Raw genomic sequence first — 72,089 nt, forward strand, 5'->3', positions numbered from 1 at the left:
ATTCTACTCCCCAGGGGAACTATGATACCGTCAGGGGCAAAGAAAGTGCCGGGGGAAAATTACGCCCACCTCCACTCGCGGGAACCCTGGCGTGATGCAACGCATCTGGGTGGTTCCATTGGTGTTTCCGTTGGGTTGATTCTCTAAAGGAACCGTCGCATCGGTTGATTCTCTAAAGGAACCGTCGCATCAGGCAAGCAATCGTCGAGTACTGCGAGAGAGTTCAAACAGAGCACGGACGACCGTCGACTGAGACCGCGTTCGCTATCGGAGAGAGGAGATGAGGAGAGTGGAGGAGAGACGCACCTGTGCCGACGCCGCCGCCGCCGCCGCTGTTAGGCGAGGGCGCTCGCTATCGGAGAGAGGAGAGGAGGAGAGTGGAGGAGAGACGGACGCCGCCGCCGGACAGACGCAGGAGTGGCATAGCCCCGAGCAAGAACACACTGTGACGTATCTAAAAACACTGTGACGTACACGCCTTTATCTTGTTTGTAATTTACTAGTTGAAAGGTTCACCACCAGGGGAGAAATTGGCTCTAGGCGATTGGACCCGACCAATAGGAGGCACTCTTCTCTTCTGGTCCGGTCTTTCAACGTGCACGGTCTGGCTTTCTCCGCTGCCCTTTTCAGCCATGCCGAAGCGGAAGACGCCCAGAAGTGCGTTGATCCGACAGTGGACACTTAACTCACCATGCTACAGAATAGACGGAGAGACCGTGTTCTGCCAACCGTGCGGAAAAAAGGTGAGCCGACCAGCTTTTACGTGGCGTGAGTGTTTCATGTGTTATTCGAAACCACGGCCCTTCGATCAAGTGCGCTTGATCCAGGGGCCGTGGTCGAACTCGAAACTATGCAAAGTTGTCCATTGCGCCGCCTTGGTTGGCGGCTGGGCGTCATGGCCGCGATTCGCTGTTATTGCTTTTTGTTTATACTTCCCCTGCTTCTGAGAAAAGAAAGGAGGCACCTGTGTATTTTGAATACGGCAGACAGCGTTCCTTTCGGTGCCTGAATTTTTTCAAACGTTGGCTATTTTGATAGCTAGCGTTGTTTATAAGATATAAACTTTCAATACCATTGAGAATATTGAAATGAAATATTCTAGATACCTTGAGAAGGAGATTCACATTTTTATGTGCTGTCCCTGTGTGCTGCGTTAAGTGAAAATCCAGAAATTTCTTAATCAAACGAGCAATTGATCGGTTGGTACTGAAGGATGATGTTTCAAAACTAGCGCTGATGAACGGAGCGTGTTTTTTAAGATATGCACTGGACATCCGTTAAATCGAAGTCCACCTCGTAGCTACTCGGTTAATTACATGCAGACGCTAGCTAGAATTACCGAAGTACGCCACGCTACGTTAACACGCAATTAAATCTGGTATCTTACTTTCCCGCCGTGCCACCGTGAAATTTAGGGTATTGATGGCGCGCGCCGAGTCAGTTGAACAGAACGTCAATGGAATCCCACCTTCTTGTTTTTGAAGTACGTTTTGGTGGTATGACACGCGTAGCAGCGCGGCGCTCAAGTGCAGTTATACCATCAAATAGGACGCAGCAGGGGTGTTCGAGCGCTTCTCTGCGGAAGTTAGAATGTTTATGGATGCTTATAGTATTTATTTGTCTTCTGTTAGCATGTCAAGACGCTTAGTATGCTAGCATGTTTATCTGCTCTGTGATGTTGAATATACGCTTCGTATTTAAGAAATCCTAACGCATTTGCGCAGATTCCTTGCGAGAAGAAGTACCACCTGGCTCAGCATGAGAAGACGGCAGGTCACCTGGCAAACCTTAAGCGGGACAAACCCTCAACATCCAAACAGTCTTTTTTGACAACAGCCTTCAAGGACGACAGGACGAACGCTTTCAACGTTGATTTGTGCGAGACCCTGGCGGCCGCAAACATCCCTTGAACCAAAATTGAAAATCCCGTGCTGAAACAATTTCTACAGAAATACTGCAATCACAACGTGCCGTCTGAGTCTACTTTGAGGAAGAACTACCTCCGGCCTTTGTATGAACAGACATTAGCAAGAATCAGAGAAGAGCTTGGCGACTCCTGCATTTGGATTTCCGTAGACGAAACAACAGACGTCAAAGGGCGCTTTGTCGCTCACTTTCTTGAGCTTGCGGCGCACGAGAAGACAAGGGCTTTCTTCGTGTGTTCGAAACCTTTGGAGAGAACAAATGGGGAGTCTGTAGCATTCTTTGTAAACGAATCCCTAAAGGTTCTTTACCCTACAGGAGTCGAGGCTACCAAGGTTCTGTTGCTCTACACAGACGCTGCAGCCTACATGCACAAGGCCGTTCATCTCCTGAAGGCCTTCTACCCGCAGATGCTCCATGTCACCTGCCTAGCGCATGCGCTTCATCGTGTTTGCGAGGAACTGAGGAAGCACTTCACTGACGTCAACGAGCTTATTGGTTCAGCCAAGGCCGTGTTCCTGAAGGCACCCTCTCGCGTGCGCGTCTTCAAGGAGATGCTGCCTGATGTGCCCCTTCCGCCAGAACCCGTCGTCACACGATGGGGAACGTGGCTAGAAGCTATTGAGTACTACAACTGCTACTTTTCGGACATCAAGGCCGTGATCAACGGCCTTCCAATTGACGAGAGTGTTGCAGTCACAAAGGCTCAAGCTGTCCTCTCCGTGAATAGCCTTCCAGGAGACCTCGCGTACCTTTGCGCCAACTTCACGTTCTTAGCGGATTCTATCAAAAAACTTGAAAGTGCGGGAGGAGGAGGAGGAGGAAACAACTTTATTGAGACCTGCAGATGAGACGTGGCCTAAACGTCGCGTCGGTCTGCCGCACGTCGCCTGCTACCTCTTCATGCTGAACCTCCGAAGGAGGTAGCACTTTCGGGTCGCTGGCGTTCGAGGGCAGCCAACACCTGCTGGACGGCCAGAATTTGGATGTTGTAGTCCTTGCTTCTCGCCGCGTCCATAAATTACGGCGGGACCACTGTGGCTGCGTTGGCCTTGCTTGGATTCACTTCGCAGTTCCATAGGATATGAGCCGCAGTGGCTCTCTCCTTCTTACACAACACACAGTTATCACTTACATACACTTCAGGGCACCTGTGCTTGGCTAACACCGGGGTTAATAGCGAGTTCGTTTGTAGCTGTCTAAATGTCACTGATTCTTCTCTTGTCAATTTTGGGTGAGGTGGCGGGAGAGTCCGGCGATTAATGCGGTACCACTCGAGGATGTCCCCGTATGTGATGAGTGGCTCCGTCTCCACAGGCTGGGTCGACTTAGGGGAGGAGGCCGGACTATCAAGCGCGCCGCGGCAGGTGAGCGCGTGCGCTGCCCGGTCGGCCTCCTCGTTCCTGTTGTCATGCGTTTCGCGGGAGAAACTCTTGTTACGAACGTTGCGCTAATTCTCCACGCACAGGAAAGAATCGCCACCGTTCCCGAAGGACCCGTCGCCGAAAAGGCACGTGCGAAGCTGCAATCGGTCTTGGATAGAAACAAGGGGTTTTCTGTCCTTAAAGAAGCTTCAGAAGTCCTTGCTGGTGAGCACTGTAGGATCCCAGTATCAATTAACCCATCGAATCTTCCCAAGTATAAGTACGCACCAATCACATCTGTCGACGTCGAGCGTTCGTTCTCCGCGTACAAACTCATTCTCAGCGACAAGAGGCACAATTTTGAACCCGGAAATCTGGAGATGCTGGTAGTTACCTATTGTTTCTATAATTTTCATAGTGATTCTTAAACTAGGTTCCGCGTTCTGTCCAAACACAATTCTTAATATTTATATTTCGAATGAGCGTATGTGTATTTGGCAGTGTTGAAAGGTCTTGCCTGTATAATTATGGTACCTGTAGAAAATTGCTAAAGTTTGTACGTAAGTTCTCACGTAACAACGTGTTAATTTCTTAACAAACCTTGTCTATCTTGCATTTATTATTTTCTTGCTTTATTGTAATTTAATTGCGTCAGGCAGACATAACTGCGCTTTTATAAATAAGTATTACCATATTTCAAGTATTGTTTCTCCGGCCTGTTTCACAATATGCGACGCTTAAGTGACCTTCGCATCTGAACATGTATGTAAGCAATGCGCTTGTGAAATTAAGCCAATTGATCGTCATTAGCCCAGAGGTATTACGGGGCAATTCCACGTCCAAGGTCACCCGCCGCGGTGGCTCAGTGGCTAAGGCGTTGCGCTGCTGAGCACGAGGTCGCGGGTTCGATTCCCGGCCGCGGCGGCCGCTTTTCTGATGGAGGCGAAAAGCAAAAATGCCCGTGTGTACGAGATTTCGGCGCCCGTTAAAGATCCCCAGGTGGTCAAAATTAATCCGGAGCCCTCCACTACGGCGCGCCTCATCGCCTGCGTTGCGTCGGCGCGTTAAACCCTACAATCAATCAATCACGTCCAAGGTCAATGTATAGAACTTAATATGAGAGAAAAATAAAGAATGGAATTGAATTGAACTGTTACTGCCATTGTGGCCTCATAGCAATAAAATTTTTGGATTTCCTGTCGTGCTTACAGATCGCTCACGTCTTCACTTGAAATTATTAGCATTTATCTAAAAATTTATTGCGCCTATTTTATTCTTTTTAGTGCCTAAAACGTTGTTTTTGCCGCCTATTTTTGGCGCCTAAAACGTGCTTTTTTGGTGCCTAAAAATCCGGCCTCTAGTGAGAACACATACTACGCAGCCCCACGGCGATGATCGTACAGCCGCTTTCCCTACCCTCTCGATCGACGTTTCTTCGTTTCAGGACGCTCTTTCTTCCTATATGTCTGCTCTCTGCTCATCAGTGTCTTTCAAAACCGCGTTGTCACTCCGCGCTTTTCTTTGCTAGAGCGCCGTTATTCACGCGCGTCTACCGCAAGGGTATAGAGCAAAATACAGGAGGTGATGAATGGAAACACGTACCCGTTGGCACCGCCATTTTGGGTCAATCGCTGGCCGCCGCAGTAAGTAACTGTAGCAAGACCGCTATATAATTTTCGCCGCAACACGGTTTACTCACGATTGTTGAATGATCTTATCTATTTTGCGCTGCTCGGTCTTGTGGGAAACAAAAACAGATGTGTGGGGCACTATGACCCAATAGCGACGGCACGGGACCGTTCAAAGGGTGTCTCCACCGCGTACGGCAATGCCGTTTTTTGTTCATCGCCATCTTGTACTATCGTTCGCTTCGCTTTGTCTTAGCAGTTTCACACTCGGCTTTTCCCCTTTCAATTTGCCCAACCATGTCGGCCTTATATCACATAGCGCGTGGCGCTTGGCTGGCGGGCTAGCTGAACCCTATAAAGGGGAGGGGGGTGCAACATAGGCGTTGCTTTCTTTTAACGTGGGATTTCAGCTGAAGGTTCCCAAATCAGGAGAGAACGCGCTAAATATAGTAGTTTAAATGAGTTCTTAGCCCACCTGTCGCGTGAAACCATCAAGTAGCCAGGCATTTACCGGTAACCCGGTTGTACAACACCCCGGTCATACGACACTTTCTCGTGGTCCCTTGAAAGTCGTATTATCGGGGTTCCACTGTACCTCCAAAGTTGGAGGTCTCTTACGCCCTTTTTCTTACACCCTTTTTTTTACACCCTTCTTAGTTTCCAACACCCTAATTTGTAGCTTTACATCCTTTTGGGAAAAAGGGTGTTAAAATACTGAACACCCTTCTTGAAGGGTGTTCAGATTGCGGTGAAAATTTCTCCGGTATTTAATAAACTTTTATGACTTATTGAACATAACTATCTCTAGATTAAAAAGTTTTTGCAAATCCGCATGCTGATTTGTATATGCTTACAATAAAATGCATAATTCCGAAATTAGCGCTAAAATATCTTATTTTTGCGAGAAGCCCGCCGGCTCAATTGGAGGACTTTCCTCGGCTTGCTATAAAAGCTGAGGAGCAGATGTATTTCTAAGTAAGTATGTACTCGCTGTCCCCATGCATCCAGTTGGTTTTCTTGCACTCTAAGAAAAAAGGGTAGAAAAAGGGAGGAAATCGAGGCTTTTCTCCCCCGGACGAGCGAGATTCTCCCTTTAGCTAATTACACGTAGCGCCCTCTGTACGGCCTCTACGAAACACCGAAACGGGGGAGAAAATATTCTCCCCTGTCGTCTGCAATCTGCTGTCGGTGCCGACGCCGAAAACGAAACCGTTCATCGTTGCAATATGGCTTTCGCCGATCGGGCGCATACGACGACTATGAGCAACACCTCCCCTGCGGTGTGCTGCTTGCTTGTTTTCTCGCTGTCTTTCTTTTTATTATTACCTCGTGCCCGCCACGCTAACGCACGGCTCGCCAGCCGTGTGTTTGAAGCCCATTCTGTGGGCACCGCTGCATGCTTGCTGTGGGTGGGCGACTCGCCTGCGCCCTGTTCAACTTACCACTGCATTTGTGGACGTTTTATACTGACGCCCAAGAGTAAAAGAGGTCAGCGATGATAGCAAACTGCCCCTTTTTTCGTCAACGAGCACAGACCGCAGCATATTGACGCATCAGTTACCAACAACAAAGGCCCCAATTCGGTAACATCTTTGCTGAATGGTTGCCAGACCAGTGGTGCGCTCTATGCTAAAAGAGCGAAGGCGAGGCAATGAGTGTCATTACCCAAACATACCTGCCATACTGTTTCGAGAAACGTTTTCTTCTTCTTTGAGCTATTTTACTACTTCTTACAAAACCTCGAATTAATAAAAGTTTGCAATTGCACGGGTTACATTTGATGAAAGAACAAAACCCACCTAAGACTTACGCACTGCAGTGGGTTATCGAAACAAGCAACCATCTCACTGTTCATACCTGCATTCTCGGCGATCAGGGTTATAAATACTTTGTCGCCGTGTCGATGTTTAGTTGTGGCTTGTGATCATGCGGACATGTGAAAAGTGTACTATATGTTGTGGTGTGTATACGTGTATTATGCTTGCGATGTTGTGTGTTGCGTGTATTGTACGTTGGCAATGCCTTTAATGAAGTGTATGCCGCTATGTTGTGCTATGTTTCTTCCCAATATGTGCCCGCCTACATGCGGCCTCCGTGATATTGGCTATAATAAATACGTTATCCATAAAGGAAACCTAGGCAACGCCTTGATGTAAGTGCCCACTGATGGTGATGCTTCGTAGCTGCCCCTCCCCACCCCTACTTTTTTTTTGCGTCATCTATCGGTCATTTTAAAACGTTTACGATTGCTTTCTTTCGAGCACGCTAGAGGGCAAGCATTGTCAAGGATCCGACAGCGACGGATACGTTTTTCGTGTTGTCTGCGTTGCCTTTACGATGAGATTTACGATTGCAGACGATCCGCGTTTTGATGCATCGGTTGTAGCAAGGTAAGGCGACTAACAACAACTGGTTGTTCTCGAACGGCCGCATTGGGTGCTTGTGATCTCGTGTGAGCTAAACGGCGGGGTTACGAGCCTTTCGGAAATACAGGCGGCATTTTGAAAGCAATCGGTATGACTTCTACTGTGTTTACGGCGGCGCGTTCGCTCTGAACGCGTAGGCGGGGCGCGCAGCGAGACGAATGCAAGTCGCGCATATACGATTGGCGACATCGCTTGCTAACCGCAGTTCTGGTGCTCGGTAGGTAATTTCTTGGTTATTTTAGTTATTTTAGCGCATTTTGAGCGCACACAACCGCAGTAACCTACTTATTTGTACTTCCTCGATCCTCAAACCGATCAGCTCGCTAGGCCTTTATCGCATGACAAGCATTGCTTGGGTGACGCTGCCAGGGGAGGAACGCTCCTCCATTAGCTCACGAAAGGGGGAAATCTTCCTCCACTCCTAGGGGTAGAAACGCGCTCCTCCCTCTTAAAGGGAGAATCTTTCTACCTCTTAGGGAGCAATATATGATACATTCCTGTTTCACCCTTAAGGGAGAAACTACCACACCCTTTTTTCTTAGAGTGTGCTCAAGTCATTTGAGGGTCAAGTGTGATTTGTGCATGTAAAATGCGTCTCTATGTGCTGCTGCGCTCTCAGCCCATCCACACCGTCACGCGTAGCTACGCTGCGCACACCCTTATTTTAGGGTGTTCTCGCGAACACCGTTTTTATATCTTTACACCCTTTTTTAGCCAAAATACCTTTCAAAGGTGTTCGCCATGGGACAAGATTCTTACACCCTTTTCGGCCAAAAAGCGTGTAAGAAAGTTAAGTGTGATATATGCTTCGAAAAAACACGGGGCGAGAAACGAGCCTATCAAGCGAATTAACGCTCGCCTAATGTTGCGAGCCCTGTCTCTACAGAAAATGATGGATGCTGCGGAAAGTAAATGAGCGCGGGTGCGCGGCATAAAGCGACGTGCGGGCAGATTTTTTGGTTTTGAAACAAGAAAGACGAGAGAGGTGGCGCGTACATGGCTGAATGAAACCGGGTTCATTTTATCTGCCACGAGCTCAAAAATATTTGTGTTTAAACACGCACGAGAGCACAAATTTAAAAAAAAAACGACATGGCGCTACGATCACGCTGTATGATTTTCTTAGCGCAGAAATAAGACACTGTTTGATAAATTGGTTGCTAGATGTCCGGAACGAAAACACGTTGTCTTTCTGCTTGTTTTTTGAGTCAAGCCTGAACAGTCCGTGTGGAACGCGTTGTTCAAAACTTGGAGTGAACGGACCTATTTCGACGTTTTGCAGCCCTGCGCATGGTTTATGATGGATAGTGGAGGCCTTTAATGCCGTTTTTATGCGAAGAGTGGCGTAAGCACGACATTTTTCACCTCAGGAACGCTGGAACAGTTCGTCGGAACGAATGTTGCTGCGTTCTGCGGAACATTTAAAAAGTTTCGGTAAACCTTGGGGCGATTGCGTTTTGTGCACGTGGATGTCACATAAAAACGATCGACGAAAAAGTGACGTGAATTTTTCTTTCTTGCGCACGGACAGGACGAAACTACCTATGAGAAAAAAAATAAAAAATAGACGTTCGAAAACACGGCAATGCCCCACAGTTACTCATTGGAAAATAGTTGTGTGTGTTTCTTGTATTTACAGAATAAATATTTTTACATTGTTTATTTCACGATATAAGTGGAAAATTACCTATTCTACGTAAAATGATTATATTCTGAGCCAAGCGGATCTTTTTAACTCAAGCAGAGGCCTCGCAGCTTTATTTGGTACAGCAAGAGCTCAAGCCAAGGAAAACCGCCGTCTATGTTTCGCTGAGCGTACGCGATAAAGCACCGCTGTAAACGTATTTTCATGATGCTTTGCTTCCATTTTGATCCCGCGATTTTTTTTTTGTTGGTACACCAGGTGACAGTACCCGACGTGAGGCAAGAATTTCATGGAGCGTGTAAAAGATGAGACGAATGTGCTGCTTGCTTCTGCAGTTTCCATCACCGCCTCCCAACCCGAAAAGAACACCATGCCATGCAACGTCACAATTCTTTCTGCGAGTGCACTGACAGCGTTAAGGGCCATAAATGTGCCTGGGCAAGACAGCTTCTGCGATAGGACGTGGTGGAGTGTAGGGAAAGTTACACATACACAAATGGACTGTGCAACGTTTTTACACCAAGGCTGTTTAAGATGCTTTCGCCGGCATAATACGAGTTCGTCGCCGTCATCGCCATCGTTGTCAACGGAAAAAGCTTGAAGTGCACTCCCTCGCAATTCTGCCGATGACCCATTAACTACCTCTTTAGGGAGGGTGGTTGTAAGTCGTGTTCCCCAAAAGGTTGGAGACCTAGATGATGTTGGTAAGAAGTGTGACGACAGCCACCGCCTCGAAGGTCACTATTTCTGGCGTGAATGAAGAGCGGATTACACTTAACTGCCCCGCCACTATGAAAGTGCGGTGCTTCCTCTTTTTAAGAAGGGTAAGAAGGACGTCAGAGAGGATTAAGATGCCCTTCGCTGCGATTTACCGACTGAATTATTGCGATTCGTTGCACTATAATTTCACGCCAGTGCGTACTGTGATTGAGAGTGTGGACACTTTTTTCCCTGTTACTTACCGGTTACATAATTTGCTGTTAGAACTTGCACCGAAGCTTTTCTACAGGAACGCGAATCAACGATACGCGGGTGTTTAAAAAGTGCTCATTCAGTGCGACGTTTTATGTCATGTTTTCACGTGATCTTGGTATTTGCTCTCATGAATGCTTCCGCTAATTCCTGTTTCCCCTGAGCTATAAAGACAAAGCTACAGGGGATGCTTGGATCTATAGAATCTGAAGACGAAAGCCCAGTTAAACCTTCTGTTGAACTGCTGTTGAACTTTGTTGAATTTTCGTGCCGCTCTCGTTGGGCCACTGCCAAAGATTCTGGCGGCGCGTAAAAGCGTCGTTCTGCAAGCGTAAATAAAGTTTATTCAGTCCAATCCTATCCATAACCGCTTTCTTCCGATGGTGGTTTCGACGACTGACTTTCGAGATGCTCGAGCCTCTTACGCCATGGCGTACTTTCTTAATCTCCCCTACCCTCGACTAGGGCCTGGTGCGTCGTCACCGATAGCGATATAGAATGAAGCTCTGAGCCTACGCGGCGACGTATACAAGACACGTTTAGAACGTTTTACTGTCCGTCACTCTTTCTCACACCTCCTCCGGCGCTGCTGTTTCCCTTTCCCGGTGCGCGCCCCCCTGCTCGCTCTCTGACTTTCTCTAGCACCGGTTTTCTCAATGGTTTTGTGTACCTCACACGTGCTAGTAAACATAGAGAGGAAACATAAAGCTTCAGCCTTAAATAAATGCAAATATAAACATACCCGTCAACATCACTGGAGGCAGAGCGAGAGTGAGCCTAAAAACCATAGCGCAATTGAAGGTCCTGAAACGAAGAGGAAGTAAAAGTCAGGTGTCTCGCCGGGACGTATACGGTAGTATCGACGCTGTTCACGCTTACCGACATACCTCAACGCCTTAGGGACCAACTTTGATAGAAGAGAGAGCTGGAAGGTCGCGGTAAACGTTTGCAGGGTTAAACTGGTCCTTTTATAAAGCCAGGATCGTTCGCCGCAGTTGCTTTCCGCACAATGCGGCTTCGAGTTTTCTATTTATTTAACACTGAAACCCTATCGATTTTTGGCGTATTTTGCAGGTAAGCGAGAAAAAACGTTAGTTTTGACACCCGTCTCTTTCCTCACGAATACACACAGACCTTCTGTCATCTTGGTCGGTGCCGAGCAGTCAGTCACCCCTACTAACCACACAGTGTGTTTAAGGTTTAAGTGATGTCTAGAGAGAGAGAGAGAGAGAGAGAGAGAGAGAAGACAGAAATACACAAAAGGTCAGCCATGCTTTTGCTGCTTCAGTTTCTGCACCTTTATTTAGCGCCTTCGTAAGCAAAAGTGGTTGCGATTTTAACCGGAATATTTTGATGGTTGGCGCTCGTCCAGCTCTTTTAAGGCGACTACACCAGCACCGGTAAAGACCCATAGTCCTACAGCTCCTGAGACACAAAGATCAAAATCGTGGCGTTCGAATTCAGGAGACATTGGAAGCGGTAACACTAGCTGCGTGTACTTTAGCGTAAAACGTTCGCATAGTCTACCACGTCAACAACTGGTAAATGATTATAGGTATTCTACTAAACATTTCTTTCGCCGGGTTTTAATATTTTGTTGTCGTTCACCTGCATACACTCTAAAATTAGGAACGCGCCACTGGACTCTAGTACTGGGTTCAACAATGCATAACGAACGCAGGCTTAGTTTCTCTAAGTACTGAGGGTTGAATTTTATGACGTTTATTTTTTAGAGTCCCCTTGCTCAACATGCTGAGTGAACACATGTTAAAAGCGAATTCGCATTCAAAGAACTCTAAAAGGGTGTTGCACGCAACACGAGCTCAAAATTTCATTCCGCTTAGCGAAGCACGGGACACACCACCACGCCATCCTATAAAACAGCCAGGTTGGCGGGGTACGCCTTTTGCGTTCTTTAATTTCAAAAATCTGCGCGCAGTTACAGGCGGTTTACGAACGTGTGCTCCGGGCCACCCGCGTTAGTTTGCGGATCAATCACCCAGCGAGAAAGTTTAATGGGCAACGCTGCTTTTGTGTACGCCATACACATCAGGGACGTGGGCAATCAACCTGTGGTTCTCCTCGAGGGCGAGAAGTCGGTTCAACGTCAGACGCGGAATAGTGTGACTCTCTTTGAAAGCTCATCCAGGCAAACAGAACGTTGCCAGCAGTAAACCTCTCGCTTTGAAGGCCGAGTGTTGGTGGCGCTTTCTGGGAAACGGTAGAGCCGCTTTTGAGGCCCCCAGGCACTCGACATCGTCGAGCGCCTTACTGGGGATCTATATCTGGCTTCGAAATTGTACGATGCCCCTCAACAGACGAAAGTGGAAGGCGAGGACGCCGCTATTAATCTTCCGTATGCATGAAGGGGCAACAATTCGCCTTCGCTTATCTGCGAGCACCGGTAATGACTATTGTGGCGAATACGTTCGCTGCTTAGAAAGCTAGCACAATACGGAGCCACATGCTGCCCCTAATATGTGTTTTGTTGCTTGGAAAGGTTCACTGCGTGAGTTGGTTCTAGTGAGCTACGGATTTTTTTTTTAAAAAGATATAAATGCAAGTGCTGAGAAGCGTTGTGTTTGCCGCTGCCCTGAAATGAAAAAAAAAGAAGGTAAATCAATGGTGATGTGTGGTGTTATTTTTACTTTTGAGTTAATTAAGTTGTTTAGGAAAAATCCCTAAATGCGAATTTTCTGCCTAATTGGAGGCGTCACACGAAATGCGTAGAGGGGACGCCTATTGCCCTTGCAAAGAAAAAAAATATTAGCAGAGACATCAAATTTGCAGGTAATCCGGGAGCGGTTATAACTTATATGTGGGATGTAATTCAAGGGGTTGATTTCATTCAGGGTTTTGGAAACAAATAGTAATCCAAGCGCTGCAAACGCCGTTCGCATCGTTTCCGATGTCCGTGGATAATTAACTCTCGCGATAAGTTTGAATAATAGGAGGAAATGGAGTGAATGTCATGGGTGATGTGCGGCTAATGTTCCAAACTAGTGCGATAATCACACGCTTTAGGAAAAAAATTCTAAATACGCGTTTTGCCCTCAATTTTTTGGAGGCATTATTCGAAGCGGTTAGGAGGGTTCTCCACCCTCTTGAAAGGAATACATGCGGTGCACAGTTATAATTAGTCGACTACTTGGAGTAGTTATCACTAATTTGTAGCGAAGGGGGGGGGGGGGGGGGGTTAAATGCGGGCCTACTTCTCAACTTTGAAAAAGACAATCACAATGCAAACTCGCCAAAGCGTTATAGTACATGTTTCACGAAGTCCGTTGATTGCTTACCTCGTGTCATCGCGGTACTGCATGTGCCGCCAATTTTACATTGCAAGTGGAGGGGTCATATTAATGCATTGGGTACTTTCAGGTCATTTGGAGGTGCCTGGAAGAGCTGGGGCAGTTCACCGCAGTTAGGAGGAAGCCGGTCGTAGTAACAGTTCGACGGAAATTTGCTTGTGACTCTGCAAGGTAAGAGACGTCTGCTTTGATTTTATTGCGTGGCCAGGTTTCCACTGCCCCCGTGTCTTTAATGGTACTCGACACCAAGGCGTTCTTTAAAGATGCCCGCGCCTACTGCACAATAAGGTTCAACAGAAGGACCTGCCAGCATTCCTAACTGCTAATACACATCTGGAATGCGTGGGTCAACAGGTAAGGCTGGCTTCTGTATTCCAGCCATCTAAACTGTGTTCAGTTCCCACCGATTGCAACTCATTCATTCTCTTTTTTACTCGCGGTATAGACATTCCCACATGCCATAATTATAGCTTTTATTAAAAAAAACTTTCTCTCTGCATGAGCAGTTACAGCCGGACACATTTTTAATAATATCGCGAGAGCGTCGACAGGTGGGTGCGGACCTCATCCCGGTTGAAAGCGACGAAGCAGGCGTGAAAAGTCGGACGGGCGGAACCATCCTACCAGTACTAGCGTCGGCCGCTAGCCTGTTCTCGGAAGCACGGTGCTCGCTCTCCTCCTCTTAAAGGGACCCTTCAACACTTTCGATAAGCGCTTTGACAATTTCCTTCGCGTCTGGAACCACTGCGAAAGCTATAGTTATCGCCAGCACGGAGCGGCATTGCGTGATTTGCTCGTCGCACGAGATACGCCTTCTATTTCTGCTTTGTTTTTGTGTTTTTTTTTTTAAGTTGCTATCGAAAAGCATTCATTGCTGCAACTGAAGGAAAACCGGCAAAAGCCGCTACATGGCCTTAGTGTCGTAATTCGAGCCGTCGAAGAACGTCAAGACCGGAAAAGAGAGAAAAATATTTTGAGCGAGATTACAATTTATCTGATCGGCATAAGCACCAAATTGTGGCTGAGGTACTTTGCGACCCCCTAATCTAAGTACTGGGTGTGTTCGGTGAATTCGTTCTTCAAGCATTTAGGCTTTTAAAAAAAGTTGAAAAAAGTGTGGCAGGGTCCCTTTAACTATTTGGCTGCCCTCATCACCGAACGGGGACAGCAATTCCGCGTGCGTCTTGTTCACTGTAATGTTTTCGTTCTTTGTCGTCGCTTGAGTTACGCAGCGTTCAGGAGGTTGCTGGGCTAAACAAATTTTGTTAAAATGGCGGCTCCTGCAGAACTCATAGCGAAAGAAGGGTATTACAGAAGTGAAAAAAAAAATGTCAACGTACAACATAAGCATAATATTACCGGCAAGAAAAACCATATATCTTATTCCCGCAAGAACATCAACAGCAGAGGATACTTTATGTACACAGAAGACATTTTTGTTCAAAGTAAATGTTGGGACCCCAATCTCCTTCAAAGATGTGGTTCCTTGATTCGGACGCTACAATGTGCTCAGCGACGTTCCCTTCTTCTTGTCCTCAGTGTAGGTTGCTTTCATTTCCTCCTCCTGTGCACTAGAAGCATCGCATTCCAGGCTTTAAGCTCATAACATAAAAAAGTGCTCTCCCAAGCCTTGCGCTTTTCAAGTGTAGTAACAACACATTAGGAACATTTTAGGGTACGGAACATTCAGTAAATAATTAGGAGGGCCTGTGGGACCACCACACTTCCTATTTTTCCTTTTTCGCCGTTTCGTTCTGTATTGTCACGAAGCCAAGGACGACGCAGTTGTCTTGCAGGAGAAACAAGTTTATTGGAGCGAACTTGTGCTCCCCTAACAACTCAAAAGAATACAGAGGCGGCGAAGCAGCGGTCAACAAAGTGACTTGCGTCAGCGAGCGTCGCAGAATCGAATGCCCCGGCGTCCGCACTGCAGGCTTTTTATCTTTTGGCGCGCGTGGTTCTCGAAACGTCGATTCGCATCGAGAACATAGTAGACCCAAGAAGATTATTCTGGGCTGTTCACGTTAGATCGGAATGCTCTCCCTATCACAACAGATAACACATGCGGCACAGAAAGAAAGAATTGAACACGCGCTTTCCTTGGCGCAGAGATAACACAGACCGGCACAGCCGGGCGGTAAAAGCAAAATACAAATAAACAAACCCAATGTATGGTTCGCGGCATTACCCCCCCTCTAAGAGTGCATCGACCCGATGCTAACATAAGCGACAGTCCGAACAAATGAAAATAAAAGTTCGTCATCGTGCGTAGAAAGGTTTTAAGCGAACCACGTGGACGACTTCAGGCCGCGTGCGTCGTCGTGATGTGCCGGAGTCACCATCGGGGATCACTTCGTAGGTAAGTTGGCCAACACGTCGTAGAATCTGGTAGGGTCCGAAATACCGTCGCAGGAGCTTCTCACTGAGTCCGCGTCGTCGGATGGGAGTCCAAACCCACACACGATCCCCTGGTTGGTACTCGGCGTCTCGGCGTCGGAGGTTGTAGCGGCCCGCATCCACCAGCTGCTGGCCCGTTATACGAACTCGAGCGAGCTGGCGGGCCTCCTCCGCACGTTGAAGATATCCGTGGACGTCGGCGTTGAGGTCGTCGTCTTCTACGTGCGGAAGCATGGCGTCGAGCATCGTAGTCGGCCTTCTACCGTAGACAAGCTCGAACGGCGTCAGCTGCGTCGTCTCCTGGATAGCCGTGTTGTACGCAAACGTGACATACGGGAGAACTTCGTCCCAAGTCTTATGTTCAACGTCAACGTACATTGACAGCATATCTGCGATTGTCTTGTTCAGACGTTCTGTTAGTCCGTTCGTTTGGGGGTGGTACGCGGTCGTTCTTCGGTGATCCGTGTTGCTGTAGCGTAATACTCCTTGCATCAGCTCTGCAGTAAATGCCGTTCCGCGGTCTGTGATTAGGACTTCCGGGGCTCCATGTCGTAGCACAACTTGGCTTATAAAGAACTTCGCCACTTCTTGTGCAGTCCCCTTCGGAAGAGCGGCGGTCTCTGCGTAGCGCGTCATGTAGTCTGTCGCTACGACAATCCACTTGTTCTGTGATCGTGACGTAGGGAACGGGCCTAAAAGGTCCATTCCAATCTGTTGAAATGGTCTCGATGGGACGGCGATCGGTTGCAGAAGTCCGGCGGGTCTTGTCGGCGGCGTTTTTCGTCGCTGGCAGTCACGGCAGCTCCGGACGTAGTGGGTGACGTCAGAGGTAAGGCCGGGCCAGTAGTACCTCGCCTTGATTTTTCCAATAGTGCGGGCTGTGCCCAGATGTCCGGAAGACGGGTCGTCGTGGCACGCTTCCAAAATTTCGTCACGAAGGTCCGCGGGGATGACGAGGAGGTAATTCGCTCTTGTTCCGGGGCAGAAATTCTTCTTCACAAGGACGGAGTTTCTCAGGCTGAATGCTGGTAAGCTGCGTTTGAAGGTCCTAGGAACGGCAACGTTGCATCCCTCGAGGTACTCGATTATGACGCGTAAGTCGGGGTCGGCACGCTGCTGGGCGGCTAGGTCGCTCTCCGTCACGATCCCGAAGAACGCGCTGTCTTCATCAGAGTCTTGTGGTGGGTCGACGGGGGCGCGGGACAGGCAGTCGGCGTCGGAGTGTTTCCTGCCGGATTTATAAACGACGGTAACGTCGAACTCCTGCAGGCGCAAGCTCCACCGCCCAAGACGGCCAGAGGGGTCCTTCAAATTGGCGAGCCAACACAGCGCATGGTGGTCTGTTACAACCTTGAATGGCCTTCCATACACGTATGGGCGAAATTTTGAAATCGCCCATATAATAGCCAGGCACTCTTTCTCAGAGGCAGAATAGTTTTTCTCCTCCTTCGACAGACCACGGCTGGCATAGGCGATTACCCTTTCGCAGCCGCTTTGCTTTTGGACAAGGACGGCACCCAAGCCGATATCACTGGCGTCCGTGTGCATTTCCGTTTCGGCATTTTCGTCGAAATGAGCGAGCACGGGCGGGCTTTGCAGGCGTATTTGCAGCTCGCAGAATGCTTTTTCTTGGTCGTTTTCCCAGCTGAAAGGGGTGCTATCTTTCGTCAAGCGCGTGAGTGGCTCTGCAATGCGTGCGAAGTTTGCCACGAAGCGCCGGTAGTATGCGCACAGCCCGAGAAATCTTCGCACGCCCTTCTTGTCTTTCGGCCTTGGGAAGTTCGCAATCGCTGAAGTTTTTGCCGGGTCAGGTAGGACTCCCGCGGCGTTGACGACGTGGCCCAAGAACTTGAGTTCCCCGTATGCGAAACGGCACTTTTCAGGCTTTAGCGTCAACCCCGACGTACGAATGGCCTCGAGTACAGACTCCAACCTTGCAAGGTGTTCGTCGAAAGTCCGGGCGAATACCACTACGTCGTCGAGGTATACGAGGCAGGTGTGCCACTTAAGGCCAGCTAGCACGGTGTCCATGACTCTTTGAAACGTCGCTGGTGCTGTGCACAGCCCAAACGGCATCACCTTGAACTCGTATAGGCCGTCTGGGGTTATAAATGCAGTCTTCTCTCGGTCTCTCTCGTCCACTTCGATTTGCCAGTAGCCGGTCTTCAGGTCCATCGATGAGAAGTACTTCGCGTGGCAGAGGTGGTCGAGGGCGTCGTCGATTCGGGGAAGGGGGTACACGTCCTTTTTCGTGATTTTGTTCAGTCGCCGGTAGTCAACGCAAAACCTTAATGTGCCGTCTTTTTTCTTTACGAGTACGACGGGCGCAGCCCAGGGGCTTTTCGATGGCTGTATAATGTCATCGCTCAGCATGTCGTCGACTTGAGTCCGGATGGCTTCCCGTTCGTGTGAAGAGACGCGGTACGGTGACTGTCTGGTAGGTCGGGCTCCATCTTCGGTTATTATTCGGTGCTTCGCTAGAGGGGTCTGACGTAGTTTTGCGCTCGACGAAAAACATTCGCTGTAGCGACGCAGCAAAGCCAATAATTTTTTCCGTTGTTCTTGCGGTAGCGCCGGATTCACGTCGAATGGCTGCGGGAGCTTGAAGGTTTCTACGGGTGTGCGTTCAAAGTCGGCGACTGCGATCACATCACTTGCTTCTTGCGTTTCTTCGAGGAACGCAATTGCAGCTCCCTTGTTTAAATGCTGGTACTCTTCGGTGAAATTAGTGACCAAAACGTGAGATTGGCGTTGCTTAAAGTGCGCAATGCCTCTTGCGACGGAGACGCCGCGGTCGAGAAGCAACCTTCGATCACTCTCTACGATAGCGTCGATGTCAGAAGCAGCATCCTCACAGTAGACGGCGATCATCAAGCTTGCGCGGGGTGGCAGGGTGATGTGATCGTCGGCGATCCTGACAGCAGCACGGTGATCGGGGTTCGGTTGCGGCGTCGTGGAGTGATCGGAGGAAAATGTTATCGACTTGGTCTGCAGATCAATTATTGCGCCGTTGTCAGTCAAAAAGTCAATTCCGAGAATCACGTCGCGGGAGCAGTTAGGCAGAACGACGAACACCGCAGGGTACGTTGTGCCGTCTATGGTGACGCGCGATGTGCACATTCCACTTGGCGTCACGAGGTGGCCTCCTGCTGTGCGTATGTGCGGACCGTCCCATCTGGTCATAACTTTCTTCAGTTTAGACGCAAATGGTCCGCTCATTACCGAATAGTCGGCTCCCGTGTCTACGAGGGCGACTACGTCAAAGCCGTCGATGGACACCTTGACGTCGGATGCCGCCTTCCTCGAGTTCCGGGTGCGTCGGGGCGTCGCATCTCGGCTTGTGCGTGTTGACGGTCGGGCACTGTGCGTCGTCGTTGTCATCGTCTTCTCAGCGGACGTCTCGTCGTGTACGGGAGTCTCGTCAGGTCTGGGTCGGGTCGTCGGGATGAGGGCATGTTGTGAGTCACTGTCTTCCGCGAGTCGTTGCGTCGTTGGAGGGTTTTCATTTTTCAGCGATCGTGCAACTTTACCTCCAGAAGTTGCTGCTTTTAGTTTCTCCCGCGTGGGCTGGGGGACCTTCCACGTGAGAACTCAGCATTGCTACGGCGGTTCGGCGACTGGTATGGGTAGGGTGACGGCGAACGGTTGAAACGGGCTGGTCGACGGCTGGTGTTGGACAGGTACTCTTCGATCTCCGATGGGTGCTGGCCAGTTCGGGGGCGGGGTGCGTCGACGGAGAACCCTCGCAAACCGAGCCTCCTGTAGGGGCAGCGACGGTAGACGTGGTCGGCCTCTCCGCAGTGGTAGCACAGCGGACGATTGTCGGACGTTCGCCACACGTCGGTCTTCCTTGGGGCAGGGGGTTGCGCCGCAGGTGGTCGGGCCGGCGAGAGGGGACGACGGTACGGAGCCTCGTGACGATAGGGTGCAGGTGGGCGAGGGCGATGTACAGCAGCCGCGTAGGTCATGGCTTGCGGCTCGCGAGGTGCTACTGGCGTCGTTGAAGTTCCCAGCGCTTGCTGCACTTCTTCTCTAATGACGTCGGTAAGAGAAGCGACTTGTGGTTGCGGCGTCGTCGGGAGCAGTTTCCGCAGCTCCTCCCTCACTATTTCGCGGATAACCTCGCGTATGCTATCAGCCGGAACCCGCATGTTGTCGATGTAGTTCGCACTGGCCGCGCCAACAAAGTTCCGGTCATACTGCTTAGCACGCATTTCGAGAGCCTTCTCAATCGTGCTGGCTTCGGTCACGAATTCAGCGATGGTTTTGGGCGGGTTGCGGACAAGTCCAGCAAACAGCTCCTCCTTCACACCGCGCATCAAGAAGCGTAACTTCTTTTCTTCCGTCATTTCGGGGTCCGCGCGGCGAAATAATTGCTTCATCTCCTCAACGAAGATCACGACCCCTTCGTTGGGGTGTTGTGTCCGAGTTTCAAGCAAAAGCGCAGCTCGCTCTTTTCTCACAACGGTAGTGAATGTCTTCAGGAACTCCCTTTTGAAGTGAGTCCAGTCGGTCAAAGAACTCTCATGGTTCTCGAACCAAGTTCGAGCAGCATCTTCTAAGTAAAAGAAGACATGCCGGAAAGTTTCTTCGTCGTCCCACCTGTTGAAGATGCGGACGCGCTCCAGCTTCTCCAACCATTCTTCGGGGTCTTCAGCGGGGGCTCCCCGGAACGATGGCGGTTCCCGGGGCTGCTGCAGGACGATTGGCGATGTTGTTTCTTGCACCATGGTGTTGGTTGCAGCGTTCTTTTTCTTGGGCCCTTCTGGCATCAAACCGAACTCGGGTGGTAAATCTTGCAGGCGGGGGCTGGCTCTTGTTGGACTGGCTTGGCGGCTTCTCGAGGTTGTAGTGGGCATGAAGGGTGCGTACCCAGCACCTCCACCAGATGTCACGAAGCCAAGGACGACGCAGTTGTCTTGCAGGAGAAACAAGTTTATTGGAGCGAACTTGTGCTCCCCTAACAACTCAAAAGAATACAGAGGCGGCGAAGCAGCGGTCAACAAAGTGACTTGCGTCAGCGAGCGTCGCAGAATCGAATGCCCCGGCGTCCGCACTGCAGGCTTTTTATCTTTTGGCGCGCGTGGTTCTCGAAACGTCGATTCGCATCGAGAACATAGTAGACCCAAGAAGATTATTCTGGGCTGTTCACGTTAGATCGGAATGCTCTCCCTATCACAACAGATAACACATGCGGCACAGAAAGAAAGAATTGAACACGCGCTTTCCTTGGCGCAGAGATAACACAGACCGGCACAGCCGGGCGGTAAAAGCAAAATACAAATAAACAAACCCAATGTATGGTTCGCGGCAGTATCTTGAAAAGAGAGAAGTAAGTAAAAACTGTACTCAGATAAGCTAGAAAGCCAAAATGATAATAAGGAAGTAAATGGCCCCAAGGCAAATGCAAGAAGGTTTTCACTGTCAATGGTCAATACAATAAATAAAATAGGACGTAAAAAAGCGGGAAGAGTCTCCCCCTCCGAGTACAGCGCCGTCTGCCTGTCTCTTTTTTATTTGCTGTTTAATGGTTTGGTTTACTGTTTCACTTTTAGTTTCTTCGGGCTTCACGCTTTCCGGTCACAGTTAATGGTGAAGGGAGGTAAGGCTTAAGGAAGCAGCGGCCACATAAAGGACTACGAAATAGTGACTGGAGGTAGAAATAGAAGGGCGAAGCAGCTGCAGAAGGCTGTGCTTTTTTCTCCATTTGGCACAGCTGGCATCGTTTTAAGTGATTTCCCCTTTTGTTTACATTTAAAGAAAGACTCATTCACATTCAATCAGCACAGGCTGCATCGTGCACTACGTTAGTGAAAAAAACTATTTCCGCATGGCCTGAATGTTGTAATCGTGCCATTTTCTACCAAAATATAGGTCGTGGTGCGGCAGAAGCAGGATAGGAAGATATGAATGGCCCAAACGAAGGCAGTGACCGGAAATGAGATGTCCACCATCTGGTGGAAGTTTTTTAAAAGATTGCTCTATCCCCTGAATTTTGTCTGTTTGAATGGTAACAGCATAAACGGTCTGGTTTTAGCTGCATATAATGGAGCGTAGCACGTCCAGGGCCGAGTAGTTGCTTTTTGACGTGAGAAGGTGTTTTCAGAGTGAGTCCTCACCAATAAAGAACCGTCTTTAGGAGGATATGTAGTGCTCAGAATGAAGTTTCTATTCACAGTAATATTAAGTAGATAATTAGCTCATATTTGGGGCGTTTTCCGACCCGCCATCGTGTTTCAGTGGTTCGAGTGCGTTGCGATACTGAACACAAAGTCACGGGTTCAATTACTCACTTCGGAAGCTGTTTTTCTCTGGCGCACGGGAAAAACAAACTACCCATGTATGTGAGCCTCGGCTGAAATCAAAATTCCGGAACAACTTATTTCGCAGCACTTCACTGTGACGTGCATCAGAGCCAAAGCCTAGTACATGCAACATGTTAAACCTTATAAGAAACTGCAGCAGAATGCCTTTAAATAACAAAAATTGGCTGGCGTTACGATACTCCCTAATGCGATGTTTGGGCGCAGCCGTTTAGCTGTTTTGACTGTGCAAAACATGTTGAGGCCAAGAATTTCGAGCACACATATTTGTATGGTTACAGAAAGCGTGTGTTTGCAGTGGCCGATGAAGCACATGCACCGGTTCCTGACTCATTGTTCAGCACTCATTTGGGGTTCTGGCGTCGGCGTTCCTGAGCTTCCGCTCTGGCAGCTCGTTTAGCTGCAGCGGCTGACGAACGCACGACCCGTTGCCTCACTCGCAGTTCAGCACTCATTTGTGGTGGCTGCAGTGCGCTGAGGCAGCACTCAGTCGTGGGTTCTTTCGACGGGAGCTATGATAAGCTTCGGCGTCGGCGGCGCGAAGTGCGTCTAAGGAAGAGACCGCTAACTGCGCCTTGTGAAGCGAACGCCCATCATCATTACGTGCACGCCCCCTCACATTTTTGCCAAGCGTCGCCCAGTCGAGCGTCTGGTGCGGCCACAGCATACTGCCCCCTTCCCCTGCACACTTTCGGAGAAGCGTCTCGTGCCCCCACGGCGAACCTCCCTTCTCTCCCAATTTCGCGAGTCTCCCCCGTTGCTTTCTTTCACTGATCGGTCTTGCCATTGTTCGCTCGGTTAAAACGACGACGGCGACGCCGCTCAGCCAGGAAAGGGCGCCAAAGGGTTGCGCCCTAAAAAGGAAACGCTGTCACGGAACAGCGTTTTCTTTCGAAACCTTGTGTCCTATTCTTATGTTTAGAGCATAGAAATATTCACGACATCATTAATACCACTATACGTCAAAAACTGAAAAGTTACTCAAGTTCCTCGTAGCTTGATAGTAGGGCCTGGAAATGTTTTGTTGCTAACATTTGCAACGCTTTTGCAAATCTTTCTTTGAACAAACTTTGTCAATTTTTAGTTTAGTGTATTTGTTAACTTTGCCTTCGCACGTTCCTAGAACCGACTTCAAATGACATTTTTCGTGAAGGAGCATTTTTTTTTCTCATATAGGGGTGCTTAGCTAGGTTTTAGGCGTGTTAACACTCCCGCAATGAATAGCTGGCTTCACCTCTTTAATCACTCTACAACGGCAGAGCACGCTTTACAGGAGATAAAGGTAGCGGGAGAATGGCGTGGTACACCGGTAGTACGTATTCGTCCAGGCGAGGATGGGTCAAAGGCGTTGCTTCTTTGAATGGGCAGCTGGAAAGTACAAGGAAAGCGCAAGAATAGTGCAGCCTGTATGCAGCCACTGCAAGATTCCAGGTTACTATTTTCAGTCAACCACATCAAGTATATTTCCGTGCGTCAGTTCAAGAATTTCGTGTCTGGCTAAATGCATTGCACTGACACGCAAGGTGGGCAGGCTGCTGCGTGTTTATTTTTGAGAGCAACCAGAGCGAAGGAAAGACTGAGAAAAGAAAATGGGGCCTCTCCCTTTTTCTGTCTTTGTTTCTGGGGTTGATCTTTAACTCTCACCTAACGCCGCCCGTGCGGAAACTGTGACCACATTTTAAAGCGGAGCTGTAGTATCCTTCCTCGTTGATGCCGTTGTACGCCAATACGCCGAGCACGAAAGCCAACTTTATCTTGCGATGATATTTAGTGATGGCAGGTGAAGTGAAAGAAAAAAAAAAACGCTTCGCCTGGCTGGAATCGAGGTTGGTCCCCTCGCGTTACGAAGCCGACGTCTATCCGATAGCTTCCTTTTGACACGGCCGAAATGAACACCAAGCAACAGGTACCGATTCGCGCCCTACACCCCAAACCCAAACGTTAAGTTTACAGAGCGCACACACGAGAGTTGCTGTGGGTACTCTAGAGGAGTGGGGCGTACCTCCAGAGTTGCACATAATCGCAATGTGGGACTGGCCACCCGAAGAATGCACCCCGAGAAAGCTTCGCGTTCATCGTCTTCAGGCGGAGTGGTGCGTGGTATTTTTATGCAATGCGTATTTCGATGGTACTAAGCAAATTTCTCTAGCGTAGTCTTTTTGAGACTGGTTCTGAGCGTTTAAAAACGTTTAAGCGAATAAAATAGTTACAAAAATTAAATTCCTAAGGTTGGCTTCACGATACGTTTGCACTTGTGGCTAGATTGCCTATTTCAAAAAAATGACTTGCGACCGCTCTGGAGTGGATTCGAGTGCTGGAGGCACACAGAAAACAGTGTTGTAGGAGTTTCTGAAAAAGAAAAACTAAATACTTTCTGGTTAGCCTCAAGAGGAAAGAACGTGTCACGGTCCTGTGTTACCTCTGACTGATGGTAACGCTTTGCCGTGGCAATTACCAGAAGGTAATGCGCGTAATTTGACGTTACTTTTTCTTCCCCAGGGAATTATAGTACTGAAACTGTATCCATTCCTCATATGCACACGCTGTGCTGTTAAAATACAAAAAAAGCAACATGCGTTTACGGAAGCGAAATTTCGAACTTCAACAACCACTGCCAAACAAGAAATGCGCATGCAAAGACGCTTCGCGACAGCTTTCCGTCCTCGGCCATCAGAAGAAGAAAGCAGTCTCGCCCTCACAGATAAGAAATAAAGTACGTGTAAACGTTTCCAATGCAGATGCATTAGGTGGCTTACTAAGATGAATTAGCCACCTCGCAAAGCGGGGCTCTTGACCTCCTATTATCTGCGATGTGTTTTATAACGCGCGCCTCGGTAATAAAACAATAACAAGCGGCACCTTAACTTACCTAATCTTACACCCAAAGCAGGCACCTGTGGCTTGGTGAACGTGAAGAAGGTAGTGGTTATTTAAGGAAAGCGTTTTTGTTTTGATGCCTGCCCCTTTATGTTTTCTTCCATGGGCCGGGCGGTTTCTGGAGTTAAATGTAACGCGTAACGTTACTCTACATGTTACCCGGAAAATAACGACGTGAGTGCGTTACGCGTCACTATTTTGAAATATTGAGGAGGACATATCAAATTCAATAAACAAGGTAAAGCGTCAACAGAAATACCATGCTTGTAATGTATCACTGGTATCGCTAGTCGCATGCGACATAGCGTTCAGCTGTATCTAAAAGAAAGCACTAAAAGCAGCAACGGTGTTCAGTCCTGCAATGAAACATGTAGCTTTACTTTGGTCTGTAATGCCTAATTATAGTATTTTTATTACTAATTCCATACCTGGGCTGTTGTATGGGTTGACATTTCCGAAAGAAAATACATTAGACCTTAAGAAACTATTGCTTCAGGCAAAAAGCCGGTTATAACTAAGCATAGGAACTGACAAAAACTTTCAGGATTCATGTTACTTTAACTTGTTCACTCCCTAACCGGCATGACTAGACATTAAACACAATAAAATGTCGACACAGCATTTGTTGAATACTGGTTTATGTACACTAACTGAATGCGCTGCCACCCTGTGACCACAAAAACCTACAAAAATTGCATGAATTCCTTCGTCCCGGTGGCGCAACGTGCAAAGTGTATTAGCTGCCCGGTCTAGGCCACCAATTGTTAGAAAGGCAAGACAGTCAGCACCTGAATTGCAGCGGATGTCTTTTATGATTATTTTCTTGCTCAGACGTGTACGGGAAACGTCTGGAAAGTGATGCTAGGGTGCATTACAGGGAATCCCAGAAGGTGCCGCTCCCAACCGTTTCTTCATACCTGATATTCGCGCGATGATCTTTCGTGAACGCTGCTGCTTTATGAGCTCCATTTCTGGAGCATTCTCGAAAGTGCCTTCAGTCCATGAACACGCACCCTCGTATACTCCTTTTAAACGAAGTATGTGCGAAGCCCCAAAAAGAGCATGTTTGTGCGGGTAGAGGCTGAGGAAGAAGAAATGAAGCGTGAGCCCAGAGGAATGCCCGAATGAGTCGAGCAAAAGATCCGTAAACTCAAATAGACTCGGTTGGAAGCATGTTCCGCTTCCATTGCCTCTGCTGTGGGAGAACGGGTTATTTCCCTGGCTTCCCCCTTCCGGATTTGCGGCAAGACAAAACGACAGGATGTGCTGACTTAATGCGCACAGCGACTCTCACCAGCATGTAGCCCTGCCTCTGTTTCATGGGAGCCTCGCCCCGTAAATAAGGAATTAATACGTCCCTTTGAACGTCCTCATTTACGTTAGCTCTCCTCCATTCCCTATGTTTCTATCCCTTTACTGCTGGCGCTTCTTTTGTCTATGCGACAATTTTCGATTTATTTGGCATTAACTTTTCGCTCAATACGGAGCCCTGCACACATTCAGAGCATGGCGTCTTTGACCCCGTGCTAGTGTCGTCCATCTGTTTTCCTTGCGCTTGGACTTGTTTTGCTGCAGCAAGAGTACGTCCGTGCAGGTTTTTGCTTATCTGATTATTCTAGGTGAGTTGTTTATGATGCCTTCACTTTCGGTGCAATCACACCTACAACAAGCTGCTGTTTTTTTTTTTTTTTGGGGGGGGGGGGGACATAGCCTCAGAATAGTGCCTGTGGGCAATCTCAGTGGTTACCGCCATCACATCACGTCATCCATAGTAGCTTATCCCACTATCCCCCTAACAGAGAACTGGAAATTGAGGCTGCCGCTTCTCAAAGCCGCCTTCTTTGACAGAAAGCGATGCATTTTTAAACACGTTGTTACTAGTAAAAGTGTGACGCGACCAAAGTACAGTGCTGATTACCAATTTCACTGCGGAATCTTGTAACCTAGCTTTGACGAAGGTTGCTTAAACGCAATTTCTTCGAAAAAAGAGAAGCAGCCTCACATGTGTTCAAACTTTTAAATTATAATAACAACACCCTTTATTTCTAAGAAGATGGAGAAAACGGCGTGTAAAGCCTCCATAAAAGACAGGAAGTTTTTCAAAGGGCCAAGAGACCCCCGGAAAAGTGAAGCAAAAGAAAGAAACTATTTAGAAAATACAAATTACAGCTCCAATAGATGCGCCCCGTATATTAGAAAAAGAAACAAAATGACAGGTGCTTTACTTGAGAGGACCACAGAGCTTTATACTAATGCAGCATACGTTCCTGCTTGCAAAGCGTTGTCCGATATGCCACGGTGGGTATGTATTTGAGGGTTGAGGATTAAGGGTTATTTATTTAAACCAAAACAGATATACATACAATCTACACAGAGACCCAACAAAGTTGTCAAAGGGTCACATTCACAGTGGATGTGCAATAATTTGCCAGGTTACAGATTGATTGATTGATCGATCGATCGATTGATTGATCGATTGGTTGATTGATTGATTGATTGATTGATTGATTGATTGATTGATTGATTGATTGATTGATTGATTGATTGATTGATTGATTGATTGATTGATTGATTGATTGATTGATTGTCCTGGTTATTAGGCGTGTTCAAAGCACCCCTGTGCGCTTGTGCTGCTGTAAGTGAGCTCTGCGCTTGTATGGCTTGATATGTGAGCATGAAAGCGCCATCGCCCACATCTCCAGTTTGTCTTTTCTCCTTCTCTCCGTTACTTACAGCAAGAGCATTGAAATATGACCTTGCTAGGCGTTTGTGTAGGCTGAAAGTTTGGCAGCCCTAATAATATGCCAAGCAGCGTCAAACTGCGTGTACTGTTTGACGACGTTAAACCTCGAAGCGTAACGGTATTCTAACCATGTTGCTCGGGCTTCAATTCATATTCACGAAATATAAGTAGGGTTGAAGATCTTTCCCACCAATTTACAACGCGTTATATTCAAGTGATGGATGCCCCAAGTCATTCGCAAATAAGTAGCAGGTTGATAGAACTATTCCGTAGTGTGTACGATAATTGAAACGTATGTCTCACATCCATTCCAGAAGGCAAAGCTGCCGTTGGCAGGAACAGACTTCATGGTCCCCTAACGCCTCATCACAGACTTCGTGGTCCTTTAGAGCCTGTTGCAGGAGGTATCACTCCGTACCAGAAAGGAAAAAAATAAATTATTAAAAAATGACAGGCGAGTTTTGATATTTGGTTTAATGACAGCGATAAACAACCTAATCGGACATCACAGAAAAATCCATACTGACATGATATTAGAGCTGGGCTACGGAGCTCATTAGGGCTCGATGGCCCTGCTGGGTGAGTTTGGCTACCACGGCGGGACATCATGCCTAAAAATAGCGCACCACAGGAAGCAGAAACTAAGAGCGTGCCATTCTTGGTGCACTTGAAAGGAGAATGGATGACGTGAAAGCCGCACTAGTCCATCGGCGGAAGCTGCAGTACACTCGAGTTGGATTCCCATGAACACTACTTAATATCTTCTTCTTCGCCAATCCAATCGATAGCCGCTTCTAGGCTGCGCGAGCACTGGTTTTCTAATGAAGTGGCCGACCCATATTCTCTGTTAAAATCGGCGTTTCCTGCCGGCCCTATCGTTTCCTTTGCCGTTTGAAGTCGGCCGCAAGGGCCTCCAGACAGTTTCAGCGGCTAATGCCCCGGGGAGATGCATGGTTCCACGCATACAGTCGCTACAGTTGTAGAGACTGGCAGTATTGTAAATAACTCATGTGCCTCGGGCTTCGCAGAAGGGAAGGTTTGTTGGACGGCTGTTTTAATCCCTCGGGAGGAAGGTCCGAAACCAGTTACGGTGAAATATCGGAGCATGTTTTTTGAGGAAGAGAGTAGAAAAAGAAAGAGGATGCCTGCGTCCTGAATGTTGCGATATGCAATTAGTACTTCGAACCATTACGGCAATCGCTTGCAATCGCATAAATTTTACTCTTATTTGGATGTCTAGGCCGCTTGTGCTTTATTTTAACGCGGAAGTGTTTTATGCCCGGGCCCAAACCGAAACTGAAAGCAGTAGGTGGTGGAGGGCGCTTCGATCAATTCACCCGCGCCCCGCGTACACAAAGACGCTGGCATCGAGGCGCCAACTGTCGGCGCTCATTAGTGTCCCGATGAACTACTCCGCTTTATTTCTCCTAGACGGTATCTGAATGAAGAAAATAGTTGGAAAGATATAAAGCGCGTTCGTAGACCTATTTACGCTTGAATTCGTAGCGCAGTGGGCAGGGCGCTGTGTAGCTTCCGTTGTGCCGAGGGAGTTCATGGCTCGCATCCGGGCGCAGCCACGTCAATAGAACTTTTCCTGCCGACGTCATTTCCGTGATGGATGACTCCGGTCAGGTCTTGGTGTATACTTCCGTTTACTTCGCACGGTTTTAAAGGTTCAGTCGAATTTATGTAATTTTTCGGAGCGTGAAATCCAGTGTCTAACATTAATGCGTCTAACTATGCCATACCGACGTAATATAAATAGCGACGTGCAAGTTCATATGGATACACAATAAATTATCCTGTGATGGCGCATTTTACTTTCGTGTTTTACCGATTCCTATGTAAGAGGCATCAACCACATTTTTGTTATTTTTTGAAATGATACTCCTTTGCTTATAGATGGTATTCGTTGAAAACTTTAGTTGTCTATTTCATCGCTTGGCAACACTGGAAACGGCCACAGACATGACCGATGCACCTCGGTCATGGCGTGGAATAGGCCACTGCGCCCGCACGCAGAAAAAAAAAAAAAAACACCGGCGCGCGTTGTATGCTCCGTTTTAACTCGATTCGCAACGGTGGTGTCAACAGAGATGTTATTAATTGCACTCCCATTGGACTCGAGGCAATAATTTACGTTCGGCGAGGTAGAGTTTGTTAACGTGCAACACAGTCATGCGCTTAGCACCGACAACTAGCGTCATCTCGCGGAGACCGACGCAACGAGCGGTAGCACACTCACACGGTGGCCTGCATGCGCGCCTCGCCAGTGAATACAAGCAATACTGCAGCACATGGAGCTGGCACGGGGAACGTATTTTACATCCACCTTTATTTCAAGCCTTTGTTTCTTGCGCCACCTGTACAGTTCATATAAGGATGCGAAATCATTCTTTCGCGGCATGTTCCCTAACAATAAAAATACATACTGTGTTTAAAATCTGAGCACTGGAATGTGGGCCTCTTTTGCGGCATCAAGCGGCCGACCTTATCAATGCCAACCACCATACTTTTTTTTTACCTTCTGTAATTCCTCCCCAACATTTCTGCAGTGAAGACCACTGGAAAGGTGCAACATGAAACCAGTGGATATCGAAATTGGGTCATGTAACTTCATTGAGCGCTTTTTATTTTACAGAAAAATAAGGCGAAATAAGCTGAGGTACCATACCCGTCCCAGTATGTAAACTAGAAAGTAAATAAAGAATTAGCGCCAACAAATGACACCTAGTGTTGATGAGACGAGCACGGTTTTTCTAGAAGAACTCAGGCCTTCTTACAATTTCTTCGAAGTAAGGGGACGAAATAGAATGGTAAAGGTCAGACGGGGCAGGGCGAATGGTCACTGCATTACCGGCCTTTCATTTATAACTTATGTAAATCAAGACATTTCGCCGGGTTTAGAGCGGTTGAGTCGGAATACATAGTGATTACTCTGCGCCGATCTCATTGCAGATGAGGCCGGTAAGCGTAGGAAAAAAAAGGAATGCCACCCTAATGTTGATCCCGCAAAAAGAGAAAACGGAGGCGTGATTGAAACAGCCTCGATAAGTTTTGGGGTGCTCTAGTGCCGAAGTTGCTGTTTCTTGTTCTGCAAAGAGGTCCCTCTATTTTTCTTTGCCCCACAATGGGTCCTAAAGCAAGAGAAGAACACGGGGGACTGTGGCGGAACATCCTATAGTACAGGTTTTTTTTTTCGTCTCGGAACTTTGACAGTGTTTTTTGCTCTTCCACAAGCGCTAGGGAAGGCACCTGATTAGCAAAAGTTTACCGGACAAAGATAGGAATGACCGCGACGAACATACTTGTCATGCAGTCTTCTAGAAATGGAGATAATAATATGCGGTGACAGGGGGCAACTTAGTGAGAAGAGACATTTGCTTTCCCCCCATTTGCATATTCAGGTTGAATAAAAAAATTCGAACTATGCACCTGACCACCCTTACTTTTTTCTATGTGTCAAAAACAAAAAAACAAAAGCGAAGCTGAAAACGCGAGTAAAGTGCTCATAGTAGTAAAACATTGACTCGAGTGAAAAGCCTACCATGAATAAACATGAGAGGGTCCAGAATGGTCGCTTTGCCTTTTTCACGGGAGAATATCCAGACCCATCGTAGTGAAAGGATTGCTCCTAGCGAAGCGGTGCAGTGAAATATGACGGGAGCAGAGTCGGAGTGGTCGGCTGCAATTTGGTTGATCGGAAAACGTGCAATTTAGGCGGCCTCTTTACGTGGAGGGATAAAGGGTGCGCAAGCCATGAATGGACGAAATTTCTCGCTCCATTGTTGAAGCTGAACTTCCTTCTATTTTTCTTAGCTTCACCGGCTTATTTCAGTGATTCCTCGTTTTTTTCCGACTCAATGTAACACCACAGCTTGTACATACTGCTTTGACTCGGAAAACGCTCACTGCTATGCGAAAATTTTGGCACTCGTGCCAACACCTATCCTGTCGGTGAGATTTTGCTTTCAACCGAGGTTAACAGCTAGGGACACCCCCCTCCCCCCTCCCACTCCAATTCATCCTTTTCTCCAATTCAGTCTCCCGCACGCTTGTTTCTTCACTTTCGAACAGCCTTCTTTTCTAGTTCTCTGGTTAGGGCTCCTTTTTACTCCTCGCGGAGATCTTTGTGGAAATATAAAACACAGTTCGTGGTCTGAGGCAATTCACCACCGGTTACCAAGGGCAGTTTAAAAAGAAGGTGACGATTGCATCATCATGGCTGCGTAGGTTTTAAAAACCCAATAATTTTGCTTCTTTGGAAGGACATGCGGACGTCTCATCTCATCGTTTTTTTTTCTTTTTTATATTTCATGCTTACATTCAAAGACTGCACATTAGCGACAGTGTCCCAGCTGTTAAGTTCTTATGAAAAGGGGACGCTATATCCATACAAAACAAGGGTCAGGTTTAACACTTCTTAGCCTAGTCATCACGAGTGAAAGGTCTGCTTAGCTTGGTTTTGCAAAGACTGTGCGCAGGGTTTCATAAAAGTTAGGCTGTATTGCGAAATGGATTCAGTCTGGCGCTTGCACTGGAGCGTAAGTACAGGCGTCCCAATCGAGGCGCTATACATGTCGAGACTGAGCGACCAAACGCCGGCATAGCCGCTGTTAAACACTCAGCCAGTCACGTGGTACCACAGCGGCGAAGCTCCGAGAGAGTACAGCTGCCACGCCTCTTCACAGCCAATCACGTGGCCTCTCTGCCAAAGGCTCCGGCGCCTCAAGATCCCGGCGATGCAAAGAATTACTTTGCGAGAGATGGCGTAGTCGAGCTTTCGCTCTAAAAAGTCGCGAAGCGCGGCTAATGTAGCAACATTACTTCTCCCGGTACTGTTTCGTCCTCTGTGATAAGTCTATGGTTGTTATGCTGCGACTATTGCTCTTGCGTTTTTTGGCAATGTACGGCAGAGGTTTCTTCGCTTCTGTGGGAGGGGACAAATTGCAACGCCATTTTTTGTTGTTTTTGCCGGTGAAACAATCCATGTGGCATTGGCATCGGTGGTTATACACTCACGAGGGGACCTGCATCAGTCAGCATATTACTTTAGGAAACTACACCATCATTGAATAGGTAAGCGAATAATACAGTTTAGCTTCATGGAGCAGTGTCCTCGCGAACATGGCCGATTAGTCGCACCTGCCTCGGTGGCTCAGTAGCTTTGGCTCTGTGCCATGATAAGGACGATGATGGGGATGCAGTACCCGCTGTGGCGGCTCAACTTTCGAGGCTTCGAAAAATGAAAGTGGCAGGGTGTCGAGACTTTGGCGTTCGTTAAAAACCCCAGAAGGTCTCAATTGTTCCATGCCTTCTTCCACGCATCCCATATCCCAGGGTGTAGCTTCCGCGAGTAAAGCACCAAACTTTTTTTTTTTTTAGCCGCGTAGAAATCACCGGGCACACACGGGTAAATGTTGGTTTTGTAATGGAGGTGAGCGGTTATGATGCTACAGCAATGGTATGGCCGCTGTAATCCAGCCCCTAGAAACTCCACAACACACTTATGAAAGGTTACCTCTCAAGATCGAACTTCTTTGCAAGCGACAAAGAAACAGCACAAAAAGCTTATGCTCAAAACCATGGCTTTCACTGTAGAAATACGGCAATGGATAAAGGTTCTAACGTTAATGCCTTTGAGTGATGTGGGGCTGATGGAGCATTGGACTGATGTACGGTGTCATGACATATTTCCTGCGCGCTGAGTCACAAACGAGACGAAAGGAAGATCACACAAACACGGCGCTGACTAACAACTGAAGTTTATTGTCGCGTATAGGCAATAAATAGGAAAAGACAGAAAACACGTGATATACAAATCTAGGAATGACAAATACAAAAAATGCAAAAAATATACAAAGACGACAATATCTGCTGTGGTACAGTGATCTGTACTACTGCTATACTTGCAGCAACCTGCAAAATTTATATCGCAGCTTCCACACAATCTCTCCTAGCTACCAAGAAATTCGATTTCTTTCCCAGTAAGGGCGACGGAGGGTGTGCTGATGCAATCCTTCTTACGGTTGTATATTTCCCATGCTTCTCTGATCTCCCGCCGTAGCCTGTCCTGATACCCGGCCACCACGTGGCACTGCTCAAACGAAGGCGAGCAACCTGAGCAGTTTACAATGTGCGCAGCGAGCGTGCTCCCTGTTGCATCTTTTGCTTTTTTTGCATTTTTTACATCGCACGCGTGCTCTCGAAGCCGATCATTTAGGCAGCGCCCCGTTTGACCCACGTACGACCTTTTACATGACAATGGTATCTCATAGATAACTTCTTGCCGGCACTGAACGAAGGGCTTTGCATGTTTCTTCGTGCACCTGTTGACCGCTGGGCAATCGCTGTTTACTTTGCGACAAAGGCTGCTCAGTTTGTCGGGAGCAGAGAAAACAAGGTCTACACCCGACCGCCCTACTATTTTCTTGAGCTTGTGGCTCACACCATGGATATAGGGTATTACGGCTACCTTCCTTTTCTCTCTTGGTGGAGGCTCCTGTTCTTGTGGTTTCCGTAGGTCTCTCAAAAGTTTGTAGCCCACACTGCAAAGGAGCGAATTCGGAAAACCATCCTTACGCAAACGGCTTGTTTGGGCTTCAAAGCTGCTCTGGACGTGATGATGGCAGGATCTGGAAAGCGAGTTCTTCAAGGCAGAGGTAGCTACTCCTCGCTTGACCAGTTTAGAATGCGCGGAGGTGAAAGGCATGAAGCCTTTTTGGGATCGCGGGGCATAGCTCCAACACAGGTGCTCCGTAATATGCTCCGCGATAAGAAGAACATGCCACGCGGAAGGGTCGTGGTAAGGGCACGATTTCGCCGTTATTCGGGAAAAAAACCCATTTGCAATGCAGAGGCTGCAGCATCACGTTTCCCATCGCCGACCAGTCTTCCGGCTGAGCACGTAAGCTAATCGTCGGGACCGGCCTTCGATTAGTTCCCTGGTGGTTGCGTCACCTGTAATGGCCTGCAATGAACCGTATTGCAGCTTCCATTTGCGGCAAGCAGTGATTGAGACTGTTACGCAACCATCCACTACCCAGAAAAGAAGGAGGGTGCAGCAGTTTCTTGCGAAAATCGTACCTTGTTCTTCCGTCGCCATTAAACGCCATTCGATAAGCCGCCCTTTTTGGTCGGCTCCTATTGTTTTATTTTCGCTTATAAGTTCCGTCTCGCTTCAGGTTTCAGCTAGCTCTCTGTGTGAAAAAATGTCGTTTTATTTTTGTATTACGCAGTTCCTGTTCCGAGCGTCGACATTTGTGGGTGGAATTTATTAGGCTAGTCGTCGTGGGCTACCAAGGCCATGTTCAGACTACCGATGCAAAAGCCATATCGTGATCTATGAACGGAAATAAAACGGCGTGTCACGCAGTTCGGTTGGCTGAGACGGGAAGTGACGTCATTCTTTAAAGTTATTACGACAGTTGTGGTAACAGTCTGAACCCGGCTTTACACACGAAAAATTGGCTTGTCTGTATGTCCGTCCATTTGTCTTCCTGTACCTCGGTTCAGCCAGCCGCGATATAGTTAAGCTACTTGTAAACAAGACGTTTATATAGGCAAAACATTTCTAAACTACTACATCCGGTGGCAAGGTTCAGATTTGTCAACATTGTTCAGCAAAAAAAAAAAACAAAAACAAAAAAAAAACGTTAGGCTTGTTTGAGACAAGGCATCAATCAATACATAAAGGATATTTCACGGTTCTCTTATTGAAATCCTGCAACACTTTTTTCAACATTTTTTCGTAATCCTATATGCTTGCAGAACGCAGTCAACCGGCCCATCCAGTACTTAAATAAGGGGATCGCAAAGTACCTCAGACAAATATTACTGCTCTTTGCTCATCAGATAACTTAGAAACTTGCTCAAACAATTTTTCTTTCTTTTCCGGTGTTGGCGTTCTTCGACCGCTGGAATTACATCACTACAGTGGTGCAGCAGGTATTGGAAGGCCTTGCTTCAGTTGCAGCACTGAATGCATTAGATAGCCACTTTAAAATAAAGCCACAAAACCAAAGCACAAACGGAAGGCGTATATCCTGCTACCAGTAAATCACGAAGGGCATCTCCGTGCTGGCCATAACTACAGCTTTCGAAGTGCTCCCGGACGTCAAGGAAAGAGTGAAAGCGTTGATCCGAAGTGCTTCAGAGTCCCTTGAGTTTACGGTACATGGCCGCTTGAGTTTTCCGATAGCAAATAAAAACTATGGTTTGAGAAAAAAATGTTGACCGCAAATTACAAAAGGCTCCAGTAAAATGTGTTGTGTGGAAAAGAAATAGTTGTGAGTTGCGCATTGTTTGTCTTCTTTCCTCTGTATGTCCAGTCAGCGCAAATTTCGTAATTCATAATTGTACAAAAGGCGTTCGCGGCACCTCCACGTGGCAATTTTCAAATTTCAAAAGTAAGAAAAGGTTCCGCTAGGTGGTGCGAGCAGTGTAACGCGGTAAAATTGAATTTCCTTGAGCAATTCCCCACCGTGTTTATACTGGAAGAAGCGAGATGTGACGGGTGGAGCGAGAAAGGTTGGCGCGAAAGAGGAGAGGGGCATTATGTGTCACGGGCGGCAAAAGACTTGTTTTTCGACGACGTTTGCAACAAAGCGCGCAGATACGGGGCCAATTTTTTCTTAAGAAACTTTTCCAACATTTTGTAAATACATGCTACACGCTTTCATAGCAAGGTCGATATTCACGCCTTGCCCTAAGGGTATGTGTTGCCGATAGATTCCAGCTAAATAGCACTGCTGTCAAATCCGGAAACAACCTTGAAACAAGCTTAAAATATTTTCAACTTTTCCCCGCTATCTTCACAGTACTGGTATTCTTCTCGTACTTAACTAACGTCTCACGAGCATCATAGCTGCTATTAGCTGGTTGCCTTTTCATTTCACGGCTAAGTGTATTGTACTCCCAGTTTAAAGAAAATTGCAAGAAAATCGAAGCAGAAATTAAAGGAGATTTTTACTTTGGCAGTCACCGAGTCCCATACTGTTCTGTCGATGCCTATAACTGTCGAAGCGGTCCGAATTACGAATAAAAGATAGAATCCCTTATTATTACCGCTACAGGCTTTCCATCGAAGAAAAAAATCAGCGCCATCTCCATTAACGTGAATCCTGGGGAGGGGCGAAGCATGGAGTGTTAAAGTGCATTCTTGGCCCCATGGCATTTTAGGCCACGGAGATGAAACAATTGGGGAGGGGGGGGGCATAGGTATACAGCTTTGCTGTCTCGTGTCTTTGAAGCACGAAGTGCTCTATGGCGATGCGTTGGAAAACGAGTGTCCGGTGCGTGTTTTTAGTACGCATTTTAGACAACAGAGACGAAACGTTCTAGTCCGAGGTGTTGGATAACAAGAATCCCCGTTTGTTCTTTTAGTACGCGTTAAGTTCAAGTGCGAGACGTTGGAAAACGAGTGTACCGGTTCTTTAGTATAGTGACTGCATGATACCAGATACGACAACGACAACGACGACAGGCGACGCCGACATCCCGTGCCCCTAAGGAGCTTCGCCCATAAATTTTGAGCAATAAATACTATTGCGTAGGAACATATGCGTATTTTAAGGCTAAAACCTACGTATCATTACAAGAAAAACGCGGCGACATCGTTAGTGGTTGAAAAATGCTCATAAAAGTACATCTTCAAACGTGCGGCGCGTGCGCCGAACGTGAGAGAACGTGCGATAGTACAGCAAATAAGAAAAAGTCCCAATCTGAGCAGTGGGGGAGCGGACACGCCGGGCTGCGCAGTTCCGAGCCTTCGTTCTTCCAGTCAGACCTCGCACCTTCCGCCACTTCCTTACCGCGACTTTTCCTCATCATTAAAGGCATTCCTCCTCCCTTCCTTACCGAGAGAAGCAGCAGTCACCTAGTAACAAGAGCGCCCTGGCACTCCTTTGCGCGGTGACCCGTTCTGCCACTTGTGGCGGTGATAAAATGGCAATGGCCACCAGGGATACCGGCAGGAATAACTTTAATGCACATAGAAACATTGATTCCAAAATGTTACCCGCAGAAATATAATATAAATAATAATAATAATCATGTATGTACCTTTAAGGGTCACTCTTGGGGTAAAACATAACGGGGGGGGGGGGTGTTACACAAAGTACAAATGACAATGAAAATGCAACTCATGGTTACAGTTTTTGAATTACCAAAACATACATTTAGTTACAAATAACAAAAAGGACAGAGCATGTGAAACGAAATGGTTAACAGTCAATTCGCTATCCAAAAAAAAAAAAAAAGCGGCAGCAAACAAACAACGAAAAAAGTAAAAGAGCAATTAAAAGTCACGGATGGCTAGCGACAAATCTCTAAATTTAAAGGCAACTTGTTCAGTGACAACAGGATCCGTCAATCCGTTTCACTCTTTAATGGCCGTAGACAGAAATGATTTGGTAAAAGCGTTGGTTAAGCCAAACAGACGCTGACTACTTATTAAATTATATAAGCGACGAGATGTTCTGATTTTGCCTGCATTTTACTAGCGAAAAACAGACGCGGACGAAGAAGAGGTACACAGGAAACTCGCTAGTCTGATGGGCGGAAGTAAAAGAAGCCAGGTAGGTGAGGAAAGTAGTAGTATATAGTTCCTGAAAAAAGACAGCGACGTGCAATTTTGTGTCGAGCTTACAGAACAGGGGGACAGAGGAATGGTTTTATTTGACTGATACTTGCACGATTGTCCTAATTCGAAGGGCTAAATCTTGCGGCGCGATTTCGGACGCATTCAAGAATGTTAATTAGGTATATCTTATGAGGGCTCCAAATTGCACATCCGTATTTCATCTTAGCACGAACAAAAGTTTCGAAGGCCATTTTTTGAAGGATGGCAGGTGGTAATGAAAAGTGCCTTCTGAGATAGCCAAGATTTTTTGAGGCATCGGCAGCTAGTTTTGTAATATGCTCGGTTCAGGTTAGTCTGCTTGTAATTACAACGCCAAGGCATCGGTATGAATGCTTAGTTTTGCTACACAGAAGCAGCCTTAAAGGTCTTCCCCGAATGTTAAAGCGACAGCTTTTTTAGTAGGACCGATGGCATCATCCAAAGTAACTAACGCATTTCCGCATAGGCCGGTTGGTCGACCGAAAAGTGTTGATATCCCTGGAAACACGGCGCGTGCGGGAAACCAGGATTCCGTTGTGTCAAAAAGGTTGCTTGAAAATTGCGAAAAAGTAACGGTTCTAGATAAGACCATACACGGATCAATCAATTAGAAGGAGCACCATTTCGTAGACCTTTATCCTGAATCTCATAAACCACGTGTCCGTATACAGTTAAATCGTTCGTAGATGCGTTTACTCAGTACGCGAGAAATCGTAGCATGCGTCCGTTCTTTGTTTGCGAAAGATGCTACAGCGCGAAATGAAACACGGACACAGAAAGACTTTCTGGGTCCGTGTTTCATTTCGCGCTGTAGCATCTTTTACAATGAACTACCAACTCACCCAACAGTACATTTTGTTTGTTTGCGATTTGGATTTCTGAAGGGTTGACGATCGATTTAACGCGCGTTTAGCAAAGGTAGGGCGCACTTTTAGCAAAGGCTTTGACGCACATCCGACGCAGTTTTCATGTGAGAAGGCTTCCGCACTTCTCTTGAACTTCTTTAAAGAAGGGATGGTGAAGCTTTTTCTGGCCTCGCGGGATTCCTGGTCGCGGGCGTTCTCTTCTTCTCGTGCAACCGAACCGGCGCCACATTGGCGGTTGCGCTCGGCGTCGCGGCCCCTTCTTCGTGGGCCCCGGATCGTCCTGACGGCGGCGGTTACATTCGACGGCATGGGGAGCCCTCGTTCGCTCACCGCCGCGTCGGAGATACGGCACCGACGACGGTAGCGTTCCCGCCGCTGCGAAAAATCACCACGCGTAATTTAATTATACTACCTACGAAAGAGAAAGGCTTCCACGATGCTTTGGTAACAGGAAGTTTTGGGCAGGTTCACCGTAACTGACCAACGCGAGGTTAAGGGGACGTCGTTAAACAACTCGTGAGTCGCAGAACGCAGGAAACTTCAAAGAAGCGCGAATAGCAATGAACTTGATACTTAGCATCAAAGGGTACTACAGAGAAGATTTGTTCACCGATTCCTTTATTGCTTATCTTTATTGGAGCAGTAACGACTGAAAGTACTTGTCGATGACGAGTGTCTAAGGGAACACTAATTAGGAATGAATTGACTAAATCCCCCGGAAACGTTATATTCTCGCCGCATGTTAGAGGTTACTCACGCCAATACGTCTTGTTAGAATGTGGAAATCCCCACTGTACTTAATCATCAACATTACAAAATCGAATCACTACTGCCCAGGCTAATGCTATCGTTACGTTGAAAGGACAACGAGTGCGCCTTGATGTGGCCGGCTATTTGATATGTTATTACAATGGTTCTTGAATATTGAACAGAACTTAGTTTCTGTAGTGCCATTTAAGCAATGATGGTTCATTGAGGGAGGAAGACAAGGTGCGCTTTCAATCGCGAACGTGTACTGTGTATTTTCACTGTCACACGCGAATCGAATAGAGATCCGCTTACAAAATATCGTTGAAACTCGTCTTACGTTCGCTGAAGATTGCTTCAATGCACTCCACGTGAACTTCTATGCCCTTGGGGAACATCATGACGATGCGCGTTCTATAACCTTGGGTAGGAACATTATTACCGCGTGCAACGCACCAAAAAAAAAAAAACCGTTCCATCCATCGAATATTAACTTACCTATTAGGATGGAAGGGATGATGACGATTTTCCAAGAGAAACAAATGTGCAGTCGAACTTAACCCATGGAATCATGAAAGGGGCGCTGAAGTTTTCCTGAAAACCGACGTTGTATACAACCCACGGAGTGTCGCGCATGCGTAAAGCTTTGTCGACGAAATAGAAAAAAAAATTTAGGCAAGCAGAGTGAAACCAAGATGAGGATGCTGAACATTTACAGAACATGCATGGGGTGATTTGCTGTCTTTCTAAGCCGCAAAGCAAAAAGCTATGGCGCGTCCAGTGAACTAAACATCGTGCGTAGAAAGAGGAAAGGGAAAGGGCTGACATTGAGTTAAACTCTCCTCAGAAGCCCGACAGAGCGGACAAGGGGGAATTTCGCTTAATGATTTCTTAAAGGTACGCTGAAGGCAAATAGCAAGTTCTGCTCAGATGGAAGTTCAACTGTCCCGAACCCCCGTCAGAGTTAATTCGGCGGCCAAAGATGCCTTAATTGCCGAGAAATTACCGATTGAAAAAACGCATTTCATTGCTCGCGCCCTTTCATGACGCCAACAGTTGCCGCAAGTGACCCAGACACCGGCGTCGTCTATAGGTTTTTTCCGTTATTCTTTACCAGTCTCATCTTATTCGCACCCAATTCCGATAACGAATTCGACATGGTAAAAAAAAGTGAACTTTCTTGTGCCGTTCGGGAAAGCATCGACGACTTTGGCCCTGTTGCCTTTCAGAATTCTATTGGTTTTAATATTGACAATTTTATGGAATTATTTAGATTTTACCTGTCCTCTACAACAGTCGCTTTTAATGATACAACTTTTCTTCAAAAGGAGGGGATTTGTATTGGTTCATGTATTGCCCCAATTTTAAGTGACCTGTTTTTATCCTTTTGTGACAAGCGAATTCAAACGTGCCTTGACACAGTCTGTGGTGCTAAGGTTCTAAACGTCTTTCGGTATGTGGATGACTACCTAGTTCTTTTGAAGGATGTGCGTGCTGACTATTCGGATGAACTCGTGAACCAAGTTCAAGGCGTTTTTAATTCATGTGGCAAAGGGCTAAAATTCACTTTTGAGTTACCTGAAGAGGGATGCCTTCAGTTCCTCGATTTAAGCATCCATTTCCATGACGGTCAGGTGTGCTGGAGATACCATCGCCGGTCCAAAAAACCAGTCCTTTACTACGATTCGGCCCATTCTAAGATTGTAAACAGGGGTATCGCCAAAAACTGCATGCGCGCTGCTCTCAAAAAAATCCTCCGTCGTATGCCCCCGCGCGAGGGACACGAGTAAATGCAGAGCATTGGGGTCGTTTACGTGGCGTAGCACGTCCGGATGTAAACCACGTCGCGACTTTTGTGCGACATCTCCTGCCGCAGCAGAAACCACGCCGCCTCCTGCGCCGACGTCTCGACGCCCTTGAGCACGCTCACCTGCAGCTTGCGAAGCCGCTCCTTGTAATCGTCGTTGGAGTTCTCCTTGAGGATGTCGGCGACGGCGCGGTGGAGGTGCGACGTGCCGCGATCGGCCTTGTTGACGTAGTCCACGACGTACGACGCGCACGCGTAGTGGTCAAGGATGATCTGGAGGTCCATGTTGGAGTCCAGGACCCTTCCGATCCACGGGTTGAACGCGTTCACCCGCTTCTCGGCGGGGGTCCTCGCGTGCAGGACGTGCGGACGCGTCGCGCCGGCCCGCAGAATCTCCGAGTACTCGTCGTGGGACCGCACGTCGAAGACGCGCAGGAACTCGTCCAGGCTCGCGAACTCTCCGTGCTCCAGGGCCTCGTGCATTTCGTCGTACTTGGCCTTGAGCCGGTGCCGACGCACCCGCTCCGCTTCCGTCGCCTCGTCGGGATCACGTGTACACCACGCAGCTATCACGCCGCTAGCACGCCGCTGAGTCGCCAACGCACGCCGCTGACGACGTAGTTTGAATGAGTCAAGGATATAAGGCGCGTTCGTAGCCTTTGATTCTGTGTCGTTTTGTGGCGCCGTGGGTAGAGCACCATGTACCTTGCGTTCCGCCCGCAGGGTCGTGGGATCGAAACCAGGCGCCGGTAACTGTTATTTCTTTTTCTTTTTATAGTGTAGGGGGAGGCTGGCTGCTGCGGACGCCGACGCACGGGTGACATCGTGAGTTATACAAATGCTCTGCATTTAAAAGTCCTGTTCCCACCAAGTGGCACACAGCCTTCAGCACCAAGCTCGACGCCTGCGCGATGCCGGTTTTCCTGCAGAATTGCTGGCTTCCATAGCTGGAAGCTTGATCAAAGAAGCAAATTCAGGAAACCAGGCTAGAGTGAATCAACCTGAACACCAGAAGGCGCGACCTGTAGTCGTGCCGTACGTGCACAACCTGTCCCACCGGCTCAAAAATTCCCCCATATTTCCCCGAAGGGGAGCATGAGGAAGTGCGAATGCACGGGTGATGCTATGAGGGGGAGTTTGTTGAAATTTGGTGGCATTTGCCCGTTAGTTACATTAACACCCCCGCGTGATCACGTTCGGGCCGCGACAGCCTCGCCTTTAAACACTCGCGCAGCGCGACGGCAGGCGAACGAAGCGGGAGAGAAGGTGAGAGCGGGCAATGGCAGGCGAGTGAAAGGGGAGAGGAGGCGAGAACGCGCAACGGCAGGCGAGCGAAGGGGGAGAGGGAGGCGAGAACGCGCAAGCGGCAGGCGAGCGAAGGGGAGACTGAGGCGAGAGCGCGCAAACGGCAGGCGAGCGAAGGGGAGAGGAAGTGAGAGCGCGTGACGTCACGGCGAGCGGAAGGGGAGAGGAGGCGAGAGCGCGCGCCATCACGTGGCGTACTACGTCATGGCGCCGTTGCTACGCACGCTCTCCCCTCCGCTCCGCGCCGTTGCTAAGGGCGAGGAGGCGCGCGCGCGATAACACCTGCGGCTGAAGACGGACGGCGGCAGAAGCGTGACTCAGGGTAGCGTAAGAAGTGCATTCGCACTTAAAAAAGTGGCAGGAAGGTGCGGCACCCAGGTTGTATTTTCGGCGCCAGGCAAGCTTGCACGTATGTGCAGAGCTGTGAACAACGAAGCTGGAAAGGCTGGCTGCACAACTAAACACACCACACGCTTCGTGGAATTTAAAGTAGGTGTGTACAGGATTCCACTAGATTGTGGAAAATGCTACGTCGGACAGACCGGACGCTGCATTAATGAAAGACTGAGAGAGCACCGCGCAGCCGTAAACTCATTGGCGGGGAGAGGACATTTGGCAGATCACTGCCGGCGGTGCACTTGCACGCCTGACTTTCAGGAAACACGCGTCCTGCGCAGCTTTAGGACGCAACTACAACGAGAAATCTTCGAGGCGTTCTGGATTATCAAGGAAAACGAATGCGTGAGCACTCCGTCCCTTGCTTTGCACACAAAAGAAAAAGCCTATCTACAGCGTCAATCCCATGTTCTGTGAAAGCTGCACCTTATGTATCTTTTTAGTGTTTCTGCGCATTTGTGTGTATGTATATACCCTTTCATGTCAATAAAGCCTCAGTTGATGTTTAGCGCTCGTCCCGTGTCACTGTTTTTTTCTTGTGTCCCCGTCTAGTGCGCTTTTCACCATGTCGAAGTCGTATCACCATATAGCCCAAATTTCTGCGCCGATAACGGACGCGTGCTGCAGTGCATATGAGTTGTTCCTATTCACAGGCTCGTACTCCGCGCTCGTACACCGCACAAAATCTAAAAGCCTTAACCAAGAACCGAGTGATGGGAAAAAAGTCAGGGATAAAGGTCACCACCCTTCCAACCCCACCCGACTGGCCCTCCGAGCTGGGTACTGCACCCATAGAATTGCTCCCGTCGTGTCGTTCAGCAAAATTCGTTGATGTGTTACCGAACCGAACGGGAGACTGGAACTGAACCGGTATTTTTACCGGAACTGAGCCCGCATCCAAGCCACAACTGTTATTTTTTGTGCCTGCAGAACCCAGCTGGAATTGAACCGAAAAAAAAATAATTGTCACCGATTCACGATGGAACTGTTCGACCACCCATTGTAGAAAATGGGCAGTCAATCTCATTCCGGTTTTGTAGCGTGAGCTACACTGGCCGAGGTTGAGCAGTTTCGCGTGGCTCCTGGAGAGACGTGCTGCGCAAACGCGCCAGCTGTGCACAAACGGCGCGGCGCACAGCTGGCGTGCTGCAGCCGCCGCCGCTGCGACTGGACTGGACTGGACTGGACTGGACTGAATTGGATTGGATTTTAATTGATTTTATTGAATTGGATTGGAAATCGTTTCATCGGCAGTAAGCATGATAATAAGCTATTCATAGACAACCAGGAAACCTAAGAATAACCAGCTGAACCTTGGCTCACGCTACGTATATCCTGGCATATCCGAGCTAAGCCACTGCTATTTTTTCTCTTTCAGGCAAGATCAACTTCGCAACCTCTCAGGAACGTTTCTTCTTGAAAGTAATCACAACGCTACCGACGTGGTCGCAACGTGGGGAAAAGTATGTGCACCAATGCTGTCATGGTATGTTGCTGCTCGTCGCGCGTGCAGAGCGCAGGTCTGAGCGAAAGAAAGGACACACATCCGGCATCCTGCAGGCGATATGAAACATCGATTTTTCCATTTCGTTGTGACCGTATGGGAGCGTTCATTATGCGAGACTGCTGCATTGCGCCACGGCGAAGGTCAACACGATAAACGTGACTCCCTGTGGCAAATCATCATTTGCCTAAAAAAGTCGCACCCATAGAAAGTTAATATAATTGGCATGTGTTATCCGCATGGTTTAGTGGCTTAGCCGCTGGAGAGGGTGCACATTCAATCACCGACGCCGGCGGCAATTTTGGACGTTGGTCGAACATTCTTAGATGGTGAAAATTTTTATGCTGCCCTGGAATATGCGGTAGGCCTCGTAGAACAAGAATAGCTTCGGAGCATCAAACTCGCCAATATTATTTGGCAAGTGTTTCTCAGAGGGAAACCAAATGAAAACGCTCATCACTTGCTTTTAAATTATTCCGCGCAGAGTTCATATATGAATAATTTGTGGTATTTTCGCTGCCTTCAGCCGTTGAATGAACACAATACAAAAAATAGACTTTTCTTCAGCAGCCCCTTTATTTGCCCGACCTTGCACATAACTAAAGTTGTCATCACGGCGTATATTGCCAGGTATAATCAGTTGTTTGTCAGGACGCGTGCAGCGGGGAAGCCGGTACCGGCCATTTCTGGTCTTTCGTAGGTGTTAGAAGTTTGTTACAAGCCACTCTATGAATGCAAGAGGGTTTGGGGCATGCGACAAAGAGCCACCTTTAATTCATTTTGCCAAGGTATGAACATTCGAAGGTTGCTTTTTGCTATATTGATTTTGAAATTAGAGCATAATGTCCTACATATCTCTAGTGCGGTGTATTTATTCAAATTGAAGCATTTCCGCTATGTGAACTAAAATTGGCATGGGAAGTGTGGAAGGCGGAACAAATTAAAAAAGTTGAAATTTTTGGTTGGTTTACATGAAGAAATTAAGGACCCGGCATTTCCGCAATTTTTGAAAAGGTGTCATGTTTGTAAGATTTTATTGGAAGGAATACTGTCTGGAAAGCAAGAATGAGGACATTAGCTAATTTAAAAGCGCGCACAATCTCGACAAGAAATCTGCAGTGATAGCTGAATTAGTTTGTGCTTTACTGGCGTAAAAGTTTTGAAGTCCACACAATTCGTCCAACACTTCAGTGACCCGAGAAGTCTTGGGTCTTTTTTTTTTTTGGAAATGGAACGCTTTTTCTCTGCATACACATATTTGTAAATTTTTCACTCAAATTAAATATGTCGGCCGCACACACCTGTCCCACCTCTCGAAAACATCCCGAACTAGTACTTAGACGACATTAAGGACTTGGCGAGAAAGTGGTTAATGAATCGCCACTACGCCATCAGTTTTCCCTAGTGTTTGCCGCGATTGTTCCAAGTTGCCTTTGAAATTGCACCGCTGTTGTTGGTAGAAAGAGGCATTTTTTGTTCGTGTTTTGTTGTTACGGTTGCTTTGCAGTACTGAAAAGTTTATTCTCCTTTGCTGGCTGATAATTCAACTCATCGAACCCGTTCGTGAACCGTTTCAAAGCTCCCGGCTAGGTTCGGGAACCGGGTCGGTATGAACGATTCAGTTAACCCGTAAAGAACGGGAACGAAACAGATTCGCCCTAACCCGAACCGTAACCAAAACTGAATTTTTTCGCTTCGACACACTTCCGTTTAGAAAAAAAATTCTGATCAGTCCTCCAACATTCCTTACGGGAACCTGTCGTAATTTTTCTACAGTGAAGCTGCTTACCCCTAACCCTTGCATGCGTGTCCCGCATGCGTCTCAGGACGGATGAAAGTACCCGAGCCGGGAAATCGTCGTTTTCAGGAATCGTGGTAGGAAGAGAGGGAGCCTCGAGAGTAGTAGTAGTAAAGCTTTTATTCGGGGAAGGGAGGGCTAAAACCAATTGGTGGGGAAAATGGGATATGGAGGAGGGGATTACACGGGTTGCTTCAGTTGCAGGCACCTTTTCTTCTATTCGCTGACTGTTCGGAGGCTTCGCCGGGGTCGTCCTTCGTCAGACTACTCGCGACAGACCACTCTTCGTTGCACATTTGCCTATTTCGTGTAATAAAGACTTATCTAATGCGGCATGTGCTTCTTGGTGTATGGTGTTTAGATCAATGTGTCGACTTGTGTCTGGACGATGTGCATCGAAAAATGGGCATAGACATATTAAGTGGTGAAGGTATGCTTTGGTGTTCGTGTTACAGTAGGGACAATGTGGGGGTGAGATTGTTGTGGGGCCCTTTGTCCACTTCTGAATGATATGTGGGGTGTACGCTGCATTGGCGCAAAGCTTGTTGATGAATACTTCTTCAGCTCTTGTTAATGAGGGCATGTTAGCGAGATAACCAGATGGTGTCACTTGTTCGTACCGACATTTCTTGCGCTTCTTGAGTCGCTGGATGAGTAGGGCAGGTGAAGTAGCCGAGGTATAAAGCCGTGGAGAGGTAACGTTAATACTCTCCTGCGCCGCTGTGTGAGCGACCTGGTTTCCTGGGCTGGCCTCTTCATGCCCCGGTGTCCAGTCACCTGGGATGTTCACTTTGGGGCTCTTTAGTAGTTCTTTAAGCAGTAATATGGAGTCAAAAAGTGGGTTGACTGAAAGGGGTTTACGTAGTTCTCGGATTGCTGCGAATGAATCTGTCAAAATGCGCACGTTGGGCGGTGGTTTAAAGTAGATTTCGTAGCAGATGTGGTTAATCGCGCGGTTTATGGCGTGTAGTTCTCCTTCTAATGTGGTTCGATCGGTTTGGTAAAAGATATTTGCCCGTTAAAAGATCGATTTTCAGGACATGTCCATGCTGCACCGATATGTGTGGGAGTCAGGCTTGTATCGGGAAAGATATCAATTTCATTTGGCAGTTTACACGCCACAAGGTAGTGAATACGTTGAGATCTGGTTGCTGGAAGAGTGCGTGGGATTGGCTTGCTGAGGTGGCTTTCGAGAAGGCTTCATATCAACAGGTGCTGTATAGCACGACGTGTTCTATAACGCGAGCTTAAATTCGGCCGTAGCGAGAGGTGGCCGTCCACGCCGGTACACCGCAAATGACGGGAGCGGAGTAATTCAACCAGATGAGCCAACAGACAAGGAGTAATGGTCACCATCGTCGACAACTCCCCCGTCACACCGCGGCAGAAACGACCAGCAGCGCAACTCGTTGAAGGCAGATAAATGCCATTCGAAGGCGTTAAGATGGATCGCGAAACGCAGTGTCTCAAGCGGCAATACTTGCGAATCCCTTCGGTAACGTGAGCCTGAAGCAAAGTGCCTCAGGCGTTCTACTGGACAATCATATCTCGCATTCATAACCCTAAAAGAAGGGCTTAGGTGCATTCGGACTATTTTTTAATGATACTCTGCAACCCTAAGAACCCGAAATAGCTTCACTTGGTGATTCACCGCCATCGAATAATCGGCCATCAATTTTTTTCGGTTAGGAGGCGGAGGCAGGAGTTAAGACCATACGCGACCTATGGGCAGTTGTTGGCTGGTGTAAATTATTATACTGCACTTCAAACTCTTCCAACTTCAACTGGATTAACCTTTCTGGCTTGCAGATATCACGCTGCAATAACCACTGACTGCCCAGGCAATTTATCCCGAACATTACAATATTCACTGCATGTGGTGCACCCAGCGAGCCACACTCACTCACATGATTTAGGCTTGAGTAGTTCATCCACGAACTCTCACGCGCACACTTACGAATTACCAGCGTGATGCATTGGGTGACCTTCTTGCTTGGCTCCGACCCCGATATACAGATCAAGGTCGTCCAACTGATCGAAGATGCCGCTCGCGCACAAGGGCTACAGGCCGCCATCTTTGGTGGAGAAATCCAGAAAGACTCACACTTCCCGTCATCCCTTCACCAAGTTTTGGGCAAAATAAAGTTATCTTCATCATCATCATCATCGTCACGGGAGTGTATTACACCTGTTGGTCGATACTGTTGCGGCTTTTCACACAGGCTCCCGCCGATCGGATTTCTTCTTCTGTTCACTTCGCCGCTCTTCGTAGGCACACAGCTCTTAGAGAGTCGCAACTATACTTTGCCTTCCTATAGAGTCATTTCAAAACAAATGTAATGGACCCGTGCATGAGCTGAATTTTGTACACGCATACAAGAAATAGGGCCATACAATTTCACTGTAAAAAGACTGAATAACAGGAAAGATACCATTCCATTTTCGTATCAATAAATCTTGCGTCCGACTGGCAAATATGAATACATAGGCTATAGCAGCACCTGCAAATATTTTGTTTACTTGTTTAGCAGTCATTGCAACCGTCGGGAAGTACTCTAGAGAAATTGAGTAACAAATGAAGATAGGTGTATGAAAAAACAACTTCGTCTTCTTAACCCGGCCTTTGTTTACCTCAACGGAAATTATCCCGGAAAAATGTTACAGCGCAGGGCAGCGCTATTCCCTTTCTTTCATTACTTATGGATAGCTTGTTCATTGTTACCGCTCGTGCTGCTTCCCAAAACAATCCAGACGAGTCGTCAATTCACGGGGCCATAATAAGCATTCCAGAACAAGGTTCCGCGCTTTAGCCACACGTCCGGTTCGTGTTTTCGTCGCTCATGCGTAACTCGCCATTCCGCAGAGCCGAGCAGGAAAACAATTCATTTCACGCGTCGCTGGCTTAGCGACATGGCAGGAGTCGAGAATCTGGTTTTCGGGAAACACGGTGTACCACGTGTCGTGAAAAGAAGGCTTTTTCGTTTTTGGGTTTTTGCTGAGTGAGTGGTTCCAGAATGAACTGTCTTAAGGCGCTTGTGTGAATGACAGAAGGAAATTTTAGCGAAGAGTGTGACTCAAGGAAGAAAGGCCCGAAAATGAAGAAGACGAAGGTGCGTTTTTCGCGTGAAAACAACAGTACTTATCGAGACGGGGTAAGCAGGTTTTGCTGTCTCAGAAAATGTCACCGTGCTCAGTGAACAGGAAGCTTTGATGAGGCGCCTCGGGAAAGAAGAAAAGGCGTGCCGTGTGGTATGACTTGGATATTTTATAGTTCCTTTATAAGTCATTGTTTGCCTATCTAAGCTACCACGTGTCTGATTTCATAAGTTTGCTGTACATCCGCTAACAAGTACTTGTCAGGAGCAAAGGCACGTAGAGTGTCTAAAGCGGTTCACGCTTGCGCTACGTCAATATTTTAATCCCTGACTTCTACAACAGCGTCATACATTTTATTCGGGTTCATTAAACACACTATAAGCGTGACTTGATATTGCTGTACAAATCGTCGCAACCGCCGGGAAGTACTCTAGAGAAATTTAGTAAGAAATGAAGAGAAGTGTGTAAAAAGAAACTTCGAATAATGAACAGGACACCAATAAAGCGAACAAGTGAGGAGACTGCTTTGCATACGACAAAGGTGTGTCACACAAAAACAAAAACTAGTGCGTTGAAAACGTGTTCCTTTGAGAGAGTTTAAAGCAGAACTTTAGCCTACGGTTTAACAACGGCATGGCACTGGTGATAGCGCACATGTATAGTTAGTGTAAGCAGAACGGCATAAACGGGAACGCAGCTTTATTACAGACGCAGTCACGGGAGTCTATAGCTGGTAAAATATTAATTCAAACGTAATTGCTCTACTCAGAATTACCACTGTGCGGAGAGATACACTCCAAACCCTAGAAATTTGCTATGGGGGATGTGCGATTACACAAAAAACTTACACCGTCTTCCCGTGGGGAACCCTGATGAGGATGCGAAGCATCATGAGGGTTCCGTGTGGTTTCATTGTGTTGCCGTTATGTTGACTGATCTGGTGTTTAGTACGCCAGAGTGAATTCCGCGTCCGGGTCCTCACCGGTTGCAAAAGCGCGCAAGTACTGTTGTGTGACAGCGAGTAGGCGGTGGTTCTCGAGGCGCCGAAACTCGTGCATCATGTTCTTGTCGATGTTGTCGTGTCCGGGGTAGAATCGGTAGTCTCCGTCAGCGTTGGGGAGGTAAAGGTTGTTAACGTTGGTGCATTGACTGAGAGCAACGCACACGCCCTCCTCTTGGCAGCTTTGTCTTCTTCTCCTTCTTCTTCTTCAGCGGTTCCCCTACGGGAAGATGACGACGGTGGTTGAACGTGAAGCTATCTCGTGATGGATTCTTTGGTTGGCCAATCCCTAGGCGCGTCCTGCCACAATCATCATCAGAGGCGCCGCGGACGGGGCAAGGACGCGGGACATCCTCCCGAGCAAGAAATGCTTCGCATCTAAAAACAAACTGCGCGCATGAAGACACACAAACACATGAAGACAGCACAAGCGCAGTCTGTCTTGTGCTGCCTTCATGTGTTCCAGTCCCCGTTCATTTGCGCGCAATTTGTTTTTTGAGATGCATCATTAACAAGTCGCCCAACTTTCAAACCTTTTGTGGGATTACATTCAAATCAACCTATATTTCGTAGTCAATCATTCAGGAATTTATACTCCACATTTTAGGCCACCTAACGTTTCCGGTACCTTATTGCAAGCAGTGGCTGACATTCAGTAATATGCGTGGCCGAGCGTACCTCCCGCATTTCTTTTTTTTTTTTAGGTTTTCTTGTCAAAATACCTTTCCTCCATATCCGCATTCGCCTCTTTCAAATAATATCTGTGAGTAGGAGCAGTTCCCCCGTAAATACAGACTGCAACTCAGCTGTTGACAAGTGCCAACACTGTTCAAAGCGTATTGCTAAATCCGCTTCTGTAATACCTATCGCGGTAGAATTTCGGCTGGCGTACCCGAAAAATTCCCCGCCATTTTCACGCCGGTGTACCGTAGTTGCCAGACCAGGAATGTCCTCTCCGCTAAAATAGCGGCGGCAGATGGTCGCCAGTTTATGCCACACCTTCGCCTAACGTCCAGAAGCTTCTTCGTTAACTTTTTTAAAGTGCGGAGCACCTTAGGACCACACAATGTCTGTCCGCGTCCGTGCGCATAGCATTTACAATCACCCAGGCACCGGCAGGATTCGAGCCTGTGTCTCGTAGACCAGACAGTTAGTGTCTGTCGCCTTACCCATTGGGCTACGACCGTGAGTTAGTACCCGAGAGTCAAACGGCTAACTCCCTCGCTTGTAACGGTGCGGAGTACCTAAGGACCTCCCAATCTCCGTCCGCGTCCATCCGTGCGCACACCACCGTCAAGCGAATATCAAGCGAAATTCGATTTGAGCCGTGAGTTGCAGTTTCATTTAGTGAATAATCAAGGTGCAACTCATGGCCGAAATCGAATGATGGTCGGGGCGCAAATCGGATGTCACTCGGGGTGCAACTTGGATGTCATTTCGAGTTCCAGTACTCCGCACCCTCGCCATCATCCACGGAGTGGAGATGCTGCCATTTTTTCTCCTCGTTCTCTTCCTCCTTCCCCCCTCCATTCCTCCCTTTCTTTCTTTCGTCCCGTCGCTGCCGATTCCTCTCCGCCCGACTCGCCGAGCAAAATACGCGGGCGTTTGAGGCCTCCGGAACCAGCGCGCATGCCTCTTTCGTACCCTCGAATGTGATGGGAAAAAAAGGCCCATCTCCCCGCGAGGGGGACTCGAGTAAATGCGTCGCATAGGGGGTGGGTGTATTGCGTTAACGTTTAGTGTTTGGGGAGTTGGTGGTAGTGAATGCGTTGTATCAGCAGCTTCTTGACGTAGTTTGAATGAGTGAAGGATATAAGGCGCGTTCGTAGCCTTTGATTCTGTGTCGGTTTGTGGCGCAGTGGGAAGAGCACCATGTACCTCGAGTTCCGCCCACAGGTAGTGAATGCGTTGTATCAGCAGCTTCTTGACGTAGTTTAAATGAGTCAAGGATATAAGGCGCGTTCGTAGCCTTTCATTCTGTGTCGGCTTTGTGGCGCAGTGGGTAGAGCACGTTCCGCCAGCAGGGTCGTGGGATCGAAACCAGGCGCCGGTAAGTATTGTTTTTTGTATATAGTGTAGGGGGAGGGGTGCGGACCTGTTGTTGAGAGCGAGGAGGGTAGCGTAATGCGGGAGAGGAGGAGTGGGGGAGAGGGCGCACCTGCGCGCTGAGCTGTTGCGGACGGACGGCGGACGCTACATGTGAGTTAAAGAAATGCTCTGCATTTAAAACAATAAACAAAGCGAATGCTGCGGACGCAGCCATCAAACGCCCGCGTATTTCCCGTGGCGAGTCGGGCTGAGAGGAATCGGCAGCGACGGGACGACAGACAAAAAGGGAGGATCGTAGGGGGACGGAGGAAGGAAACAAAGAGAAAAAAAAAGAAAAAAAGCTGGTGTACATTAGTTGAAACTGTAACATAAACTGGCGACCACCTGCCGCCGCTGTATTACTGGAGGGGGCATTCCTGGTCTGGCAACCACTGTAGACCGGGGGGAAAATAGAGGGAAAATTTGCGGGTACGGCAGCCGAAATGCTACCGTTTGGTCTCCCAATACCCACAAATTGCTCTGGTCTGGACACAATATCCCAACTACAGAAAACCCTGTCACAACTAGTACACATTCTGCACCGCATCTCGAACCGTCGTCGAGGTCTTAACGAGGAAGATACCGTCCGAATAGTGCAATATATGCTTATTACCGCATTACCTACGAAACCTCATACCTTGCTCTCAAAACAACAGAAGAGATTCGACTCAACACCATCATGCGCCAAGCACACAAAACCACGCTTGGCCTCCCACTGTCACTGCGACCAAAAAACTACTCCCTTTGGGAGTTCATAACACGCGGAAAAGCTGCAAGAAGCCCGTCACTCAGCTGAACTAAGCTGCCAGCAATTTCCTCCCAGTCGTTCAGTCCTTATAGCATTATGACACCGTTCGAATAACCCCGAGGGAATAAAAGAAATGCATCCCTCTAGCCCTGCGAAATCGCATACGGGTCGCACCAATCCCTCTCAGCGTGCACGCCAACTATCATCTTAGCCGCCGGGCTGCTCGTGCTCGAAATTTGTCTGCGCGATACAGGAAGGACCCCCCTACCCTGGCCGCGCCAGCCACGTAGCCTGTGTAGTTACACATACTCGCCAATGCATCAACGCCGCCACTACCACCACAACCTCAGTATACGTCAGTGAAGAAATAGTTATTGCCCCGTTTCCCGCCCTGAACCCGTCACTATCCTTAGCGACTCGCCGAGAGCCTGACGAAACTACCACATTGGGCGCATCTCTCTGTGAGCCCTACTCATCCTCGAAAATTTCTCCACGACCCCTAAAATCCACAACGGCTGGGCTCATGGACACGCCGCCATCACCGAAAATGAAGCGGCTCAAGCCGCGGCTTGCTATTGCGTACACTGAGCGCGTGCCGACGGTGGCCAATTTCTACCCGCCAAGCTGAACCCCACCCACTGACTGGCTACACAGAAATTCTCGCCCATAATAGTAAAACTCGCCGCAGCCTTCCACAACTTCTACTGAAACGGAGATACAAATTTACGGCGGGTCTAAACAAATACCTACCCGAATCCCAGCCTTCTCCACCTAATCTTCCCCACCCAACAACCTTCCGTTTGTGCTTGCTGTCCCCAGACTGCCACCCTATACCATATAGTACTGGCATGCCAGCGCACTCCACACTTGCCGCCACTTTTCAACACCACCTTCGAGCAGTGGAGAGCTTCCCTGGCCAGCCCAGTCCTGGATACCCAGCTCAACCGGGTGACGCGGGCAAGGACAGCCAGCCGAAGCCAAGGAATCCCGGACTAGGGATGCCGTCCACGGGGCGAGGCCCATCAGGCTCTGCTCGAGAAATAAAAATATTTCTTTCTCTCTCTCTTTCTCCCTCTCTCTCTCTTGTAACCAGGTAAGACTAGCGTTCAGTAAACGAATGTGACACAACAGTTGACGGGACACGGCGCGAGCACTCGGTGCGGTCAACGTTTGTGCATTATTCCTCCCTTTTGTCGGTTGTTTTGTTGCATGCAAAACACGCACAAAGAACCACATTTACGTTGATTAGCCTCGGGACGTAGATTCTCGCCTTCATCCTACTACTTGTAGATCTGCTTTGCATTACTCTGAAAAAAAAATATCTTGAGATGCGATGCGGGCGCATCACAATAGACCGTTAAAGAAATCCTGACCACTGAATGGTCAGATAAACAACAGAAAGCATATTCCCGCGAGCGTATGGTTGGGCTTGGTTATATTTGTGATTTTTTGTAAAAGCACTAAGCAAATAGGAACGACGTGAATTAGACTTAGCGCCCATGTGTCGTTTCTATTTATCTGTCTCGACTAAGCGAAAGATTTAATAGTACATTACAAATACCCTCTACGCTTGCTTTGGTTGTATTAGGTTTAATTCTTCTTCGCGTATGCGACAATTGGAATGAAGCTCTCACTGCCCCGTTTGAGTGGGGAATTAAATCACCTGAGAATTTCTGGCCAAAATTGTCACGCATTAAGAACCATCGTAAATAAAAGAATCTACCGACCAATGAAAAAATTTCACCATCTTCCCGCAGGGGAACCCTCAGTAGTATGCGAAGCAGCCATGGGGTCGACTCAAGATCCCATTAGTTTTCAGTTCGATCGCGGCGTTGCGGGACGAGAATGAGGGGAGCGGAGCGCGCGCGCACGTCATTAATACCGCGGAGATACAGTGGCGCCCCCAGCGGAGTATGCAGCGGCTACCGTCGCGTCTCTCAACCTAAGCTGCTTCGTATTATCGCGTGCGAAGCGGCAGGTGTTGCCATTCGTTGCGCAATCCCGGAGAGGAGAGGAACTTCGGAGAGGAGAGGAGGATTGCCGGAGAGGAGAGGAGTGTCGGAGAGGAGAGGAGGAATGCCTCGCATACTACTCAGGGTTCTCCTACGAGGAAGATGACGATGGTAGTTGAACGCGAAGCTATCTCGTGATGCATTTTTGGTTGGCCAATCCCTAGGGGCATCCTGCCACAATCATCAACAGCGGTGCATGGCCAGGCATGCGCAATGGGGATGTGGTACTCATGGTTCCCCGACGGGAAGATGACGACAGTGGTTGAACGCGAAGCTATCTCGTGATGGATTCTTTGGTTGGCCAATCCATAGGGGCATCCTGCCACAATCATCAACAGCGGTGCCTGGCCAGGCATGCACAGTGGGTGTGCGGACGGCGGACAACGACAACGACAAGGGAGGGATGGACACAGCCCCGAGCATGAGATGCTTTACATCTAATCCAATCCCTAGGGGCATCCTGCCACAATCATCATCAGCGGTGCTTGGCCAGGCATGCGCAGTGGGGGTGTGGTACTCAGTGTTCCCCGACGGGAAGATGACGGTGGTTGAACACGAAGCTATCGCGTGATGGATTCTTTGATTGGCCAATCCCTAGGGGCATCCTGCCACAATCATCATCAGCGGTGCCTGGCCAGGCATGTGCAGTGGGTGTGCGGACGGCGGACAACAACGACAAGGGAGGGAGGGACACAGCGCCATGCATGAGATGCTTCGCATCTAAAACATACAGCCGCATTTTCGGCAGTTAAACTCCGCTTTTTCTACTGTGATTTTGACAAAGTTTGCTCCATAGTCAAGTGCAATTTTTTTAGGCGCTTAAGTCTCACATTTAGGGAATAGCGAAAGATTATGAAGATAGAAATGCGTGTCATACCAAACTGAGCATGACATGAAAGCATGACATACCAATCTGGATGTTCAAATTATTTGCTTCCGCCTGGACTACGGGCAAGATCAACAGAAAAATCGTGCAAAAGCGATTCAATTCAGAGAGCCGCTAGCTAGGTAACGTCACTCAGGTTGATTTCATTGCGTCAAACTGGATTGTGTATAATTTTTTTATAAAAAAATGCCTTCCGTCTCCCCGCGATCTCGGTTCTGGCATACGCTAGCTCTCTATCAAAAATTAAACCAGCTCCACTCAACGAGAAAGATGTTGAAGCACGGAGAGAGAGAGAGAGAGAGAGTAAATGTTTATTGAAAAAGGAGAAGAGGTCGGCCTGAGAAATTGATCTTGGGCCTGCTACTTCCCTCTGGGGGGAGGGTACTGGGGACAGAAAGAGAAAGGAATGAATATGGAAGGTATGGGGAATGACAATGAAAGCGACAAATGAACTATGTACAAGCAGTAAACCAATAAACGTCTCACGTACAACGGGGCGCTGAATCAGATGACGACAGTTCACTTTTAAGCACATGACTATCATCCATGAAAAAAAAAAAAGAAACTGCTCAGACATTATTTCCCAGTCTGTTCAATTTTGTCGCAACCTAGAGGCGAGAATCCAAAGAGGAGTCACCAAGAAATGTAAGCAAGGCTTTAACGGCTAGGCTTTGCTTCCTGTTGTCAGCCCACGTGCCCAAAATCTTTTGTTCGGACAGAGGGCGAGTGTCCAAGCGTAGTAAAGCTGTCTCAAGGTTCATTCGCTCACTCGAGTACTTTGGACAAGCACTAAGCAAATGTTCGATAGTCTCAGGACAACCGCACAAAAGGCAGTCTGGGCTGTCCTCTCGCCCGATTGTGTGAAGATACTTCTGAGTCAATGCTACTCCAAGACGCAGCCTGTGTAGCAATGTATCTTGACTTCGGCGAAGACGAGGAGCATGACTGACCCAGAACGTCCGCTCTGGATCGAGCTTGTGAAGGCGTTCATGTCGATTCTGCGGGTCCGACGAATGCAAGGCTGCAGCTTGTTTACGCGCACGGAGCTTTCAATTGCCAAAGGGGCTGGGGCACTTTCTCCTGGCTAGTTTCTGGATAATCCTGAGAGGGCTCCGCAACCCCTGAAAAGGCCTATAAGAGACACTGGATTGAGTTTTCACTAAACTCGGGTAATAAATGCTTCATACATGATATATTCGTTATTTTATTTTATTGTACACGCATTTGTGGCTTGGCAATGGCAGCCGCCGAGGCAACGGCGGAGCGCAAAGATCACCCACGAAACCTTGTATATGAGTACAGCGTGCCTCTGTGGAGAAATGGGATAGACGTCAGGTTCGTAATGCGAGAGACCCAGGTTCGACACTGGCCAGGGGAAGCGGTCATCTTTTGGAAGTTTCTGCTTGGGTGCGTGACGCCGTGACACTGACCCCGGGCGAGCTACGGCGACAATTCGGACCCCTAAAGGGCTATGCCCTTAGAATAGTTGAGCAATCGGCGGCCGATGCGCTAACAAGGGGATCTCAGCAACCGCTGCAAACACAAATACAAAAAAAATTTGACGCCAAGACTTGAATGAGTAGACAGCACAACAGAAGCGCGGAGCACCATACAAGCACCAGAAAATATGGCAATGACATTACGTGCACAATAAGGAGGGACCAATTAGAAAATGCCTCAAGAGACGGAAGGATGATGCAGCAGAGACAAACAGATCATCGGCCCCGTCAACCCATTCAGCAATCGCAGGAGGGGAGCGATAGGAGGCGGTCGGTCGAGAAGAGGTACAAGGATAGGAAACTGGGAGAGCAACGGGGGAGGGCAACAAGGCCATCACCTGCGCCACACACCTACAGCGGGAGCGGGCCAACATCTAAACTTGTGTAGTACTCCACGTGGCTCCATGGTGCATTGGTGGCTCCAGCCAACGTTAACGTTGGCTCCAGCTGCAACGGCTCGGTGTCTTAGCATTGCGTATCCCCCGTGAACACGAGCTTTGACGGTGCTACCGCGGCGGGGCATCCCGAAGGCATTCGGTGCTTTACACTACCATGGTTACCCCTGTAGTACTCATGTGTACAGAAGCATCTTCACATCACTTCGTAGATATGCCGGTCCCACCAAATCGTGACGCAACATTCTATTCTGACATCGGTATAAGCCCTACACCCACTGCATACACCTACCGAAATCTAGTGGCTCGCCTTGAATGCGCCCGCTGTTCTCGTGAGCAGCTGCTAAAGGCAGCTCTCTGTTAGTCTTTTGTGTCCTTGAGGTAGGATCGCTAATTTTGGCGCTAATGGCATGATCACAAATTACAGCAATATACTTGCAAGTTTTTACCGTGATCTGTCTATTGTAAAATAGTTGTTCCATACAATTCTCCGCGTTGTCTCTGTGATTAGGTATACCTTAGGTCGGTTGAAGAGCGGGGCACAGCCTATCGCTACGTTTAGTTAACGTTCTGGGCCGCGCAGAAAGTGCCCGGTTGGTACCTATTAGAGCTAAATGTGGCAATTGCGACGCAGCCAGGCTGACTATAATTCATCACAGCCACGCCCCATCCGTGCCACGTCGGCGCCAGCACTGGGGTAGGCCTAGCTGTCGGCGTTAGCGTATACGTTATATGGCTGACTTGGGTGTCTGTTGGTTTGTTTATGATCTATGTTTTTTAGGCAGATTTGTGTCCATATAAAAAAATTAAGGGGTTTCAATATGCCTGTATGTCCCGAATCCATTCTTCAAGCTCCTCGTGACACGTGACAACGACGCACTCAGCCGACTGGCCATCATCTGTCAGTGTCCGTTTTCTGCTTCTGACAAGTGCTTCTGGTTTACATTAAGCACTCTAGCCAATGGCTGTGAAATTACGAGACGCGGAACTGTTGTGCCGACGATTGGCAATCCGCCATCATTTAACGTCGTCGTGCTTTTATACAAATTAACTTCATGTTTAGGTGCAGCGCCACCCTGTCTTCGTTTATGCTTATAATAAAACATAGCTGAAGGGAAATGTTTAGATTGCACCACGGACAGCAAGAAACCATAGTAGTGTACAATATACATCTGGGCTGGCGGCTTTGTCATCTTAGCATAGGTGTAAGTTGCGTGAGGTAAGGTTTAATTTTAGGAACTTTATTTGCCGGCCCACGAACTAGGCTTTTAGCTCAAGTAATTGCCTTATTCACCTTGTACGTAAGCATTAACTGTACGTTCATATGAAAAACTGAAAATAAATTGATGTAGTAGGCGCATTCTGTCATATAAGTTAACCAATTTCGCACTGCAGACACCTATTCCACTGTACAGATGATCAACTTTCAAGGCGTCGTTTGATTCATAATTTGATGTCATCCATGTCTTTGGTGCTGAGAAGCCCCAATGAGCGGATATGGTTTTTTACGCAGCAACGACATCAAATCCCGCGATTAACTGGCGATAGAAGGTTGGCGACGGATGTTTTCCGTGTCGACAGTCATCCGATGTTCGCTTTTTTTTCTGAAGAACGGCTACCCCGGACGTAACAGTACAAGCCCTGCATTGAAGTGTTCTTCGCTGCATCGAATTCATTACGACGAGACTATCATGCTACAGGGGAACCAAACAACAAAATAAAAAGAACTGAGAAAAGCAGGCCTTGACGAACGAACTTACGAGAAAAACACTAGGAGCCCAGTTCTTTACAGTGTTCATTCATGACGTTCTCACCCAAAAAGTACCCCGGAAGCTGCCGAATTTCCTTTCTCCTGTGCCTATCACGAACTGTCTTTTCGCTTCCGGCATTCCCTTAAAGGTGATCTTCTCTCCATTTTTATTTGCTTCCATTTTAGATCGTTTTGTTTACTTTTGGTCGCATTCAAAATTGGAGTATTTTATTATTAGATTTCCCTGTGCAAGCTTTAACTCAAATTTACTCGCAGTCTGCGTGTTTTAAATTGTTTGGAGGGTTCCTTGCGAGTTTTTTTACTAAGCTTGCACAGTCACTGTGAGGTCAGAGTCTTGTAAACGAGCTGCCTCTTTACTGTTTTAATAAAAGCTCAAAAACATTTCTTATTTAGTTTTACTCATTTCTTAAGAAAGAACAAGACAGTCGAACTTTTCATAGGAAAGCAGTCGAACGCATGAAGTGTACAAATGAGACTTGCGAGTCAGAAAGCGACCAACAAAGAAAGTCAACAAGCAAGCCAATATGGCGCTATCTACAACATGATCGCAGCTGTTTATAATTATTTCTCGCCAACCCTCCACGCTAGTATATGCCATGGTTCTGAACATAAAAATGGCTTAGGGTACTTCAGAATCTAGCCAATCAATCTAGCAGATATGGCAGATATATGCTAGATTGATATCAATCTAGCAGATATATGCTTCGCGCGACCCCATGTCAAAGAGCCGCTGCCGTACGTCAACAGGCAGCTGGTTTTTAGAGCGAAATCTCTATTACTCTAGTTACAAATCAAGAAAACGGCTTGCTCCTCGTAGCGTCAGACCGAACTCCAAACTCCGCCAAGGTCAAGGCAGAGCCTCTTGTGGTTGCGCAGTGAAATCGGGCAATCGCTCTTCATTTCCAAAGAGATGGGTGCGGTGATGGAATGGGGGCAGCGAGAGTAAGGCCGCATGCCATCAGAAAATGATACAGGGAGGCGCTTATTTCCCCCAAAGCGCTGCGAGTTCGCGCCTAGACCAGCGACTGCACCGAGCAGCGCCTGTTTTTTGTCTTTCGGCGGAAGAAAAATGGCACGAACCATGTAATAGGTTTGTTTGTACTCAATGAGTCCGCGTCGTCGGATGGGAGTCCAAACCCAATACATGGTTCATGCCATTATTCAGGGCATTCAATGCACGCTCTCGGCGTGAAAACCGGGCTATCGCTCAACAATATTCTTTTAACCGCATTCAACCACGCCATTTTTAAGCCTTCAGAGATGTCCAGCAACAGCCTATTTATCACGCGGTGCGTTGATAGGCTCATTAAGCAAATGTTTGTGAATGTTAGGCATACCCATTGCCGTGGGCTTCAGCCAGGATTATTCGCCATTCCTATCAGGCGTTCGCTGGAAGGTGTCATGACCGCAAAACGGAAACGACGACGCCGGTACCGAGAAACGTGGGCCTGTCTTCAGCTGCCTCAAAACGCCTCAAAATTAACACATTCCTCTGAAAGACCAAACGAACTCTGACGTTGTTATAAATCGAGCTAAAATGTGTCCTAGTTAAAAATCAACCCCGTAAATAAAGGTACATTGCCTAAATCTGAATCTCCCGCGCCACGTCACCACCCAAAGCTCTGTGTAACAAAAAATGTATAACACCAACGGGACGAAGTCTTAGGGAAGAAGCCATGGCTTTCCGGAATAAGGACGCCTTCTACATGTGGGTTCTTGTAACAACAGTCCTCGATTCTCCTCGAGACACTTCCTCGAAATAAAGTTTCTCTCTTTCTCTCTTGTTCATTTGAATAAACATTTATTCAATCGTTCGCTCACGCCGCAATACCCTACAGCCGCATGCCTTCGCGCTCACATCATCATCTACATACCGCGATAAATAATTATTCTTACTTCTGGACCTAATAACAGGTCAAAACACTCGCATAGAATTTCGCAAGATTGGACTTTGCTATGGGCAACAACCCATGGGGGAGGGATTAAATGTAAGATAAGCATGGAAAGAGCAGTTTACGAAAGCAATGAAAAGCGAAAAAAAAAGGAACATATAAACATAAAAGGGGACGGAAGGAGGTAAGGAGGGAGGGAGGGAGGGAGGGAGGGAAGGAAGCCAGAAAGGAAGGAAGGAAGGAAGGAAGGAAGGAAGGAAGGAAGGAAGGAAGGAAAATAGTCGTTAAAACTTTCAAACTATACCTGCTCTTATTCTCATATTCAATTGTAGTGCAGAAGCCCTAATAGCCTACCTCGGCCTATTTCGTGAATGCAGAAAATCGTTCACTCGGGGAAGCCTCCGTACTTTCCTGTTAATAACTCACTTGCTCGAAAATTGGTGTGCGGTAGAGGGAAGAAGCGATGAGTATTTTCAGCAGCCCAAAATCTCCCAAGGTATCGGAACCCCCGAATAGAATGCGAACCGAACGCAAATAACTATTAGATTCTGATACAAAATTTTGAATATTCGTCCACTGACACCTATAAGAGGACACAAAATGGTTGCCGCTCACACTTTTGTTTTCATTTCTCCCTCGGGAGTTGTTTATCGCCCGAGGTCAGTGTCGACAAACCCAAACGAGTCCGGATTTTTTTACATTATGTACTTGTGTCTGCACGGGGAGTAAACGAGAGCATGGAAGTGGCTTCGGCTCTTCTCAGTCTGACCGAAGCAACTGTGCGGCCATTGTACCGTGTAGGTGTGGGCCCGTACTATTGCGGCGGCAGGGCTCTTTCGCTGCACTGCTTTTCACGAATGTGCCCGACTGCTCTCTGATAAGGTTATCTGCATGGCTGAACACCCATACGCCGCGATCTTTTTATCGTAATTCTTCCCACCCCGGGGCATCCCTATGGTCCGTGGTCCAAAACACCAAGCTACAGGCATGGAGTTCTGTCGCTTAACTTTGTTGCCCGTTATGGGGCATACGGAACTCTCCCGAAGCATTGCCAAGTGGCTACGCACGTGTACTTTTAAGCCTTCTGTCATCTCGTCTTCCTTTCCACGCATTACTTCTCATTACCTGGTACTTCCTTGTGTGAACTGCAACTGGCGGCCACGATGATTAAAGGTCAGCTTAGGCTAAGCTAACACTTTCCTCCATATTCTTCGCTTTATGCCGCGTACAATAAAAGCAAACACGATTGATCCAGCAATGCATATGAATGAGGGAACATTTTCAGGACTAAGACCATTCATAGGTGCTGTGCGCGGCCGTGAAAGCTTATAATCCTGCACTCCCCGTGTTAAAAGGGGAGGGCGCGAGCCATGCGTTTGACCACGGGGGAGATAGGAATGAAGACTCCACCATTCTTTGCCGCTGCGCCCTCATCCCAGGCTATCCGTTTGGCTTACAAAGTTGAAAGTCGTTGAAATCGTCAGGATGGCAGATACGCTAAAATGCCTGCTGCGAATAACATACGCCATTACAGAATGCAGCGTGCCTTACCCTAGAAACGCAGAAGGTAAAGCGCTCCCGCGGCACTCGTGGACGCACAACACCGCTACAGCCAAGAATAGTGCACGCGTCATAATTAATGCGTCATAATTAATGCGTCGTAGATCCCGAAACAGCATAGATTAATGCGGCGATCACCGTTGAGGTGGTTGGGCATATGTTAAGGCATTATATCTAAGGTTGTTTCATGCATTTCTGTTATGCGCAATAGGTTTTCTCAAAACAACTCCCGGGCGTTCACAATAAATAACCACGGACCATTTCATTCTTATGTCTAGCTTACTGGAACAATGATATCTAACAGTAGCTTGTAACCTGCGGAGCAGTCAATATTTTTCTGTATTCTTGTTAACGTCGTCGAACCAGACGTAGCTTGAAAAAGACCCGAATCTATGGTAGCTCTTACAGGATCTGCAAAGACGAGCTTGGAAGTACGCGCGCAAACTTAGTACACCTCAAACAAAAAGCATGCTAGTCAGTGGCCTTCCAGTGGGATGTTGGTTGTCAATGATTTTTGTCTATTGAAGATGGTGTTTTGGTTTCTTGTTTGCTCTGAAAGCACAATTAACGAGGGACGTCTGCGGCTTCCATACGTGGACCTATGTGTGTGCAGCACGGTTGGGACCCCATACTCTAGCGCCATCTACTGGCGCGAGCAAAAAAAGCCCGAGTGTTTGAGGGAGTCTTTTATTAACTCAAGGAGGTCCCACGGGTCGGAAGGGGGGGAGGAGGAGAACAAGAGAGAGGAAGAGGTGATCCGTAGGTGATGTTCACTTGGAGATGCTGGAGAGGAATAGTCGATTCCTGAATGCAAAGATAGTGGTGGTAGACCCCGACTAAACTACCTTGCCAAGGCAACTATGGAGAGTAGAGCGCCCAAGGGCAGCTAGGAAATCGGGGTAGCTGAGTGTCGTAGGGGGGGATATTGCTGCATGCCTGGGACATTCTCCGTGTTTGGGTATGTGCCTCTTTTGGAACGTTGGGGATGAGAAGAAGAGGCTAAGGTGCTACCACGGCAGCTCTGGTTGTGCGACAGCTTCGTTGCCGTCTGTAGGTGTTTTAAACTCAGCAGATACTGCTTTTCTACTTTTATTCGTGACATTTGTGGTGGAGGTGCGGGGTAATCCCATGCACTTCAAACCACACCAGCTTATCCACCCACGCGAGTGTCATCTGGAGATTACACCAGTGCACAAGTCAAGTCGCCGCGTTCGAGGTCTACCACCAGAATTTGGCCTGCTGGTGACGCCTCCGCGCGTCTTGACAACCACTACGGCTTGCCAAACCAATCAGGGCAGCGAAGCCTTCTCGCCGCTGGTGGCGCATTTGCCGCACACACCGCGGCCGTTCCACGGCGACACCTTCGAAGATGTCGAGGACTGGCTTGATCATTTCGATCGGGTCGCTGCGCTCAACGAGTGGGACGACGTACGTAAGCTGAGAAGCGTTTACTGCTCACTCAGACAGTCAGCACAGACATGGTACGAAAACCACGAGCGTACATTTACAAGCTGGCGGGAGTTTCGGCGGCAATTGCTCGAAGACTTCAAAAATAGCGAGCGGAAGGAAAAGGCCGAAATTTCTCTACAGTCCAGGGCGCAAAAACCAAACGAGAGCGTCTCTATGTTCGCCGAGGACATGACGCGCTTGTTTCGGCGAGCAGACCCTGGTAGGAGTGAAGCAAAGAAGGTGCGCCAGCTGATGCGCGGTGTGAAGGAACAGCTATTCGCTGGCCTTGTACGCAGCCCGCCAACCACGGTTTCTGACTTCGTTCGGGAAGCGACCTCAATGGAGCGGGCCCTGCAGCAGCGCACCATGCAGTACGGGCGTCAAGCCAGTGTGGCCGCCTGCGCTTTAGCGGTAAACAATGAACACGCTCTCCGGGAGCTCATGAGGAGCGTCGTGCGTGAAGAACTGCGGATTCTTCAGCTGGGTGTCTGTCGACCAACATTCGCTGCCTTTACCGGCGTCTTCCGAGACGAAGTTCGGCGAGCAATGGCACCCGCCGCGCCAGCCGATGTTGCAAGCGCTGTTCGAACGTACTCAGATGCGTATCCTATGCCGGCTCCAACAGTGGAACGTCGCACTTAAACGGATGTGCTGCGCACGCCGACCTCGGCACCACCCCAGGTGTTGCGAACTGTGACACAGCCGTTCAGACGCATGTTTAACCCGGCCACACGGTATGAACCAAGAAGTATCGAACGGAAAGCGAACGTGTGGCGCAAATCAGACAATCGGCCCCTGTGCTACCATTGTGGTGAAGAAAACCACGTGTTCCGTCACTGCCCTAACCACCGCCTGGGACTTCGGGGGTTCTCGCCCAAAGCACCTCGACCGTGCTACGGGGAACGACCCCGAGAAATCGAGGAGTACCTTTCCGCCCACGAGCTCACGTCAACTTCGCCCTCTACTTATCAACCCCGAACGCCTACCCCTCGCAGGTACTCATCACCGAGCCGTCCCGGCTCTCCTCGATCTGGCGGAAACCGGTCTCCGAGCCCACACCGGGAAAACTCAATTCAGCGACCTCCGGTGGTGATGCCGCTGCGCAAAAAGCTCAAGACCCTCTACCGACGCAACGACCTCCGCATGACGACCACCGAAACCGAACGTTTTTTGAAGCGAACGAACTTCTTTCTGCCGACATCCCGGTCCTCGTCGACAACCACCGGGTCACTGCTCTGGTCGATACCGGCGCTGAGTATTCTGTTATCAGCTTGTCACTCGCGTCCAAAGTTGCGTAAAGTAACGACGCCATGTTGTGGACCGCCAATCCGCACAGCTGGTGGCCACCTTGTTGTGCCGAGTGGTGTGTGCACCGCTCGAATTCAAATTCAAGATTCAACTTTCCCCGGCTGTTTTGCCGTGCTTTGGGAGTGCTCAAAACAACTGATACTCGGTTTGGACTTTCTCCGCGAATACGGGGCCGTGATCGACTTGCGGGAACTTTTGGTTACATTTTCGAACCCTCTGTCAGTCGACGACGAGAGCGACATCTCCAGGCCTGCACTGAGCATTTGCGACGAGATTGTTACTTTACCTTTCCGAAGCAGTATGTTCATTACTGTTGAGTGCGAGCAATCACCTGTCAGTTGAGGTATCGCCGAAGAAGACGTTTCCCTCCTGCTCCACCGACAGGTCTGCGCAGCCCGTGCCCTCGTCCACATCGGCAACGAACGAAAAGAAATTATGCCTACGAACATCAGCCCGGAACACCAGCATATATCACACAGAACAGCAGTTGCATACCTGGATGCAGTAAGCGACGAAGAAAGGAGTCGTGTTCTAGGAGTCTTGTCTACGCAGAAGGAATAGGAGAAGGTTGCCAAAATGGACGTAAACCCTGACCTGCCGATGTCGGAACAGCAACAGCTTCGCGATGTTCTCGACTCGTTTGGCGACTGCTTTGCTGTGACGTCTAAAGTACGACAAACAACCATCGCATAGCATCGCATCATCACCGACAAAGACGAGCGACCCATTCACCAACACCCTTACCGAGCTTCAACAAAAGAACGCGAGGCTATTCATCGCCAAGAGAAAGAAATGCTCCGAGACAACGCCATCCAGCCATCGACAAGTCCTTGGGCATGGCCGGTCGTCCTTGTTGAGAAGAAAGACGGTACTCTTCGTTTTTGCGTAGACTACCGGAAGCTTAACAAAGTGACGAAGCAAGCGTCTATCCTTTGCCGCGTATTGATGGCTCGTTGGATCGGTTGCGCCATGCTATATTTTTCTCATCTATTGATTTGCGCAGCGGTTATTGGCAAATAGAATTAGATGAACGAGACCACGAAAGAACAGCTTTTGTTACTCCAGACGGCCTCTACGAATTTAAGGTCCTACCGTTTGGTTTGTGCTCCTCCCCCGCCACTTTCCAGCAGATGATAGACACTGGCCTATCTGGACTAAAGTGGCAGACGTGCCTTGTATATTTCGACGACGTGGTAGGGTTTTCTAGAACGTTGGAAGAGCCCCTAGTGCGTCTGAGAGCAGTTATTGAGGCCATCCGATCCGCCCAACTGTCGTTGAAACCAAAGAAGTGCCACTTTGGATACGACAAGCTGAAGTTTTTGGGCAACCTGGTCAGCTTCCAAGGCGTCTGCCTTGACCCCGACAAGACGGCTGGTGTCGCCGCTTTCCCAACACCAAGCGACAAAAACGCCGTACGCCGTTTTCTCGGCCTCTGCAGGTACTATCGCCACTTTGCGGAGAACTTTTCCGACATAGCGGAGCCGTTAACTCGCCTAACAAAAAATGACGTGCAGTTCAGTTGGGGCCCAAAAGAGTGTCCAGCGTTCGACGAACTGAAAAGTCGGTTGCTGTGTCCACCTGTGCTCGGCCACTTCGACGAGGACGCTGACACTGAACTGCATACTGATGCAAGCAACATCGGGTTAGGTGCAGTACTTGTACAGTGGCACGATGGTGTAGAGCGGGTTATCGCTTATGCGAGCCGTACTCTGTCACGCGCCAAAGCCAACTACTCTACAACCGAGAAGGAATGCTTGGCTGTCGTGTGGGCCGTCACCAAATTTCGGTCATATTTCTATGGACGACATTTCAAGGTGGCTACTGACAATCACTCTCTGTGCTGGTTGGCCAACCTGAAAGACCCTTCTGGACGCCTCGCTTGCTGGAGTCTCAGGCTACAGGAATTCGACGTCAGTGTCGTCTTCAAGTCCGACCGTAAACACAGTGACGCAGACTGCCTCTCCCGTGCCCCAATCGATAAAATCTCTACCGAGGAAGACGATGATGGTAGCTTTCTCAAGACCTTGCTCAAGACCAACGAAATGACCCGGAGCTTCGCGCAGTCATCGATTACCTCGAAGGATGTGCCTCTCAGCTACCCAGATCTTTCGCACGCGGCCGTACATTATTTTGTCTGCGTAACAACATCCTGTATAAAAAAATTTCGATGCCACGGAAACAACATACTTGCTCGTTCCACCAAGAAAACTACGTGCAGAAGTTCTGCAGGCCTGTCACGATGAACCGTCTTCCGGGCATCTCGGCTTCGCCCGTACCTTAGCTCGCATACGTCTACGGTATTACTGGCCGAAGCTTGCGGTTGTTGTCAAGCAGTACGCACAAACTTGCTGAGACTGCCAGAGGCGGAAAACTCCACCCGAAAAGCCCGCCGGTCTACTCCCACGAGTTGACCCTCCAAAATTACCATTTCAGCAGATCGGCATGGGTCTTCTGGGGCCTTTTCATTTGTCATCCTCTGGCAACAGATGGATCGTCGTCGCTACGGACTACTTGACGTGTTACTGTGAAACAAAGGCCCTTTCCCGAAGCCCGGCCACAGATGGTGTCAAGTTCTTTATCGAGAACATCCTCCTTCGTCACGGTGCCCCGACAGTAGTTCTCACGGACAGGGGAGCTGCGTTCATAGCCCAACTTCTTAAAGAAGTGTTACATCTAAGCTGCACAAGCCACCGGAGGACAACCGCCTACCACCCGCAGGCGAACGGACTTACGGAGCGGCTAAACAAGACCATTGCCGATATGCTCTCTATGTAAGTGGACGTAGACTACCGGAACTGGGATGCCATACTTCCATATGTGACCTTCGCCTACAATACGGCGACGCAGGAAACAACATGGTTTACATGGTTTATGGTTTACTCCATGCTTTTACCTGACGAGTGCTCTGTCGTCACCACAGACGCAGAAGAAATCGCACAGCGTGCAGAGGACACACGGCAGCTGGCTCGCCAGCGCATTCTATGTCAGCAAGTAAACGATGTCCGGAGGTATAATGCGCGTCACAGAGAAGTTACATATCGACCAGGAGACCTCGTCTGTGTGGAGGCCTATTCGCCGGAAGGGTTACTCCGAAAAATTGAGGCGTCGCTATTTTGGACCCTACAAGGTTTTGCGCCAGACAAGCGATGTGAACTACGAAGTTCTTCCTGAGGGCATGGTACGTTCTCATCGCGCCACTTCACAGTCTGACGTCGTTCACGTAGCACGAATGAAGCCGTACTACACCCGCTCGACTAAATCCTGACCTTCTATGTTTGCCGTGCGACTCTGTGGACCATCAATCGGGACGATGCATCGGGACGATGCATTCTCAGGGGAGGGGGTGATGCTGCATGCCTGGGACATTCTCCGTGATTGGGTATGGGCCTCTTTTGGAAAGTTTGGGGTGAGAAGAAGAAGAGGTTAAGGTGCTACCACGGCAGGTCTGATCTTATCGTTCGGGGCGAAGGCACTGGGTTTTAGCCGCGCAGATCTTTGCTCCGCCGTGCACTTGTTCATTTCGGAATCTGGCCGTCTCCCGTGCTAGCCCCAGGCCATGCCGGGCTTCCCTCAAAAAGATGCCTGCGTGTATGATCGCTACTATCAGTGCCTTCCCGCCCACTGCCTCTCCTTCGCCAGCTTCCCTTCTTGTTTTATTTCTCTACGTACTTTTCATGTTTTCTTTCCTTAATTTTTTTTTATTTTATTTTATGTTGGTTTCAACACTTCCTGATGCTACGTCTCATGTTTGAGCAGTTTTTTTTTCTGTATATATTTCCCTAATATTTTATTTACCTCCTTAAATGTCTTTCTTTAATTACTTCGTAATTTCTCTCTGTGAGCGCCCCTTTCCTGGCCAATCCCCCTGAGTGGGTATGAGCCATCTCTTTTGGCACCACCACCACCACCAGGTCTGGTTGTGCGTCAGCTTCGGTGCCGTCTGTAGGTCTTTAAAACCGAGTAAATACTGCTTTTCTACCTTTATTCCTGACAATATCTCCCTTGGATTGGGCAGGGCATTCAGTAGGATTGGGCGAAAGTATTGGTAAGCAGAACACTGTGAAATAAGGTGGGTCAGATTTGCTAGTGTAGCTGTGTTGCAGTATGGGCAGTGGGGCAGAGGATCGCTCGTCGGGTGGTGCCGTTTGCGTGTGACATGGGGAGTCAATGCAGCGTTCGTGCGAAATTTATTAATAAAAACTTCGGGAGGATGAGTCAGTGATGGAACGTTATGCAAGAAACCTACAGTAGTGGCAGTGTCAAGGTGGTTGTGGCTGCCCAGGCGAGCGTGATCCCGCGATTGCCTGATGGAGAGCGGGCAGCAGGGCCGTCAACCAAGCAAAGAGGTACTTCAAGACTCTTTTGCGCACCGTGTGGACCTGCTCTCTACGGCATGCCAAGGAATGAGGCACACTGCGGTTGCGTGAAAGAACTCTTTACTTACATCCTCGTCCGGGCATGCACACGCACACCAGCACCGAAAACACTCTCGGTGTCCCGAGTCCGAGTCCCCGCGCGCGGTTCTTCAGCACCCCCCGCTCCTTCACCTCTCTGCCCGCTGCCCCGTGTCCGCCAGCGCCATCCCTCGGGCCCCGACGTCCCCAAGTCTCGCGGCCCGGTGGCCGCACGGAAGGCGAGGAGGGCGAGGGAAGGGAGCCCATGGCGAGGGGCTCCGGGCGACACCCCCTAGACCAGAAGGTGTCGTGCCAAGGCGCTCCCCACAACCGTCATGGGCATTCTGGTTCCCAGATTCCTGAGCAATTTGTCCCAGTATCCACGCGAAACGTACAGAGGTACCCTTGCGAGCAAGGAGACTAATCATATTTTGGTTTTGATGAACCAGAGGGTGAGCGGAAAACGGTATTCGTAGCTCACGTAGCACCATTCTGGAGTCAGTCAGCCAATAAATGCGGTATGGTAATGGGACAAGTGGCCGAGAGCTGTGAGAATTGCATGTAGCTCAGCGTCCGTTTAGAATTAGTGGATTTTCGTCGAGTGCGAGCGCCGTCTAAACTAGGTAAATCTAAACACCGGTATGCCTGTCCCATGCGGCTAGCAGACAGGCTCGTATCTGTATAAATGTCTCGTTCATCAGAGAGTATAGCCTCCAGAGTGGAGTGGCGGGATCTTAGGACGCCTATTCGTTGCATGTTGACAACCCCAAAGGGGCGTTTCCATTTGGCTGGGGGGGAGGGTAAGATGCGGCAAGGATGGGTGGAGCACAATTTGCGATTCCTAGGCTGTAAGAGCCGCCCCCCGGCAGCGTATTCCCAAACCATATCCCGTAGGGGCCCTGGCCGACCAAACCCCCCCAAGCAGTGACGCAGCACCGTGACATCACTCCCGATATGTGCGCGACTTCATGCGACGTGGATTTTTTTCTTTCCCCACCTCCCTCGTTTTGGCTGCTTTGCGGGCGGCCGATGGTTTCGCTCCATGCGCGGGGCTAGCCTGCGGATCTGGGGAAGCTGACGCACATGTGGTAGAAGTTAACCTTTTGTACGGTAGCCCCTGAGCTTTCCGCACTTTTCTTGCGCGCCTACAAGTTTACGCTGACATCCCATCGTGTTCCTAGAAAAGCGCTCGGCTCGGTGCTCTAAGTGCGCGCGCGCGCGGATGGACGCTTTCACGTTCATGCGGCTCTTATATCGTTCCGGAAGGCAAACACTCTCATTGAAGGGCCATTCTAGAACACACAGAAGGGTATACAATTAAGTTGGGTGCTCTTTCACTAT

Source organism: Haemaphysalis longicornis, unplaced genomic scaffold (genome assembly GCF_048455015.1).
Source record: "Haemaphysalis longicornis isolate Haplotype H1 unplaced genomic scaffold, Haemaphysalis longicornis Haplotype H1 scaffold_2, whole genome shotgun sequence".
NCBI classification, from domain to species: Eukaryota; Metazoa; Arthropoda; class Arachnida; order Ixodida; family Ixodidae; genus Haemaphysalis; species Haemaphysalis longicornis.